This window comes from Hordeum vulgare, chromosome 7H (genome assembly GCF_904849725.1).
Source record: "Hordeum vulgare subsp. vulgare chromosome 7H, MorexV3_pseudomolecules_assembly, whole genome shotgun sequence".
NCBI classification, from domain to species: domain Eukaryota; kingdom Viridiplantae; phylum Streptophyta; class Magnoliopsida; order Poales; family Poaceae; genus Hordeum; species Hordeum vulgare.
The window spans coordinates 597,734,914-597,807,002 of NC_058524.1; the positions used below are offsets into that span (position 1 = coordinate 597,734,914).

General features: G+C 45.3%; 1 protein-coding gene, 1 long non-coding RNA gene and 3 pseudogenes across 2 annotated transcripts; 1 reads left to right on the top strand and 4 right to left on the bottom strand.

The window, feature by feature from the left end:
- Nucleotides 1-2,961: 2,961 nt before the first annotated feature.
- On the bottom strand, nucleotides 2,962-4,054 carry LOC123409444 (annotated as a pseudogene).
- Nucleotides 4,055-14,640: 10,586 nt separating this feature from the next.
- On the bottom strand, nucleotides 14,641-15,707 carry LOC123411858 (annotated as a pseudogene).
- Nucleotides 15,708-15,795: 88 nt separating this feature from the next.
- Nucleotides 15,796-17,929, bottom strand: LOC123411859 (14 kDa zinc-binding protein-like). Its single transcript, XM_045104817.1, has 6 exons — nucleotides 17,801-17,929; nucleotides 17,648-17,707; nucleotides 16,694-16,780; nucleotides 16,462-16,609; nucleotides 16,111-16,228; nucleotides 15,796-16,003 (listed from the first exon to the last, which is right to left on the bottom strand). Exons 1-6 carry the CDS (start codon nucleotides 17,854-17,856, stop codon nucleotides 15,936-15,938), a joined length of 537 nt encoding a protein of 178 aa, XP_044960752.1. The 5' UTR covers nucleotides 17,857-17,929; the 3' UTR covers nucleotides 15,796-15,935.
- A 106-nt stretch (nucleotides 17,930-18,035) lies between these two features.
- Nucleotides 18,036-20,953, bottom strand: LOC123409446 (annotated as a pseudogene).
- A 1,587-nt stretch (nucleotides 20,954-22,540) lies between these two features.
- LOC123412386 lies at nucleotides 22,541-23,134 on the top strand. Its single transcript, XR_006613489.1, has 2 exons — nucleotides 22,541-22,673; nucleotides 22,899-23,134. It is a non-coding gene; the product is annotated as an uncharacterized LOC123412386 (long non-coding RNA).
- Nucleotides 23,135-72,089: the final 48,955 nt, after the last annotated feature.

Sequence of the window (72,089 nt, forward strand, 5' to 3'; positions counted from 1 at the left end):
ACATAACTAAGGGGCAAGCTGGTCTTTTCACTAGCCAATTAATGTAAAAGATAATTTAAATGGGGCTAATGGCATGCTAATCAAGGATGCAATGACTTAAATGGCAATTGTGCGAATCAAATCTCTAGAGTGGCAATTGTGCGAAGCCCAACGAATAAAGTGACAAAAATCCAATTTTCTCTTCTTTGTCCAGGTACTAGACTAAAAAGTCCCTTTTAGTCCCTAGGTAAAGAAACAGGAGGGACTTTTTCTTAAGGGACTACAAAAAGACTCTATTGAAGGGACTTTTTTTTAGTCCCTGGGACTAAAAAAAGTCTAGTCCTTAGGAAAGAAACACCACCTTAATAGCGCGTGCGGCGGGCGTATGTTGCGAAGCGGTTTCTGGCCAAGTGGGGAGAGTTATTGTTGTAGTATCGCCCTTGTTACGGAAATGAGCTAAGAGCAACTTCAATGGAACGACCCAAACGGACGGCGATTTTGTCCGCTTTTCGGTCGTTTGAGTCGTGTGTCAGCCTGTCAGTGTCCGTTTTTTAAATGGGTTAGCACATGCACCTAACGGGAAACAAGTGGGCAGCAGCACTATGGCAATAAAATAATAGAAAAGAGGTGAATGGTGGTTGGCCAACAAATTAAATAAGCAGACGGAGGTGGGTGGGTGGCTGTGTGACAAGTGGGCCAGGCCGGACACATGCGGACATCGAGAGGGCGCGTGCGCGTCCGTTTCGCGTCCGTGCTGACGCATTTCAGTCCCAAATTTAGAACAGAAATTGGTCGGCGCAGACAAGAAGCAGACACATTTTGGCAATGGATCAGTGCGTTGGGCTATCACTTTTGTTCGCACCGATCTAAAGCGGACGACGGTGGATGAAATGGATCGTCCCATTGAAGTTGCCCTAACTTTGCTTGGTTGATAGTTAAATTATACATTACCCCAGTTTGAACAATAAAAAACCTCTTACTCCCTGTTTAAAAAAAAACCTATTACTCCCTTCGTCTAGGTGCATTAGGCATCTAATGAGGTAAGCTATAACCTAGGCATGCAAGGATTGGGGTAGGAAAAAAAAATCAAAAAGGAAACCAATCACACTATTCCCTTCTTAAGTCAAATGAGACTTCTTCAAATTCAAAAAACGTGCCTCATAAATTATATGCATTGGTTTTTGAATTAATAGATGGTGTCTAACTAATATACATGCAATTAATAGATGAAACCGTTCTTTACGAAGTCTTATCCAGTTTCAAAAGAACCAAACAAGCAGCTGCAATCTTATATGCAAAAAAAAAATGATGTTATATGCATGGGGATAACAAAACAAGCGTGGCAGTGATGCTTTTGCACACAATCAGGCCTTTAGCACGAACTCAAATCCTTCAAATTGAAGAAAAAGAGCGCAGACGAATGGCAATTGCTCATAAACATACATAGAAGCAGGGTTCAATGAAATTTCCTAAATTTCACATATTTGAGTGGGGTGTGGAATATTTTTAACCCCGAAATTTCAAGGTAGATTCAAACTGATTTTAAAATAAAATAAAATTATGTTGAAATTCAGTAAAATTAAGGGAAATTTGGAATATGAAACTCCAAAAGAATTTCCGAAATATCTCAGTGAAGTCGGAAATATTTTGTTTCGGAAATTAAAAATCTTGCATAGAATTAGGATAGATGCATGCCATCATCAGGCGAAATACATGCATAATTAAGTTCTACAACACCATAATGAAGCTCTAGTAAATCACCCAGCAAAAGAAAATATAGTAACAAAATGCATAATGGAGTAATTAATCACCTACAATTTCTCCTTCAGTACATTCTCCCACGCACGATTGTTGCGGAACCAGTCAGTCTCCCGCGACTCCCGTGACTCCTGCGACTCCTAGGGTTCCCTCCCCCCCCCCCCCCGCCGGCCTCCCCCGCCGCCGTCGGCCGTCCCCGCCCCCCTCCCCCCTCCCGGATCCGCCCCGGGAGGTGGCCAGGGCGGCGCGAGCTCCGCTCCTCTTCGGCCTCCCTCCTCCTCCTTCCCTTCCTGCCGCCGCCGACGGCCGCCCCCGGCGCTTGGCCGGGTGATGTTGGCGGCGGCGGGACTGCCTGTCCCCGCGCGCGCCTCCTTGCCCGGGGTATGGGGGCGACGGCGGTGCTCCTCGGCTCGACGACGGTCCGGCGACCCGGCAGCAATGGCCGACAACGCGTGAGGTGGTGGTGTTGCCCCTTGGCGATGAGACGGCGTGGTGACGCAGGTTGGCCGGTGGCGCGCCCCCGGCCCAGATCTAGGCCCTGTGGGCCCCATCTGGGTCCTAGCGGGCCGTCTCCCGGCGTGGCTTCATCGTCGTCTGTGTGGTGAGGAGGAGGAGCAGCTCGGACGGGGGGCGGCGACGCCGAAGTCGCGCCTGCTGCAGCGCGATGGCGGGAGCTTTACGGGCGTGGAGAGCCCGACCGGGCTTGTGTCCGGTCGGGTGCCGTCGTCGACGGTGGAGGTTGTACCCTCCCGCGTGCCGACGGTGTTGTGGCCCCTAGTCCCGGCTCCTATTCCCCGCTGTGCAGGCCTCACTTCATGGTGCCGTGGTGAGACAGATGGTGGCGCAAGATGGTGGTCGCTTTGGTGACAGGCTCTGGAGCATCCGAGGTGAAGGTTGGGATTGGGGGAAATCCCTGTCGGCCTGGCCGACACTGACGCGGCGACGCTTGTGGGTGCTGCCGGACCTTCCTGGAGGGCGTTGGGGCGACCCTTCCTCTTGCCTCGTCAAGTACCGGGGGAAACCCTTGACAGCAGCGTCGTCATCGTTGCGGTCCTTCTTGAAGGTGTTGATTGGTACCGGTGCTTCGGAGCCTTGGAGCTTGGTGAGATATCTTCGGTGGGCGCAGTGGTCATGAAGCTTCTTCGCTTTCGTTGATCCGTCGTTGTCGGCATTTTTTCTCTTGTTGTTTCTCTTTCGTTTCTTTTGAGTGTGATTGTGCTGCTTTCACCCAGCACCTGCTGTTGACTGTATCGGTTGGTTGCTATGTAATACAATGCGGGGGAAACCCTTTTTCGGCATTCTCCCACGCACAGAGAAAAGAATGCTAGTAAGCGCTGCAGGGCAGCTTGCCTCCAGATGCCTATACCCATCCGTTGCCACCACGGCGTCAAAGATTGCAGCAGTGCTGATGATGAACTGGACGCACTTGGCCTTGAGGTGCGAGCAGTTGAGCTGCTCAGCCAACGCCAGAGTCGTCGCGGCCGTGTCGATGGTGATGCCACTAGAGAGCTTGTCCTCGCAGAGGGCTTTGAGCCTATCCAACCCATACCTGTCAGCAGCCACAAGAAGATGCTGAGCCATCGTCGATGTGGCCTCCTGCTCCCCGCCAAGTCGAGGCACAGTGTCGGTGTAGATGAAGTGCAGCATGGCCTTGAATGCTGCCGGCTCCATGCCCTCGATCACAACAGTTGGAGAGCTTGACTCCCTCATCTGCCCATAGAACTCGGCCATGAAGACAGGGGACCTGGCGGCAAGAATGAGCATGTGAGCACGGAAGGAGACACGACGGACGACGAACGTGACGTCCGCTCTGGTCGTGTTCTGCAGCAGCTGTCCAAGGTGCTGGTGCAAGTTGGAGGTCGGCACGGGCACTGAGGTTGCCACGTCCGGCAGATCCTTCAGAATTGTGATGGTGCACTGCACAGTCAAATGATCGTCGCTGGGACGGTTGGGCACTGGTAGAGCGGCCGTATTCACGAGGAAGATTTGTGGTGTACATTCATTTGGACACTTGAATATATGCGACGCTCGCTTCTCTTGGGATACTGCATCCAGCCTCGGATGTACCAGGAGACAGCCCAGACTAGCCCTCACGTTGCAACTGGCACCGGCGTCGCTGAGGAAAAAAAAGCTTCAGCATTACCGTCGAATGATACGAGGGAAAGCAATGGAGTTCCCACTCGTACCCATCGACGTCCCACCTAAATTTGAAGCACTCACGGGTGCCGATTGTGCTGGACACCAAGCTGAAACCGTCGATCCTGAACAGCCGCACAAAGCGCACGGTAGTGGTGGCGTTTGTGCAAGCACCGGCCATGGCCAAGGCTGGGGAAGTGAAGGATGGGGATGCCGAGGAGGCGAGGACTGAGGAAGCAGAGGTTGGGGGTGAGAAGATAATTGTGGAGCGGCCAATCTTAAAACCGGCGAGGCTGTGGCCTTGTTTGGATCCATGGGTTAGAGTTAGTTTGAGCTAGTTGGGGTTCAACTAGTCCTAAAGTATCCAAATATAAGGGTTGGATTGGAGCTAGTTGCATCTAACCCACCCAAAAACACTATCCCATCCAAGAGGTGCTAATTGGAGCTAGTTTTCATGGGGTCCATTAAAATATTTTTTTTCTCTCTCTCCCACCAGCCAAGAGATGGTAATTGGAGCTAGTTTTCATGGGACCCATTAAAAAATTACTTTTCTCTTTCCATAAAGTGCATCTATTGTCAATCTAACCCTTCTATCCAAACACCTATTTGGCTAGAGTTAGTTTAGGGTTAGTCATGAGCTAGAAACTAACTTTAACCACTAGCTAAGCTAGAGTATCCAAACAGGGCCTGTGACTGCGACTCCTCGGGTAAAGAGGTCGGAATGAATGCCATTGGGCGGGGCATGTTGGAAACAAGCGATATCAATGAGAAAACAGAATATACCAGCGATCATCTTGCACGACCACCCGTTAATTAGCAGCTCCGTTTGCCTTTCCGACAAGGCTGTCCGTAATGCGAGTATCATAGGTAGTATCATGCATGTCAACTAGGCAATTTCGATGTCGTGTCATTGAATTAAATGAAGAAAGAAAGGGTTGAGTATCATATCATGATACCGTATCATATTAAATGATGTGATACTATGTGTCTTGCATGACAATAAATGAACTACCCTATGATATTCCCTCCGTCACGGTTTAGAAGGCACAGTTAGACTTGCGTGCGTTTACAAAATAGACAAAGATTAAGGCACATTACATTTACTCCTAGCAGCTAATTAGTACTCCGTTGTACTACTTCTATATGCATGCGTAGTGTGAATGCTATTTTTTAACTCAATTCACAGCCAATCAATAACCACCTAGGTCCTAGAGAATTTGCATGCACGCCTTCTAAACTGTGACGGAGGGAGTACTATGCATTACGGATGTGGTATCATAGACTAGTATCTTATGCATGATACTAGTATATGATACTATCCATTACAACCAGCCTAAGTCGTACGCAGTGGCCAACACGCCCACATCGGCGGCTCGATCTCCAAGCGGAGCACTGAGAGGGTGCTTGGATATGTTTTAGTCCCATGACTAAAAGTAGTGGGACTAAAACTTGCTAGCCTCATCCATGCTTGAATCCAAATACTAAAGAGACTAAAATCAAGTTAATGAACATTTATTATCCTCCAAACCCTCTAATCCAGAACTCACATGTGTTAAAGGAGGGGAGTTAAATGAAGAGAGAGAGGAATAATCCACATTTTAGTAGCGGTACTCCTGACTAAAAGATTTTAGCCTCAAGACTAGTTTTATCCTCTCTTTAGTCAGGGGTGTTTGGAACTTTAGCCTCTTAAATAGACTATTTTTAGAGGGTGCTTGGATCCAAGAGACTGAAACTAGTCTGACTAAAACTAGTCTCTTTAAGAGGCTAAAGTTCCAAGCACCCCTGACTAAAAAGGGCTAAAACTAGTCTTGAGGCTAAAATCTTTTAGTCTGGGGTACCTCTACTAAAATATGCATTAGTCCTCTCTCTCCTTATTTAACTCCTCATGCAAGTTCTAGATAGGAGGGTTTGAAGGATAATAAATGCTCATTAATATGATTTTAGTCTCTTTAGTACTTGGATCCAAGCATGGGTGAGGCTAACAAGTTTTAGTCTCATTACTTTTAGTCATGGGACTAAAACATATTCAAGCACCCTCTTAGTTAGCCTAGTTTTAGTCCCTTGGATCCAATCACCCTCTGAGCGTGGCCATGGCTTCCGTGGGGTTCGTTTCAAGCACTACCGTAGTAGGAGTAGTACTGCGAGTAGAGTGCAAAGCGCAAATGGTGTGGATACCCGAAAACGTCGATGGGTTCCAACGATTTTGTAGGCGTGGCGAAGGGTTTAATAGCACGCCTTTGGTTGGTCGCATATACCTCACTCAGACCCGCACACAAAGAAAAAGCCCGTTCGATTACCCGCATTTATTGTTGGGCATGCATAGTATGAAGATTAAAGCATGCGAATAGCGCGAATAGCAAGTGAAATATGCATAGCGTAGCGTTTAGTTTTCAAATACGCTATTAGCGTGCTATAGCGGCGTTTTAGCGCGCTATTTAGCGCGAATAGCGTCGTAGCGAGTGAAATATGCATAGCGTAGCGTTTAGTTTTCAAATATGCTATTAGCGTGCTATAGCGCCGTTTTGTGACACGCTATTTTGCAAAATAGCGCGCTATTAGCATGCTATTTCGTTCATAGCATTTTTTAAAGGCTGCGCTATTTCAAATGGCGCGCTATTTTTTTCCTTGGCCTGCATCGAGAGGAACATTCAAATTGCCCGTTTTTGTGGAGCCAGGCCCGCACGATGCAACCCTATACACGTGGGTGTGGCCGGTTGCACGCGTGGGTGCGGTCGCGAAACATCGCGTTGTTTCGAGACGCGTCGGTCAATAATTACCCTCACCTACCTTCCACACCGCTCTCTCCCCTGTTCCCCACTCACACCGGCGGCGGCAACAATCTGAGCTCTATTGCGAAGCGATCCAAGACGGTGACAACAACCATTGGAGCAAGTGCAAACCTCCACAGGAGCGCATCGGCCATGGCGGTAAGACCTCGCCCTCTCTGTACATTAAGTTCTTTTCACTCGGGCTAGATTAGATTAGAGCAATCGATTGAAGAGTTAGGGAGGGGAATGAACACATCGGGGGTGGAGGATTGCTATCAATCGATTCTGCATCGACGACTACTAGGTTTCATAGGTTATTTTTCGACTACATCGGGGTGGGGATTGGGGGTTTCTTGTCTAGCCACGGCAACCCTGGAGTCGTGCCGAGCGGCAAGGGGGAGTAGTCATCTTCTAGTCTTCCTCGTCTTCTTCGTCCTCGTCATCTTCGCCAAGAACGATGGGTCTTGCACAGTCGCCTATCGTCGGTGCCCTAACCACCATCTGCACCTCGTCGTTGTCGGCCTGTGGCGACACGAACGTCGTACACCAGTACACCGCCGCACACTGGTCTTGAGGCGCCTTGTACTGCATGTACTTGGCCCATCTTGCCCGCTATCCAAGGAGTTGGAGTTGGAGTTCATGCCAACGGGGAGGTGGTGAAACAAAGAGGTGGAAGAGGAGAGGTGGTCAAACGGAGGGGGTTTGAGTGTGGTGTTGGGTTAGTGAGGTGGGTTAATATAGGACGATATGAATGAATGTTAACCATTGAACTACGTGTTGTTCATAATGCAAATGGATAAGGGCAAAGAGGTGCTGCCACCATTGGAGAAAGGCAAGGAGGTTATGCCTCCATTGATTGAAGAGCCAGTGCAAGATCACCCAAGCCCCAAGCGGAGGAACTATAGCCACTACCATCAGAAGTCAGGACCAAGCCACTTCTGCAAGGTTATTGTAATGCCCCAAGTGTGGAACCTTCCCTATTTGGAACATGTTGCATGTGGGTCCACCTTGTCAGAGATATGATGATGTCACTTGTGTCTATGATTTCCTGTGCCACCTTGTGTCCCTTGCATATATTCCTTGCATGCATGCTTAGCATAACATAACATGTCATCTCCTTGATCTTGTGATTTCATGTAACTCTTATTTTTAGTTTCCCTTGCATGCATGCAAACCATGATGCTTCATTTCATGTCTTGTGTGCACATATCTTGCTAGGTGTGATTGTGTGATCTTGTGATTTCATGTGTGGGTGCATAAGTGTAGTAGTGGGGTGATTTAGTGGAGTGTAGTGTTTGGCATGGTATTATTTTCAACCACTTTTTAGTTTCCAACCTATCTCTCTTTAATTCCCAAGTTCAAAATCTATTTGCTCCTAGGCTGTTTTAAAAATGTTGCACCTTTAGCGCATATTAGTTGGTATGTGGGGATGAAGCAGAGGGGTTTTTAGACTTATTTGGTTTAGAGTTTTTTCCTTTGTTTTCAGATTATTTTAATCTGTTTGTCAATTAATTTTAGTTGCAAAAATATCATTTGGGTATTTTATAAATTTGGGCATAAATCCCTTGTGCCCAGGGGTATTTTTTTTTGAGGCCTTAGTATTTCTTGGTGTATTATTTGATGTGGTGGCATTTATATATATGAGAGGGCCAGGTTCCTTTTTATTTTTTTTCTCTCCCTGGCATTTGAGGCCCAGTTCCTCCAGGGCCCAAGTCCCTCGCCAGCTGCCCGCTCGTCCACGTCGTCTTCCTCCCTCGACGTCAGGCTGTACGAACCTCGCTCCACCTCCCGATCGCCTCCCCCCCAATCCAGCGGCTCAAGCTCGCCTCCCGAGACGATATAAGGAGCCCAGGTCCTCCTCCTCCGCCCTAGGGTTCCCTCTCCTTCTCCCCAGCGCCGCCACCTTCCCCCTTCTCTCTTTCTTCCCCTGGTAAGCCTCTGTAGAAGTTAGCAGAGAGAGAGAGAGTGCAGCGCCGCCACCGTCAACCCCGTCGTTCCCGTCGTCTCCGGCACCGGTGGCCATGTCCAGGGGCTCGGGGTGGTTCCCCGCGCTCCATTCCCGCCATCGCTGAGGTCGTGGAGCGACCTCAACGACGGCCAGGACCTCGTCATCGCCTCGGTCCAGGGGTTCTTCTTCCTCTTCTTCAGTAGCAGCAGTAGTTCGCTCCTCCCTCGCCGTCGTCTCGTCGCCGTGGGGTTCCCTCCTTCCTTACCCAAGGTGAGGTGCCTTCCCCCCCTTCCTTCTTCCTCCTCGGTTCCGTCTTGGAGCCGCCGTGGTGGTGCTCCGTGCTTCTCTGGCAGGCAGCCGGCAGCAGGTGCAGGTGGTGTTCGTAGCGGTAGATCAACAGCAGATCGTGTAGGGTTGTGGTGATTTCAGTGTCGCAGGTAGCATGGCTCCCTCCCCGCGTAGCTGTAGGCCAGTAGCAGCGTGCAACCACGGCAGGTGCAGGTCCGGCCGGCGAGCTGAGTTGTCAGGCGTCCCTGTCCCGTGCAGTGTAGTGGAGTTCGACGTGTAGGGTTGTGCCTTGTCGTGCTCGCGAAGTAGCTAGGTAGAGAGAGCTAGCGCTGAGCAGCAGCAGGCAGTGGCGTAGAGCAGGTGTTCGGGTTGCCTCAGTGACGCAGCAGAGAGCCCCGGCGTCTTCTCTGTCGCTGGCGAGCAGCAGTTTTCGCGCAACGCATGGCAAGTTGGTTGGGAGCGTAGCTTACCTGTTCCAGTTTCTCCCCTCTGTCAAACGTCGTAGCTTAGCACAGTGGCAAGTACGTGGGTTTGTCCTCCTGAGATCCAGGTTCGAGTCCCAGCGGCGCAAGCCCCTTTTTTTCTAATTTTTTTTCCTTTGTTTGCACCGCATCTCAGTAACTGCAGTTAGCAGCCATACCAGGCAATCCCCTCTGTTCTGTCTAAAGATTGGCAAGCAGCAGGGTGGATTCGGCCTTGGGGTTTATCCAGGGGGTCCTGGGATCGAACCCCCCCTTCCCCTTTTTTTTATTACATTCCTTTGGTTTGCTCCTATTTTATCTCCTGTTTTAGGTGGGCTTGCTCTATAGCAAGTGAGGTAGGTGTTTTGGCTTAGCAGTAGTGTTCTTGTACTTAATGCTTTAACTAGTATAGGAAAGCATGCATGTATTTAGGGAGCACTTATGTTGAGTGTGTGTAAGTAGCAAGGGGATGTGTGTCTAGATGAGAGGTGTAGAGATTTGCGAGGTAGTGTATGTGCATGTGTGTGTTCATTGGAGTGGTGTATGTGTATTCTCATGGGGTTGGCCACATGTGAGTGTATGTATAGTGATGCTCTTAGTAGATGATCCTAGGAGCATATCAGATAGAGTAGATATAGCATGTGTAGATTCTTCTTTGTAGTAGGTTCTAGTAATTGTTGACTGCAATAGGTTGTGTGTGGGGGGGTAGTGTGATGAAATGTGTGTGTGTGGACCTTCCCACCTTTGCAAGTGGTGCACCTCCTCATGTTTAATATGAGAAAGAGCATGTTGTGTGTGTGGGGTTGGCTTGTGATAAGCATTGGGGTTGTTGGTGGGCATGACACAAACATGGGGTTCAAACCCCCATGTCACTTTGTTATTGTGCACATGAACTCTACCTTGGTAGTAGTTGTCTTAGTAGGGTGTTTTATGGAGTTGCATATTCAGTTTTGTTGCAAGTTTGGTCTTTAATTCCATGGAATAGGTGGAGCCCAAGGGCATGGATTTTTGTGTGTTAATAGTAGGGGTTTGTGCTCAACACCATAGTGGTGTCAACTACCTCTTGGTGTTGTGTGTGTGCAAACTATGCCTAGACAAAGTGGACATGTGGCTGGAAAATTCCAGATTTTTGAACTCTAAAGATTTCACTAAGTCTGGGATGCTGGAAACATTTTCTTCCCCTGTAGATGAGGATGTGCTGGTCATTCTGTTGAGAACTGGCCTTAGTTCAGTGCTAGTATTATGAACCTGGTATGTTTGTGAAGCTTCCTGTAAATTTTCAAGTCATTTGGAGTCCAGTAGCTTGTGTTTTGATTGCTGTCAAAAAAGCTTGAGAACAGAAACAGAAACTCAGGTGCAGGAATTTTCACTAAGTCCCTGAGATCTGATGGTTTTGGGAAAGTTTGTGGCCTTGTATCTTCTAGAGTTTAATTCCTTTTTCTGTGATTCTTGCTGGGGCTTGTAGTGTTCTTGGTTGGCAACAGCCACATATATTATTTGTCATGTTTGAAGACCTGTAGCTATGTTGCATGTTCCTCCCAAACAGCTAAGATGCAGAAACTGGCAGATTATGTAGTTTTGCCATTTTGTTCAAAGTTTGAGCTTAATTGATGTTGTGGTGTTCTACCTTGCTCCATTTCATTCATGTTGGATTATTACATGTCTTGGCTACCTGGGAATACCAGATTTGTGCCAAATGTGTGTGTGGTGTTGAATCTTTCACGTAGAGCTTCATATCTTGTTTTGTTGATTCTCGTTGATCCGTAGCTCCGTTTGCAATGTTCCTTATATGGTTTTGCACCATTTTTACGAGCTGCATCTGTTCATGTCATTCTCATACCTGTCAAAATAGCTTAGCGCACAGTTCTGTCCAGAAACTTGCTGTAGTTCATTTTGCTTGTGCTAGTGATAGAAATAGTGGTGCATGCTCAACTTTCATCTCATGCATCATGTGATTGTTGCATTTTGTGGTGCTGCTGTTCATTGGCTGTTATTCTTATGTTGGGTAGCACCGGGAGCGGAGAACGAATACGTGGAGTCAGGAGAGTACGTGCAGAACGATCCAGAACCATTCCAAGCTGAGGATATCACAGGCAAGATGATATGACCTTGATTCCATCTCTAGACTTGTTATGTTAGTTTTTGATTCCATGTCATATTGCTCGCTGCCTACCACTAAAAATATATTGCCTCTTCATATGACATGAGCCTAAACACCGTACTCTTTCCTAGCAAACTTGTATGGCTAGGTAGGCTGGCTCAGCTACTAATGTTAGCATTGTTAGTTGCAGGTGTTTTGAACTCATGTGAGGACATGAGCTTGATACCATTATATTAAATTATGTTATTTAATTAATGTACCTATATACTTGGTAAATGACGGGAGGCCTAGCCTTTTGCCGGGTGTCTTGTTCCGTTATTGCCGCCTTAGTTACCGGTTACCGGTGTTTGATTCCATAATGATCGCTCCTAACACATTCGGGGTTGTTATGGGGCCCCCCTTGATAAATCGCGTAGTGTTAAGGCTTGTCCGGCAGGACCCAACTTTGGTGTTAATTTCTAATCACTTAATAATAATCTGCATAGGGAGTAGCTACCCCGAGGTTTCTTAATCAACAACCCGGGTCAGTGCTCCTCATGAGTGTTGGTCCAAACTGGTCTGCCTGCAGGGCCACCACAAGGAAACTTGAGGTTTGGTACCTGTAGCTAGTTCCATCCGGCGTGTCCTGAGACTGAGATACGCGGCTCTTATCAGGGTCGTCGACACGTCGGGAGGTCCTGCTAGCCTTGTCTTACCTTAGCGGTATATCTTGCGTATAGGAATCCCAGTGAAGCTTTGGTTTCACCCAGAGTTGAGGTTTTCCTCTAAGGAATCCGACGAGATCACGAGATTCGTGATAGAGGATGCCTTTGCGGCCTGTGTTCGTTTGTGATGGACTAGTTGGAGCACCCCTGCAGGGTTTAATCTTTCGGAAAGCCGTGCCCGCGGTTATGTGGCAACTTGGAATATTTTGTTGACATCCGGTATTAGAGAACTTAAACATAAACTAGTAAAAGATGCCAACTGTGTGCGTAACCGTGAATGTCCCTTCGAAGATCTCTCTTCGATCGGGAACATGGTGGGGTTATGAATGCCGTAGGTAGGTGTTCAGGATCACTTTCTGATCAAGTAATCCCGACCGTTAGTGTAGACCACCTTCCATCCTCTTTTGCGTAAGTTAGCCACTTATTCTATCTTAGGATGCAGCAGCCTGAAACACTTCACCCCTTCCTTACCCAATGACATGACTAGTTCTGGCACCAAGGTCTTAGATTGCTGAGTCCCCGTGGCTCACGGATTCCTCCGAAACTCCCAGCAGGTACAGGTACCCCAGAGGCAGATGATCCCGACGGCACCCAGCTGGCGTGGCAGTACGACGAGGAGACAGATCGCCTTTACGTGAACTATCCAGAGGACTGAGCCGTGGTCGTGATCGTGGGCCTGCAGCGGGTAGCATAGCATTTTCCTTGTTTTGTAGTCCGTACCGGAACTACCTTGTTTGTATCTGCGTTGTACTCTGTATTATTAATAAGAAGACAGTTGAATCCCAAATTGTCTACTTGTAATTGTTATTTTGTGCTATGTTTACTTGCTTGCGAAACGCTTAGATGCGCTTCTTTCCTATTCGGGGGCCTCGACCCCCAGATCGGAAAGGACCGCAACTTGGTCGTTACAGTTATCCTTGCTCCAAAGCTGGAGAGTCTGCCATTTGCCCCTGGGCTTCACGAAGCACTTCCTCGCCATCCCTTCAGAGTTCAAGCTGAAGGCGAACACCGGCTGCGCATGGAGGGTGACAGTGAGATTGTTTGAAGGCGGGGTCACCCTTAATCAGGGTTGGGCCACCTTCGCCGCCGTTCACCATATCATGATTGGGTACATGTTGACGTTCAAGCTACTGACCCCCGACACCATGAAGGTGATCGTCTTTGACGACGAGGGTGTGGAGGTGATCACCAAGTGCAAGGTGCACAAAAAATGCCTTCGCCGCGATCGCCTGAGCTGCTGTTAAGACCTAGGTTTCGTTTAGGACTTATCTTACTATGTTGGTTTAAAACTTGTTCCTGCGTGGTTAAGACTTATATTTGTTCTTAAGATCGTTGTGTTGCTACTAGTTTACTTGTTAGTCGTTCATGTGTGCCTTTGATATCCTCACCACATCGAGGAGGAGGTTACCACAGTACTGTCCTGGATGTAACCAAACAACATGCACTTGTGTGAGCACATACAATTCGATTAACCAAACGCGGTGCGTAGAGGCGTCGCTATGATGCAGGAAGAGGACATGCAGATGTTGGTTTTTTATGTGTATATGCTCAACCAGGCCCAACTGGGACAAGTATGCAAATGGGCAAAAAACAATGCACGCAACCAAACACGTCATAGGAAAATCAAATGGTGCGCTTGACGGGGAAACGGACATTGGGGTGTACTCCTACTTCTCTGGCTAACAAAAGTTAATCGATTCGGCACTACGATGTTTCTAGTAGTCCACCAATTACGCACACCGTAGTGCAGTGCAGCGTACCCGTAGTCGTCGACGTTTATGTATGGATGGTTTTCACTCATCCTCAATGTTTGGGTACCCTAACCCTCTACCCGAACCCGAATATAACCAAATTATCCGAATTGTCGGGTAATACAGGTATCGGTTTAGGGTTCGCTTCTCATTTCCTGGCTATTCAATTTTCGGGTTAAGATTTGGGTTTTAATCTGAAAAACACGAAATACTATCTGAATTATTCATACTAGCCAAATTATTGATACTAGTATTACACTTACATGTTATCCATACTAACTAAAATACCCATACTATTCAAAATACCCACACTATCCGAATTATTCATACCAAAAATTGATATGTGCTTCGAATATTTTGGGTTTTTGGGAACCCAAATAACCGGAATCAAAATTTTGGGTAATTTGGGTTTGGTTATATTTTTGTCAGAAAAAATTTGATTCCCATTTTTTAGTGCCTGAATTACTCATAAACCGAATTATCCGAATTGGAATAACTGAAATACCTGAACGCCCGGGCTGAGTTTCACCACTAGCTGACCGCCTGACCGGGGCAAAACCGCAAAACCAAGCCGCAGTTACCATGCATGCAAACATGCTCAGATTCGACCAACTTTTTATAAATCGCTGGCTGTTTTTCGAATGTGCAGATGGTGCGCGTGCAAGTGCATGGCAATCACACGCAAGCCAGAAAATAGATGAATTGCCACATCTTGAACTATTTAGCCCGATATTCATCCAATAATATTTAAGGTAAAATGCAGGCACGCACTAGGACCTTCACCAATTTTTATTTTATGTTTCCCCTCCAATAGGCATAAGACATCCATGATTAAGTTCACTGAATAACGCAGTGAAGGTGAAGAAGTACCAAAACTGAAAGGATCAACTGCAACTTTAGTCACACTTCAGTTCCTTCTCCCACGCATAGAGAGAACAATGTTGGTAAGCGCGGAAGGACAGCTTGCCTCCAAATGCTTATAGCCCTCCGTCGCCACCACAGCTTCAAGGATCACAGGGTGTGCTTATGATGAACTCGACGCACTTGGCCTTGAGGTGCGAGCAGTTGTGCTGCTCAGCCAAAGCCAGAGTCATCGCCACCGTGTCAACGGTGATGCCACGGGAGAGCTTTCTCTCACAGATGACTTTGAGGCTGTCAAGTCCGTACCTCTCTGCCGCGTCAAGTAGATGCTGAGTCATCCTCGCTGTGGCCTCCTGCTAGGCTGCTACCTGTCAAGTCCAGGCACGTTGTCGGTGTAGATGAAGTGCAGCATGGCCTTGAATGCTGCCGCCTCCATGGCCTCCATCAGAACACTTTGAGCGCTCCTCTCCTTCATGTGCCCGAGGAACTCGGCCATGATAACAGCGGACCTTGCAGAGTGTATGGCCTTGTGACTTGTGAGCAGCAAACGACTGTAGACAGCACAGGTTTGCTGGGGAAAAGCACGATTTCTGTAGTTCCTACTACTCCATCTCCATGGAGTACTAGTATAGCTGACTGATACCAGTGGCGGGGCAAATCCAGGCATCAGCTATCGCACAGTCCAACAAAATAAACAGAGGATAGTTGCAGAAAAAATGATACTACACTAGTATGCTGGAACCTACAGGCATATACCATGACCATACCGGCTTGTGAGAGCACATCACGACCATACCGGCTTGTGAGAGCACATCACAACAACAAACGAAAACATACAGAGAGTAATGCACAAGCTCTGATTCTACCGGGAGAGGGCTCTGTGTACGGATCTTTCCATGTATGAAAAATGGATGCCGGTTTTTCCAATCCTTACCGAGGGCATAACCGCAGTGCCTTACTTTACCCTTCAATAACAACCAAAGAGTCTGACGATATGCACCCCTGTTAATTGCTCTGCGAACTCAGGTCCATACACAGTATATGTGCAAAACCCAGTTTAATAACCAGCAGGTGGCAAGTAACATTCACTTCACAGAAATGGTCAGACAACAAGTAATTCAACAATAGACTATGGTCGATCACACAGAAGCAGAAAAAAAAGCATACGCTGCTCTTAAACTTAACCAGGCGGCCATTTCATCTGCCTTCCGCCGAGTACATGCACGTGCAGATGGTAGACTGATTGACCTGTGAGCACAAAGATGGTGTAGCATTATAATCGATGCTGAAAGTACTGTGATGAAAGGGGCAGAAAGAATTATTGGGGGCAAGGTCTGCAGCATGAGCCAGCTTACATCCTTCTGCTCCGTTGTTTATGACGACGCGGAATCCATCTGCTACGCCTTCCTTCTCGGCCACTACTTTCGCAGCGTAAAGAAGCTGCCCCAGAATGTCAGCATGCCTTGGTTCAGCCTACATGCATATCCTTGTATAAATAAGGTGGCATAATGGACACAGAGGACTATAAAAGAAAGGTTAAATTACTAAGCTTCGTCAAACACATAGTTGAGAGGGCATTAACATGTACTAAAATAAAGCTAAGTAGCGTAGGTACTTAGGTAGATACAGCATTAAAGCCATGCCAGAACATTTTATAGGGGAAACTCCTTATGTCGTCATAGCTGTAAGTAAGCAGTAGAACCTACCTTGTCAAGTCCAGTTAGCCCATCTCGTAGTTTTGGGATGACTAGGACATGCACCGGAGCTTGTGGATTAATGTCTCTAAATGCCAACACCTTCTCATCTTCATAGACAATGCTTGAAGGGATTTCCTTTGCAATGATCTTGTCAAAACTAACATAAATGAACAAAGGAGAATATTCAGACGCAAACAAAGATTATAAAGAATTTAAATGAGCAAACTGATCAGAGATTTACATGGTTGGTCCTCCAGTATCAGCAGTCGCTGCCGCTGTTCTGGCAGCAGCCTCTTCATTTGTTGATGAAGCAATGTGGCGTGCAAATCTAGTATAGCGGCAAATGTATAAAAGAAAATATTAGTGAAGGACCGTAAGTCCGCACTTAGAGAAGGACCTTAAAAATAGCAGTGAAGATTTGAAACGGCCATGACTAGAATAGAGTGAGTTCGGACAATTTTGAGGCAATTAAAGATTGTTTGTGTGTGGAATCAAATTTCACGGAATAAGATGAGAAGGGGCTGTTATCAGTGAAAGCACAGATGGTTTATGCTGCTATTGGATAAATTCCCATAAGTGTATGTGCAGTGGTGAATTCTGAACTGAAATGTTAATTACTAGTAAATCATTGTTGCTTACTAAAAATTGGGATTCAGTCATGGTCTTTTTGAGAAAGGATTCAGTAATGCCAGTTCTTCGTTGTTGCTTACTCAAAATTGTCAGAATTTAACATGTATATGCACAAGAGGAAATAACTTCAAACAAATCTTCAGCGGCTCTGTTCGCTTTCTATTCGACCAAGGTGTTAACCGATTCTTAAGTTCCTAACACAGAAGCCTATACCAGGTCTTTTCAGGGCATGAAATTCATCCCGGGCGGGTCTTCGCGGCATCACTAAGTCGATAGCTGCAGAAACGTTTTCCATTTCTATGCATCTGGGAGTTGCTCTAGACACGATCAAGTTCAAAATCCATTGAATGTTGCATTGAAATTCTGCAACATTTCCAACTATTTTCGAATTATTTCAAGCAGGTACATGCTTCAGATGCAAGTATAATCACTAGAAATCACAAGAAGCAGCAAGGTCGCACAAAACTACCACTAGCACTACCACCTAACCCTGGCCCAAATCCCCGACTGATCTACACGGGAATCGGGGGGCCAGTAAGATCCCTGACGCAAGGAGACACCTCACCTTCGGGGAGCGAAGTCGCGGGAGACCCGGAGCCCGTGCGGCCGCAGAAGGGGAGAGCGCCTGCGACAACATGGAGGAGAGGGCGTTTTTATTGGAATGGAAGGGGTGCGATATCTTCTCGACTGGAATGAAGGAGGCGCGGGTAGAGCTTACCGGAGGAGGGAGGAGGTGGCCGCCGCGAGCTTAGCCGCCGCGGGCGTGGCCGCCATTGGAGACAGGGTTGGGAGCGGCCGTCTGCGTGCTGGATGGTGTTGCGCTGGGGGCTAAGGTGTATCGGAGTTATCGGCCGACCGATGGAACGTTGACGGTCCAGATGGAGGGTGGTGTCTGCTGTGCCCTCTTGGGTGTTTCACGATGGGAATGGGGTTTCTGAACGTACACAGTTCATTCATTTGGTCCAAGTGGCGGATCTAGCATTTGCAAACAGGGTAAACCGGACTTACCAAATATCTATATACCTAATAATAAAGCGGCTATTGTTTTCGTTGAAAAATTCACCATGGCATTTTTATAAAAAAGCTTCTGTAATTTTTGTTATTCAATCCGCACTTCATCATTTATCTGCAACGCAAAAGGAAAAAACGATTCGCTGCAAAAATTATACCCGTACGCATCGCCTCCTCTCGTCGACCTTGGGCCACCCTGGCCTGTGCCCAGGGCGCGGCCGACCTCAACCGCCACCGCTGCCGATCTCAACCCACCCGCATCCGCGGCTGTACCTCTCCCCGCTCACTGCCCCCGTTGTGGCGCTCGAGCGCATCGTCTCGACCCTGGTCCACCCTGGCCTGTGCCCAGGCCGCTGCCACACCACTCGCCGCCGCGGTCGACCTCAACCACCACTGCTGTCGATCTCAACCCACCCGTCTCCGCGGTCGTACCTCTGCCCGCTTGCTACCCCCATTTCGGTGCTCGAGCACAGCTTCTGGATTAAATCAACGCGACAACTACAACGACTTGGGATGATGCGTCTGCTCGATGCAGAACGGCGGCGGCGCGCGGATAAGGCGCGGCGGAGCGAAGTACTTGCAGGTGGAGGCGGGCCTCCATGGCTCACACGGGAACTCCGAGGTTATGGCGCGGCAACGGCGACTCCTTATGGCCAGATAGAGGCGCCTAACCCTTGCCCCCCCTCATCGTATCCCCTCCCCCGACAGGAACTCATCATCTGGTGAGATCCCCTCCCCATGCCTCCAACCGTGTGCCAAGCACCGGCAAGAAATTTTGTTTTGTGGGAATTTGTTTGCTGATGAATGAATGTATTGAATGTAAGATTACATTGTTGTAGAGAGAGAGAATGGAACACCACCTTCAGTTTGTCATCTGATCCCACATTCTCTACCCCATGAGTGAAATAAGATAACAGTCCATTGATCAATTCACGTAGCCTCTTTGTTTTGCTTTGCTTGTCCCACTCAATTTTTCATCATGGTGGAATTAACAATGGACGGGCTGATTTCTCAACAAAATATGATAGGACTGACTACATTAGTTAGTTAGCTTATTATTTTAATAAATCAAAATGATTATAAAAAGATTAAAAGCGTGTGGTATTTTTTTTCTCCTGTTGCAACGCACGGGCCCTTTTGCTATAATAATAAAGAGGCTATTGCTTCCGTCGGAAAACCCGCCGCATCCGTTTAAAAAAAAGCCCCTGTCTTTTAGGTAATTAAACCGAAACGACATGAACCCGTCCAACACGATGCTCCCGCCGCAGTCGTCCCCGTCGCCGCACTCCAGGCTGCTGCTGATCAGGTCCGCCTCCTCGTCCAGGTCGCCCCGCATGGCGCGCAGCGTCTTCCTCGCCATCTCACGCGCGGACGCCGCCGGGGGTCCCCTCCTCGGCCACGCGACGGAGGGCCTTGTCCGCGCCAGGCCGCGGAACCGGAGGCTGTCGCGGCTCAGCGCGTAGATCGCCGCCACACACCACTCCTCCAGCTCGGCGACGTCGTGGGAGGATGCCGCACACGGCCGCGACGGCGCCCGCGTCCATCAGAGATGCGCGGCCCTCCGAGCAGCCGCCCACGTTGCAGATCACCATGAGGGCCAGCCTGCGGATGGGCGTGGGCTCGGCGGCGCTGGACGCGACGCTGAGGAGCGCCTTGGATGCCCCCGGGAAGCGGGCGACCTTGGACTGGTTGACGGCGGCCAGCGAGAGGTGGTATATGGCCATCCCGATGTCGCGGCACGCGCGCGGGTGGTGGGCGGGGGAGGTCAGGAGGTCCAGCAGGGGAGGCACCGCGCCCAGCACGCCGATGGCGGCGCGGTTCTCCTCGTTGAGCGCCAGGCCGAAGAGCGCGTCGGCGCGTGCTCGCACGCCTCCGGCGTCGAGCCGCCCGAGCGGAGCACCTCAACGAGCGCCGGCACGGTGCCCGCGCGGACGATGCGTACCTTGTTCGCCGGCTCAAGCGAGAGGTTGACCAGCGCCGCCATCGCGTCGACCCGCGCAGAGGCGTGCCGTGGGATTAGCAGGACGCGCCGGAGGGCAGCGAGCAGCCGCGGCGTGCAGAGCGCAAGCCGACGCTCAGCGCTCTCCCGGGTGGCGTCCCGGAGGACGGCCAACGCCGCCGCCACCTCTCCATCTTCGTCCTCGCCCATCACCGTCGTGACCACCTCATCCTTAAATTTCCTTTTTTTGCAAAAAAGCCCTTGACGTTTTGTGTATTCAACCTGCACTCCCTTTTTAAGTGGCTGCTAGAAAAATGGTTCATTCTTATAAAAGGGACTCTGCTATTTTGAGTATTCATCCCGCGCCCCTTCCCTAGAAAAAAAATCCACCTACCTGCACGACCCACGACCCCAATCCCGTCTCCATCTCCAGCGCGCCGCCACGCGCCACCGGCCTCCGCCGCCGCCGGTCCTATGCAGCCTCCCCGTCCTGTTCTTCTTCCCCTCCCCACCTCCACAGGCCCGCCCCTATGCATCGCGTACTTGACTAATCGATAGTCGTGTTAATTAAAAGGGGATCCATCCCCTCCCCGATCCTGCTCGATTGGTGGATCCACGGCTCAGGGCATCCTCGACGTTCTCGACCTCAAGAAGTGTGGCGACTGCGGATCCGCGTAGAGGCGTCGAGTGCAGCTGGATCTATGTGGAGAACGCCACAGCCTCCATGCAGACGCTTCAGATCAACAACGCCGCCATGTTGTGCAGCTGCGAGCTGCCAGCGCGTGACCTCCGTCTCATGAACCTTCTCTTGGTGTCTCCTCAACGAACCTCGGCAAGGAGCGCACCATTGTCATCAACTCCATGCGTCACTAGGTACTCCTCAACTCACTTGACCGCAGACGAGGTCTTCCAGTACGCCATTGCTGTGGAGCAACTCTCCTCTCTATCTTTCCCTCCCTCTGGTTTCCCTATGTATGTTGCAAGCACGGCCTCCTTCATGAGTGGTGTGGACTCACGCCAACTTGATTTTTTCCTTGTGCTATTTTGGGGTTATTTCAGGTCCAGGGAAGGTGCTAATGGAGAGTCGATGATGAATAGGAGAGGTGGTTGCATCTATTATCCTTCAGGAATTTTTGTGTTGCTCTCTGTTTTTCCGATTCTTAGATGTGCTCACATCCAAGGATCTGATATATGGTACTGGAAAGTTGTCCATGATATTATCTACCTGTTCTTGACAATAAGCTTATGTTCTGTAATAATCGATCATATATTCATATAGTCTTGAAGAATATGAGATTTCATGTTGTCTATAAGTATGCATGCTTGGGACAAAGGTGGCGGAAATATTATGTGAGATTAGTAGGGTGTATTTTTACTTGGTGTGTCCATTCATATGTTTTTACCGATCGTAAAGACTAGAGATAAACAACATGAGCATGCTGATGCTCGGTTGGATGCAAGGTAGGGATGTAAATTGGGTCTGTTTAATCCTGTTTGAGCACACTTATGGTCTAAAAGTTCAACAAAGTGAAAATCGGATCATACCTATATGTACATCTTTTAGAACTGATGGTGAGCTGTATGTTACTCTGTTCCATGTACAAATAATTCTTCTTAGCTTGTTTTCGTTATCATGACAGTGTTTTTATAATATAATCTCCCGTTGCAACACACAGACAATTGTTTAAATATGATTACTTAAATGCCTGCAAACACGATCAGTCGGTCATCAGGGTGTGTGTGTTTTAAGCCTTTATTTTTTCGCATGTACGGTTATTTTTCATATTTTTTTTATATGTCTGATCAATTATACATAACTGATGGAGAAGAAGAAAGAAAACAAAGAATGAATAAAGAAAGAAAAAGGTGATTCGAAATGGGGTCGTGTCCTATGGCTGACTAGGCGTGTCTGGGGGCGCCCGTGAACCCTCCTATTGTCCCCCAGATTTAAGATGGATATTGCGGATGCCGGTTAATCCATGCGTTTAGGAAGAAAGTGGGGTTTGATTGGGTCAAAGCTTTTTGGCCGGACACTTATCTGGAGGGTATTTCGGACGTTTGAGAAGGATTAATCGGATGATCTCAGGAAATTTCTTTTGACACCAAATATATCATTCCAAAGAATTTATGGTTCGTTATTGATGTGGTACTACAATTCTTAGTTAAGGCCAAATTCGCATAAAAGAAGGCTAAGTGCATACAAATGAACATTATAAGGTAAATCTTCTTGGATTAAATATGAAGCATTTATTTCCTTTTGTAAAATCACCAAAAAATATTTTAAATCTCATTAACTAATGCCCAGAGTTGGCTACCGAACTAAAATGCATTGTGAGCGGAGCAAATGAAGCAAACAATTAGTATAATGGGTGAAAAGGTATGAAATCTACAATATTGACAAAAATGCATATCCAATCTTCATGATACACTCTTTGAAAAATTGATACGCCTTTGATGTATTCTTAAAAAAAATCGTGGTCATACATCACTTACGAAGTCTCCCATCACACAATCTTTCTAGTCCTATAAATACATATACATGTAAACACACATCCATCAAAAGTACTCAGCATGGACTGCAAGCGCACCATCATCGTTGTTATGTCTGCTATCTTTATGTTGGCGCTCCTCGTGTCTTGTGGTAAGAAAAACACATATGTTGCTAACTTCAATATATGATGCTTCAGCATAAAGATCTCTGTTGAAATATATTATCTGTCTTTCTTCATTAGTTTAAACTTTTGAGCAACTGGCTAGAGCATGAATGCCATATTATCTGGCAAACAAAAACGGTCTCTTCCATATTTTCCTTCATCCTTTTGACTACATGGAATAATATCTTATGTTATTCTGTTTATTTATACAGATACATTTCAAGGAAAATGCAAAACGAAGGAGATCCATACAAATGTACCATGTCGTAAATCCGATATGTGTAATGAGTGGTGCCATTCCGGCGAATTCCCTGGCGGCGGGTACTGCAATATTCAGGGTGATGAAGTATTTTGTGTGTGTGTGGGTTGTGCGCCACCAACATAAAACGGCTAGTTTGTATCGATGAGCTTCTTTGAAAATAAATAAAGTACATGTATCTATGAATAATGATGCTTGTTGTCCTCTCATTTTTCAATCTTAGCCGCCACTGCCTTGGTCCCTTGACCCGTCCCCGGTCTTGTCGGCGGTAGGAAGAGTGGGGACCCACTCGTTTCGGGTTTTCTTTCCCTTCGATGTTGTTTCCCCAACGATATCGATGAGGCTGTACTGTCTACGGCTTGTATGAATAAGGTCTTTTCGGCCTTTCTCGACCTTGATTACATATACTGTTAGTTACACTAAGATGTGTACATTTGTATTAGTACTAGAACCGATGAATTAAATGTGGACTCTTTCGTTAGGAAAGAATCATTGCATGATATGGACACTTAATGCCCTCCTTAAACAAGAAAGAGAAAATCAACTATTCATGTTTCATGCAAGGCACGTGCACTTTATTCATGTGTTATACATTTTTAATATCTTTTGCTGGGTATATCTTCAAGAAGTATACATGTATTAAGAAATAAGTTTATGCGTATAATATTTTAGGTATTTGTACATATCTAGTCATACTAATTCAGATAGTCACGTACTAATTCATATACCTGGTCACGTACTAACTTTTTTAAATAGCTAATCAATCTTACATATATGTAAATTATACTATTTTTGGGTATATCTCTAATATCATTCACAGGTATCTCTCAAAATAATTTATGTGTATTAAAAAATTGTGTATCATTTTTTTGGATTAGGTACCGTTCAAAGTATATCAGTTTGAGTATATCTTCAAACCATGTATGTATTTTAAAACGGTATGCGAGCAGGATAACTTAGGTTCATGTACGTATGAAAAAAACTTATGTATGTATTGGACTGCCACACACATTTCTAAAACGAAAAAAAATATGTGTTTGGGTATATGTACATAGGAAAAAAATCATGTATAGATATCAACATGCATCATATATTCCGAAACGTAAAAGGTAGTTAGGACCAAATCTAATATTATTCGGTGACCTTATTTTGTATAGAAATATTAGTTGTTAAAAATGTTGGGGAACGTCGCATGGAAACAAAAAAAAATCCTACGCACACGTAATACATATTCATGGTGATGATCATCTACGAGAGGGGAGAGTGAATCTGCATACCCTTGTAGATCGCTAAGCGGAAGCCTATATAACGCGGTTGATGTAGTGGAACATCTTCACGATCAAAATTGCAACCCGTCCCGCGATCTCATCATGATCCATCCCGCGATCCCATCACGACCTATCCCGATCTAGTGCCGAACGGACGACACCTCCGCGTTCAGCACACGTACAGCTTGATGACGATCCCCGCCTTCTTGATCCAGCAAGAGGGACAAAGAGGTAGATGAGTTCTCCAGCATGGCGGCGTGGTGGTGGTGGTGGTGAAGTAATCCCGCAGGGCTTCGCCTAAGCACCGCCAAACTAGACTAGAGGAGAAACAGATCTAGAGAGAAGTAGAGGGAGCACGTGCCAATTAGGGTTAGCCCTCACCTCTAAAACCTCTAGTATATATAGGGGGGAATGAGGGGAGGAGGCAACCTCAAACCATCAATGTTTGGCCAAAATTGGAGGTGGAGGAGTCCTACTCCAATCCTACTAGGAGTAGGATTCCTCCTCTCCACTTGGAAACCCTTTCCACCTTTTTCACCTTTGGGTTTCTTTCCTTACCACCTCCAATCCGCCTTGGGCTTTAGTGGAGGCTTCGGCCAGCCCACTAAGGGCTGGTCCACGTCCTCCCACAGCCCATGAGACCCTTTGGGATGGGCGGGCCCACCTGATGGACCCCCGGAACCCATTCATAACCCCCGGTACACTGTCGGAAATGCCCGAAACTTTTTTGGAGTTCAAAACTCACATTCCTATATATCAATATTTACCTCCGGACCATTCCGGAGCTCCTCGTGATGTCCGGGATCTCATTCAGGACTCCGAACAACTTTCGGTTACCAAACACACATAACTCAATAATACCGAAACGTCACCGAACCTTAAGTGTGCAGACCATGCCGGTTCGAGAACTATACAGACATGACCTGAGACACTCCCCGGTCAATAACCAATAGCGGGACCTAGATGTCCATATTGGCTCCTACATATTCTACGAAGATCTCTATCGGTTGAACCTCTATGTCAAGGATTCATTTAATCCCGTATGTTGTTCCCTTTGTTCTTCGGTATGTTACTTGCCCGAGATTCGATCGTCGGTATCTCCATACCTAGTTCAATCTCGTTACCGACAAGTCCCTTTACTCATTACGTAATACAAGATCCCGTGACTAACTGTTTAGTCACATTGCTTGCAGGGCTTGTTTTTGATGTTGTATTACCGAGTGGGCCCCGAGATACCTCTCCGTCACACGGAGTGACAAATCCCAGTCTCGATCCATGCCAACCCAACAGACACCTTCGGAGATACCTGTAGAGCACCTTTATAGTCACCCAGTAACGTTGCGAGGTTTGATACACACAAGGTATTCCTCCGGTGTCCGGGAGTTGCATGATCTCATGGTCATAGGAACAGATACATTGACATGCAGAAAACAGTAGCAATAAACTGACACGATCATATGTTATGTTTATAGTTTGGGTCTTGCCCATCACATCATTCTCCTAATGATGTGATCCCATTATCAAGTGACAACACTTTCCTATGGCCAGGAAACCTTCACCATCTTTGATCAACGAGCTAGTCAACTAGAGGCTCACTAGGTATAGTGTGTTGTCTATGTATCCACACATGTATTTGAGTTTCTAATCAATACAACTGTAGCAGGGATAATAAACGATTATCTCATGTAGAAGGAAATATAATAATTACCAATTTATTATTGCCTCTAGGGCATATTTTCAATAGTCTCCCACTTGCACTAGAGTCAATAATCTAGTTCACATCACTGTGTGATTGTAATGAATCTAACACCCATACAGTTCTGAGGTTCGGTCATGTCTTGCTTGTGAGAAAGGTTTTTAGTGAATGGGTATGAACCTTTCAGATCCGTGTGTGCTTTTCAAATATCTATGTCATCCTATATATGTTGCTACCACACGCCATTTGGAACTATACCAAATGACTACTCCACTATATGAATCCGGCTTACTTCTCAGAGTTATTCGGATTAGTGTCAAGCTTGAATCGACGTAACTCTTTACGACGAACTCTTCAATCACCTCCATAATCGAGAAAATATTACTTAGTCCACTAGTTACTAAGGATAACTTTGACCGTTTTTCAGTGATTCAATCATGGATCTCTCTTTGTACCCCTTGACAGGCTCATGGCAAGGCACACATCAGGTGCGGTACACAACATGGCATACTTTGGAGCCTACGGCTAATGCATAGGGGACGACCTTCGTCCTTTCTCTTTCTTCTGCCGTGGTCGGGCTTTGAGTCTTACTCAAATTCACACCTTACAACACAACCAAGAACTCCTTCTTTGTCGATCTATTTTGAACTCCTTAAAAAAACCTTGTCAAGGCATGCATTTCATTGAAAGTATTATCAAGCGTCTTGGTCTATCTCTATAGATCTTGATGCTCAATGTTCAAGTAGCTTAATCCAGGGTTTTCTTTGAAAAACACTTTTCAAACAACCCCATATGCTTTCCAGAAATTCTACATCATTTTCGATCAACAATATGTCAACCACATATACTTATCAAAAAATATATAGTGTTCCCACTCACTTCCTTGGAAATACAAGTTTCTCATAAACCTTGTATAAATCCAAAAGCTTTGATCATCTCATCAAAGCGTATATTCCAACTCCGAGATGCTTGCACCAGTCCATAGAAGGATCACTAGAGCTCGCATACTTGTCAGCATCCTTAGGATCGACAAAACCTTCTGGTTGTATCACATACAACCTTTCCTCAAGGAAACCGTCGAGGAAACAATGCTTTGACATCCTATCTGCAAGATTTAATAAATAATGCGGTAACTCCTAACATAATTCCAACAAGCTTTTAGCATCGCTACGTGTGAGAGTGTCTCATCATAGTCAACTCTTTGAACTTATCGGAAACATTTTGGCGACAAGTCAAACTTTCTTAATGGTGACTTTTCACCATCATCGTATGTCTTCCTTTTAAACATCCATCTGTACTTAACACTCTTACGACCATCAAGTAGTTCTTTCGAAGTCTACACTTTGTTTTCATACATGGATCCTCTCTCGGATTTCATGGCCTCTAGCCATTTGCCAGAATCCGGGCCCACCATCACTTCTCCATAGCTCGTAGGTTCATTGTTGTCCAACAACATGACCTCCAAGATAGGGTTACCGTACCACTCTCTAGCAGTACGTGACCTTGTCGACCTACGAGGTTTATAGTAACTTGATCCAAAGTTTCATGATCACTATCATTAGCTTCCATTTCAATTGGTGTAGGCGCCACAGTAACAAATTCCTGCGCCCTGCTACACACTGGTTGAAGTGACGGATCAGTAACCTCATCAAGTTCCACTGTCCTCCCACTCAATTCTTCCGAGAGAAACTTTTCCTTGAGAAAGGACCCGTTTCTAGAAACAAACACTTTGCTTCCGGATCTGAGATGGGAGGTATACCCAACTGTTTTGGGTATCCTATCAAGATGCTTTTATCCGCTTTGGGTTCGAGCTTATCCGACTGAAACTTTTTCACATAAGCGTCGTAGCCCCAAACTTTTATGAAACAACGGCTTAGGTTTCTCCATACCATAGTTCATACAGTGTCATCTCAATGGAATTACGTGGTTCCCTATTTAAAGCGAATGCGATTGTCTCTAATGCCTAATCCAAAAATAATAGTGATAATTCTATAAGAGACATCATAGTATGCACCATATCCAATAGGGCACAGCTATGCCGTTAGGACACACCATCACACTATGGTGTTCTAGGTGGCATTAGTTGTGAAACAATTTCGATATTGTCTTAACTGTGTACCAAACTCGCAACTCAGATATTCATCTCTATGATCATATCGAAGACATTTTATCCTCTTGTCATGACAATCTTCACTCTGAAATAGCTTGAACTTTTCAATATTTCAGACTTGTGATTTATCAAGCAAATACTCATGTATCTACTCAAATCACCAGTGAAGTAAGAACATAACGATATCCACTGCGTGCCTCAACACCCATTGGACTGCACACATCAAAATGTATTACTTCCAACAAGTTACTTTCTTGTTCCATCTCATTGGAAAAACGAGGCCTTCAGTCATCTTGCCCATGTGGTATGATTTGCATGCCTCAAGTGATTCAAAATCAAGTGAGTCCAAATGATCCATCTACATGGTGTTCATGCGTTTATACCAATAGGCATGGTTTGCATGTCTCAAACGTTTCAAAAATGAGTGAGTACAAAGATAAATTAGCATGGAGCTCCTTCATGCATTTTATACCAATATACCGCAAGCGGCAGTGCCACAAGTAAGTGGTACTATCATTACTATTTTGTATCTTTTGGCATCAATATTATGAACATGTGTACCACTACGATCGAGATTCAATAAACCATTCAAGGTATTTATTCAAGCAAATAGAATAACCATTATTCTCTTTAAATGAATAACTCTATTGCAATAAACACGATCTAATCATGTTCATGCTCAACGCAAACACCAAATAACGATTATTTAGGTTTAACACTAATCCCGATGGTAGAGGGAGTGTGCGATGTTTGATCACATCAACGTTGAAACACTTCCAACACATATCTTCACCTCACCTTTAGCTAGTCTCCATTTATTCCGTAGCTTTTATTTCGAGTTACTAACACTTAGCAACCGAACCGGTATCTAATACCCTCGTGCTACTAGGAGTACTAGTAAAGTATACATCAATATCATGTATATCCAATATACTTCTGTCGACTTTGCCAGCCTTCTAATCTACCAAGTATCTAGGGTACTTCCTCTTCAGTAGTTGTTCCCCTCACTACACACGCACTTAGTCTCGGGTTTGGGTTCAACCTTGGGTCTCTTCACTAGAGCAGCAACTGGTTTTCCGTTTCATGAAGTATCCCTTCTTTCCCTTGCCCTTCTTGAAACTAGTGGTTTTACTAACCATCAACAATTGATGCTCCTTTTTGATTTCTACTTTCGCGGTGTCAAACATCGTGAATAGCTCAAGGATCATCATATCTATCCCTGATCTGTTATAGTTCATCATGAAGCTCTAGTAGCTTGGTGGCAGTGACTTTGGAGAACCATCACTATCTCATCTGGAAGATTAACTCCCACTCGATCCAAGCAATTGTAGCACTTGGAAAATCTGAGCACATGCTCAATGATTGAGCTTTTCTCCCTTACTTTGTAGGCAAAGAATCTTGTAAGAGGTCTCATACCTCTCAACAAGGGCACGAGCATGAAATCCCAATTTCATCTCTTTGAACATCTCATATGTTTCGTGACGTTCAAAAATTCTTTGGCGCCTCAATTCTAAGCCGTTAACCATTACGCACTGAACTATCACATAGTCATAAAAAATGTGCATGTCAGATGTTCGCAACATCCATAGATGATGCTTGCTATGGCAACAAAAGTCCTTCCCGGCAATGGTGCCAGAAATCCTTCTGTCGTCTCTTGAGCTTGCGTTGGTTTTTCCCTTGAAGAGGAAAGGGTGATGCAGCACAGGAGCAGTAAGTATTTCCCTCAGTTTGAGAACCAAGGTATCAATCCAATAGGAGAATCTCTCAAGTCCAGAGTGCGTGCACAAACACAAAAGAGCTTGCACCCAACGCTATAAAGGGGTTGTCAATCCCTTCAAGATTGATTGCAAAGTGAGATCTGAAGGCGGAAAGTGCAACAAAGAAAAAGAGTAAGGCTGAAAATATGGTGTGGAGTAGACCCGGGGGCCATAGTGTTCACTAGAGGCTTCTCTCAAAATAGCAAGTATTACGGTGGGTGAACATATTACTGTCGAGCAATTGATAGAACCGCGCAAAGTCATGACGATATCTAAGGCAATGATCATACATATAGGTGATACGTCTCCGTCGTATCTACTTTTCTGAACTCTTTTGCCCTTGTTTTGGACTCTAATTTGCATGATTTGGATGGAACTAACCCAGACTAACGTTGTTTTCAGCAGAATTGTCATGGTGTTGTTTTTGCGCAGAAATAAAAGTTCTCGGAATGACCTAAAAATTTACGGAGAATTTTTCTGAAATTAATGAAAAATACTGGCGCAAGAATCAGCGGGAGAGGTGGAGCCGTGAGCCCACAAGCCCAGCAGGCGCGAGCCCCCCTGGCCGCGCCTGGTAGGCTTGTGGGGCCCACAAAGCTTCACCGCCTCCAACCTCAGCTCTATATAGTCCATTTCATCCGGAAAAAAATCAGGGAGAAGGATTCATTGTGTTTTACGATACGGAGGCGCCGCCACCTCCTGTTCTTCATCTGGAGGGAAGATGTGGAGTCCGGAGAAGGGAGATCGTCGCCATCATCATCATCATCAACCTTCCTCCATCGCCAATTCCATGATGCTCTTCACCATTCGTGAGTAATCTCATCATAGGCTTGCTGGACAGTGATGGGTTGGATGAGATCTATCACGTAATCGAGTTAGTTTTGACGGGGATTGATCCCTAGTATCGACTATGTTCTGAGATTGATGTTGCTACTACTTTGCCATGCTTAATGCTTGTCACTAGGGCCCGAGTGCCATGATTTCAGATCTGAACCTATTATGTTGTCGCCAATATATGTGTGTTTTAGATCTTATCTTGCAAGTTGTAGTCACCTACTATGTGTTATGACCCGGCAACCCCAGAGTGATAATAGCCGAAACCACTCCCGGAGATGACCATAGTATGAGGAGTTCATGTATTCACCAAGTGTTAATGCGTTGGTCTAGTTCTTTATTAAAAGGAGAACCTTAATATCCCGTAGTTTCCATTAGGACCGCGCTGCCACGGGAGGGATGGACAATAGATGTCATGGAAGTTCTTTTTCCCTAAGCATGTATGACTACATACGGAATACTTGCCTACATTAGATTGACGAACGGGGGTTAGTTACTTATCTCTCCGTGTTATAGCTGTTACATGATGAATTACATCCGGCATAATTATCCATCACCGATCCAATGCCTATGATTTTTTTCCTACTGGTCCTTGCTACGTTACTTTGCCGCTACTGCTGTTGTTGCTACTACCGTTACTCTATTGCTACTGCTGTTACTCTGCGGCTACTCGTTACTGTTGCTACTGCTGCTATCACCCTACTTTGCTACTGATACTTTGCTGCAGACACTAAATCTTTCAGGTGTGGTTGAATTGACAACTCAACTGCTAATACTTGAAAATATTATTTTGCTTCCCCTTGAGTCGAATCAATAAATTTGGGTTGAATACTCTACCCTCGAAAATTGTTGCGATCCCCTATACTTGTGGGTTATCAATAGGCATCACATCCGAGACAAGTAGACCGATACTTTCTGCATCTACTACTATTACTCCACACATCGACCGCTATCCAGCATGCATCTAGTGTATTGAGTTCATGACGAACAGAGTAACACCTTAAGCAAGATGACATGATGTAGAGGGATAATCTCAAACCAATGATGAAAACCCCATCTTTTTACCCTTGATGGCAACAACACGATGCGTACCTCGCTACCCCTTCTGTCACTGGGTGAGGTCACCGCACGGTATGAATCCAAAACCAAGCACTTCTCCCATTGCAAGAATCATAGATCTAGTTGGCCAAACAAAACCCACAACTCGAAGAGAATTACAAGGATATGAAATCATGCATAAGAGAGATCAGAAGAAACTCAAATAAGATTCATAGATAATCTGATCATAAATCCACAATTCATTGGATCTCAAAAACACAATGCAAAAGAAGATTACATAGGATAGATCTCCATGAAGATCATGGAGAACTTTGTATTGAAGATCCAAGAGAGAGAAAAAGCCATCTAGCTACTAGCTATGGACCCGTAGGTCTATGGTGAACTACTCACGCATCATCGAAGAGGTCATGGTGTTGATGAAGAAGCCCTCCGTATCCGAATCCCCCCATCGGAAGGGCACCAGAACATGCCCCAGATGGGATCTTGCGGAGACAGAAGCTTGCGGCGGCGGAAAAGTACTTTCGATGATCTCCTGATTTTTCTGGGATTTTAGGGAATTTATAGGCGAAGGACCTAGGGCAGAGGTGGCCCAAGGAGCCCACAAGCCAGGGAGGCGCGTGCCCCCCTGGCCGCGGCTAGGGGGCTTGTGGGGTCCCTGCAGGCCCCCTGCCCTGATTCTCAGGCTTCCCGATCTTTTTCTGTTCCGTTTGGACTCCGTTCAAAATCCTCCTCTGAAAGGGGTCAAAAACATGGAAAAAACAGGAACTGGCACTTGACACTGAGTTAATAAGTTAAAATATATAAAAGGCATGCAAAACATCCAAAGTTTGAGAAGATAATAGTATGAAACCATAAAAATTATAGATACGTTGGAGACGTATCAAGCATCCCCAAGCTTAACTCCTGCTCGTCCTCGAGTAGGGAAGCGATAAAGACTGAATTTTTGATGTGGAATGCTACCTAGCATAGTTGTCCTTTGCAACTTCTTTCATGTGACATGAATGTTCAGATCCGTAAGATTCAAAACAATAGTTTTCTATTGACATGAAAACAATAATACTTCAAGCAAACTAGCAAGGTAATCATGAACTTTCAAAATAACAGGGCCAAGGAAAGTTATCCCTACAAAATCATATAGTTTGGCTATGCTCCATCATCCTCACACAACTAATGTAAATCATGCACAACCCCGGTATTGGCCAAGTAATTGTTTTCGCACTCTTACTTTCTCAAACTTTTTATAACTATCACGCAACACATGAGCGTGAGCCATGGATATAGCACTATAGGTGGAATAGAGTGTGGTGGTGGTTGTGAGACAAAAAGGAGGAGATGGTCACATTGACTCGGCGTATCAAAGGGCTATGGAGATGCCCATTAATAGATATCAATGTGAATGAGTAGGGATTGCCATACAAGGGATGCACTAGAGCTATAAGTATGTGAAAGCTCAAAAGGAGAACTAGCGGTTGTGCATCCAACTTGCTTTCTCATGAAGACCTAGGGCAATTTTGAGGAAGCCCATCATTGGAATATACAAGCCAAGTTATATAATGAAGATTCCCACTAGCATATGGTAGTGACAAAGCAAGAAGCTCTCAATCATGAAGAACATGGTGCTATTATGAAGCACAAGTGTGGAAAAAGATAGTAGCATTGTCCCTTCTCTTTTTTTTGAGCTCTTGGGCCTCTCTTTTTTTTCTTTTTTTTATTTGGGCTCTTTCGCCTCTTTTTTTTATTTCCTCACATGGGACAATGCTCTAATAATGATGATCATCACACTTTTATTTACTCAAAGCTCAAAGCTTAGAACGATGATGACTCTATAGGAAATGCCTCCGGCAGTGTACCAGGATGTGCAAAGATCTAGCTTGGCGTATGACGTTGAAACATCTCGCTAGCTGTCTTACGATCATGCAATGGCAATATGAGAGTGATGACACAAGTCATGAGACGGAACGGTGGGAGTTGCATGGCAATATATCTCGGAATGGTTGTGAAAATGCCATAGTAGGTAGGTATGGTGGCTGTTTTGAGGAAGGCACATGGTGGGTTTGTGTACCGGCGAAAGTTGCGCGGCAGTAGAGAGGCTAGCAATGGTGGAAGGTGAAAGTGCATCTATACCATGGACTCACATTAGTCATGAAGAACTCACATACTTGTTGCAAAAGTTTTTATTAGTAATCGAAACAAAGTGCTAAACGCATACTCCTAGGGGAAGGGTTGGTAGGTGTTAACCATCGCGCGATCCCGACCTCAACACAAAGGATGACAATCAATAGATCAATTATGCCCCGACTTCCTAACATAGCGGTTCACCATACGTGCATGCTACGGGAATCACTAACTTCAACACAAGTATTTCTAGATTCACAACACCCTACTAACATAACTCTTAATATTACCAAATCCATGTCTCAAAACTAATTGAGAGGAATCAAGACTTCTCTTTCTACTCAATGCACATGAAGATGGAGGTTTTTGTATCCTCTTTGGGTACTTATCACCTTTGGGACTACTTTCATAGCACAAGCTAACTACCAAGTCACGCACCGCCGTGCTCTAAAAGATCTAAGTGAAGCACATAGAGCAAAATTATCTAGCTCAAAAGATATAAGTGAAGCACGATGAGCATTCTAGCAAAATCGCGATGAGTGCATGTCTCTCTCAAAAGGTGTGCAGCAAGGATGATTGTGACACAACAAAAAGAAAATACTCCTACGATACAAGACGCTCCAAGCAAAACACATATCATGTGGTGAATAAAAATATAGCTCCAAGTAATGTTACCGATGGATTGAAGACGAAAGAGGGGATGCCTTTCCGGGCCATACCCAAGCTTAGGCTTTTTGGTGTCCTTGAATTTGGCTTGGGATGCCTTGGGCATCCCCAAGCTTGAGCTATTTCCACTCCTTATCTCTTTGTCCATGAGAACATCACCCAAAACTTGAAAACTTCACAACATCAAACTTAAACAGAAACTCGTGATATCATTAGCACAAGAAAACAAACTACCACCCCTTTAGGTACTGTAGAAATCTTGAATTCCATTTATATTGGTGTTAGGCTACTGTATTCTCACTTTTCCATGGCTAGTACCCCCAATACTATCCATATTTTCATCAAAATAAGCAACCAACTCAACAAAAACAGAATCTGTCAAAAACAGACCAGTCTGTAGTAATCTGTATACTTCGTATACTTCTGGTACCTCAAAAATTCTGACAAATTAAGACTGTCTGGGAAATAGACATATAAACCAGCAGCAAAAAGAATCAACTCAAAAGATCTTTCTGAATAAAAATGAAAAATAATATCGTGAGTGAAAAGTTTCTGTCTTTTTCCAGCAGGATCAAACAACCATCACCAAGACTAGTCATAAAGGTTTTGCTTGGCTCAAACACAAAAAGAAACACAAAATACACAATCATAACAGAATTATGATGGTGTGGACGCAACAAAACAGCAAGAAAAAGATAAATTCATTGGGTTGCCTCCCAACAAGTGCTATTGTTTAACGCCCTTAGCTAGGCATTGATAAATCAATGATGCTCACACAAAAGACAAGAATTGAAGCACAATGAGAGCATCATAAAGCATGTTAAAATCACATCTTAGTCTAACATACTTCCTATGCATAGGCATTTTATAGGAAAACAGATTGTCAAGACAACCAATAGTTGCCATATGCAAGGAAGAAGTAAGAGACAATAGCAATCTCCACATAACGAGAGGTAATTTGGTAACATGAAAGTTTCTACCACAATATTTTCCTCTCTCATAGCAATTACATGTGGGATCATAATGAAATTCAACAAAATAGCTATCACAAAGGATATTCTTTTCATGATCCACATGCATGCAAAGTTGACGCTCTTCAAAAATAGTGGGATTATCATCAACTAAAGTCATGACTTCTCCAAACCCACTTTCAATATTATTGCAAATATCATTGCAACAAGTAGTGGACATAGCAAAACTAGCATCCCCAAGCTTAGGGTTTTGCATATTTTTAGCATGATTGTCATTAATAGAATTTATAATGAAATCATTGCAATCATGCTTTTCATTCAAGGAGCCCTCGTGAATCATTTCATAAATTTCTTCATCACCATTTTCAGATTCACGCATCTCAAGCAAAACTCCATAGAGAAAGTCAAGGGCACTCAACTCACTAGCAATTGGTTCCACATAAGTGGATCTCTTAAAGAGATTAGCAAGTGGGTGAGGATCCATATCACTAGATTTTCAGCAAGCGAAGATGCAAGCATATTGAAGGCACATAGCACACGAGCAAAGGAAAGGCAAACGAAAAAGGCAAATGTTTTTTTTTTGTAAATTTTTGTTTTTTCAGAAGTGGGGGAGAGGAAAATGAGAGGCAAAAAAGTAAATGCAAGAGATGAGTTTGCGACACTTACTTGGATGAGTTCTTGACTTGATCCTCCCCGGCAACGGTGCTAGAAATTCTTCTGCTACGGCAACAAAAGTCCTTCCCCGGCAATGGTGCCAGAAATCCTTCTGTCGTCTCTTGAGCTTGCGTTGGTTTTTCCATTGAAGAGGAAAGGGTGATGCAGCACAAGAGCAGTAAGTATTTCCCTCAGTTTGAGAACCAAGGTATCAATCCAGTAGGAGAATCTCGTCAAGTCCAAAGTACCTGCACAAACACAAAAGAGCTTGCACCCAACGTTATAAAGGGGTTCTCAATCCCTTCAATATTGATTGCAAAGTGAGATCTGAAGGCGGAAAGTGCAACGAAGAAAAAGAGTAAGGCTGAAAATATGGTGTGGAGTAGACCGGGGGGCCATAGTGTTCACTAGAGGCTTCTCTCAAAATAGCAAGCATTACGGTGGGTGAACAAATTACTGTCGAGCAATTGATAGAACCGTGCAAAGTCATGACGATATCTAAGGCAATGATAATACATATAAACAGCACGTCCGAGACAAGTAGACCGGTACTTTCTGCATCTACTACTATTACTCCACACATCGACCGCTATCCAGCATGCATCTAGTGTATTGAGTTCATGACGAACAGAGTAATGCCTTAAGCAAGATGACATGATGTAGAGGGATAATCTCAAACCAATGATGAAAACCCCATCTTTTTACCCTTGATGGCAACAACACGATGCGTGTCTCGCTACCCCTTCTGTCACCGGGTGAGGTCACCGCACGGTATGAACCCAAAACCAAGCTCTTCTCCCATTGCAAGAATCATAGATCTAGTTGGCCAAACAAAACCCACAACTCGAAGAGAATTACAAGTATATGAAATCATGCATAAGAGAGATCAGAAGAAACTCAAATAAGATTCATAGATAATCTGATCATAAATCCACAATTCATCAGATCTCGACAAACACACCGCAAAAGAAGATTACATAGGATAGATCTCCATGAAGATCATGGAGAACTTTATATTGAAGATCCAAGAGAGAGAAGAAGCCATCTAGCTACTAGCTATGGACCCGTAGGTCTATGGTGAACTACTCACGCATCATCGGAGATGTCCTGGTGTTGATGAAGAAGCCCTCCGTATTCGAATCCCCCCTCCGGCAGGGCACCAGAACGTGCCCCAGATGGGATCTTGTGGAGACAGAAGCTTGCGGCGACTGAAAAGTACTTTCGATGATCTCCTGATTTTTTGTGGGATTTTAGGGAATTTATAGGCGAAAGACCTAGGGCAGAGGTGGCCCAAGGAGCCCACAAGCCAGGGAGGTGCAGGCCCCCCTGGCCGGGGCTAGGGGCTTTGTGGGGTCCCTGCAGGCCCCCTGCCCTGGTTCTCAGGCTTCCCGATCTTTTTCTATTTTGGAAAAAATCTTTTTGGCAGTATCGTTCCGTTTGGACTCCGTTCAAAATCCTCCTCTGAAAGGGGTCAAAAACATGGAAAAAACAGGAACTGACACTTAGCACTGAGTTAATAAGTTAGTCCCAAAAAATATATAAAAGGCATGCAAAACATCCAAAGTTTGACAAGATAATAGCATGAAACCATCAAAAATTATAGATACGTTGGAGACGTATCAACGCTCGAGGTTCAGCACACAGAGTGGTGCATTAAGGACATAAGCTTTCTGCGCAGCAATGAGGACAATCCTCAGTTTACGGACCCAGTCTGCATAATTGCTACTATCATCTTTCAACTAAATTTTCTCTAGGAACATATCAAAAACGGTAGAGCTACAGCGCAAGCTACAACATAATTTGCAAAGTCCTTTTGACTATGTTCATGATAATTGAGTTTAGCTAATCATATTACTAATTACTCCCACTCAAATAGACATCCCTCTTGTCATTCGAGTGGCGCATGATCCAAATCCACTAACTCAAGTCCGATCATCACGTGAGTTGAGTATAGTTTCAGTGGTGAACATCTCCATGTTGATCATATCAACTATATGATTCATGCTCGACCTTTCGGTCTCTTGTGTTCCGAGGCCATGTCAGTACATGCTAGGCTCGTCAAGTTTAACCCGAGTGTTCCGCGTGTGCAACTGTTTTGCACCCGTTGTTTGTGAAAGTTGAGTCTATCACACCCGATCATCACGTGGTGTCTCGAAACGATGAACTGTCGCAATGGTGCACAGTTGGGGAGAACACAATTTTATCTTGAAATTTTAGTGAGGGATCACCTTATAATGCTACCGTCATTCTAAGAAAAATAAGGTGCATAAAAGGATTAACATCACACGTGGTGTCTGATGACCCACAAGTATAGGGGATCAATCGTAGTCCTTTCGATAAGTAAGAGTGTCGAACCCAACGAGGAGCAGAAGGCTGTGATAAACGGTTTTCAGCAAGGTAATAACTGCAAGCACTGAAAGTAGCGGTAAGATGTGATGGTGTAGTGAGGTGAAACGTAACAAGTGAAAAGTAACAAGTAACAAGTAGTAGCAATGGTGCATCAAGTGGCCCAATCCCTTTTGCAGCGAGGGACAAGCCTGAACAAAGTCTTATAGGAGGAAAAACGCTCCCGAGGACACACGGGAATTTCAGTCATGCTGGTTTCATCATGTTCATGTGATTCGCGTTGGTTACTTTGATAGTTTGATATGTGGGTGGACCGGCGCTTGGGTACTGCCCTTACTTGGACAAGCATCCCACTTATGATTAACCCCTCTCGCAAGCATCCGCAACTATGAAAGAAGAATTAAGACAACGTCTAACCATAGCATTAAACTAGTGGATCCAAATCAGCCCCTTACGAAGCAACGCATAGACTGGGGTTTAAGCTTTTGTCACTCCAACAACCCATCATCTACTTACTACTCCCCAATGCCTTCCTCTAGGCCCAAATATGGTGAAGTGTTATGTAGTCAACATTCACATAACACCACTAGAGGAAAAACAACATACAACATATCAAAATACCGAACGAATATCAAATTCACATGACTATTATCAGCATGACTTATCCCTTGTCCTCAGGAACAAAAGTAACTACTCACAAAGCATAATCATAATCATGATCAGAGGTGTAATGAATAGCATCAAGGATCTGAACATAAACTCTTCCACCAAGTAATCCAACTAGCATCAACTACAAAGAGTAATCAACACTACTAGCAACCTTACAAGTACCAATCGGAGTCGTGAGACGGAGATTGGTTACAATAGATGAACTCTCGATTGGAGAGGAGATGGTGCTCATGAAGATGTTGATGAAGATGCCTCCCCTCCGACGAGAGGAGTGTTGGTGATGACGATGGCGACGATTTCCCCCTCCGGGAGGGAAGTTTCCCCGGCAGGATCGTCCTGCCGGAGCTCTAGATTGGATCTACTCAAGTTCCGCCTCGTGGTGGCGGCGAAACCACGAAAAAGCTCCCGATTGATTTTTTCTGGAACGAAACCCTTCATATAGCAAAAGATGGGGGCCAGTGGGCCGTCAGGGAGCCCATGATCGTGCAATCTCTGGCGTTAGCTAGACGAATGCTTATAACAACTAACCTTCTCCTGCAACGGCACCAGAAGAATGCTGAAAGCACTCCCTAGTAATGAAACTAGAAGAATGTTGTTGGCGGCCCACCAGCACGTGGGTTCGCAGTAGTTTTTGAGGGTAGAGTATTCGACCCAATTTGTAGATCGCCTAAGGAGGTGAGAGGATACTCTCGAGTATTAGCAGCTGAATTTGTCGGATTCAACCACACCTGAAATATTAGTATCTGCAAGCACAGTAGTAACAACAAATTAGCGAGTAACGACAGTGTAACAAGCAATAGCAGTGGCAAGGAACAGCAATAGTGACAGCAGTAGCAAGTAGAAACAGTAGCAAGCGACAGTAGTAGCAGAGCAAGACAAGTAACAGCAGTAGCAACAGTAGTAGCAACAGAGCAAGACAAGTAACAACAGTAGCAACAGTAGTAGCAGCAGCAGAGCAAGACAAGTAACAACAATAGCAATAGTAGGACAAACTCGTAGGCAATGGGTCGGTGATTTGTTTGGATGTTATTCATGATGCAACAACTATAACACGGAGAGATAAGTGGCTAGCTCCTGTTCGTCAATGTGATGTAGGCATGCATTCCGTGTGAAATCATACGTGCTTAGGGAAAAGAACTTGCATGACATCTATTGTCCATCCCTCCCGTGGCAGCGGGGTCCAAAAGGAAACTACAGGATATTAAGGTTCTCCTTTTAATAAAGAACCGGACTAACACATTAGCACTTGGTGAACACATGAACTCCTCAAACTATGGTCATCACCGGGAGTGGTTCCGGTTATTGTCACTCCGGGGTTGCCGGATCATAACACATAGTAGGTAACTACAACTTGCAAGATCGGATCTAAAACACACATATATTGGTGACAACATAATAATTTCAGATCTGAAATCATGGCACTCGGGCCCTAGTGACAAGCATTAAGCATGGCAAAGTAGTAGCAACATAAAATCTTAGAACATAGTGGATACTAGGGATCAATCCCCATCAAAACTAACTCGATTACATGATAGATCTCATCCTACTCATCACCGCCCAACGAGCCTACGAATAAATTACTCACGAACGACGAAGAGCTTCATGGAATTGGAGAGGGAAGAAGGTTTATGATGACGATGGCGACGATTTCCCCTCTCCGGAGCCCAAGACGGACTCCAGATCTGCCCTTCAGATGAAGAATAGGTGGTGGCGGCGCCTCCGTATCGAAAACGCGACGAAAACTTCTCTTGTTTATTTTTTCTAGGACGAAAGACAACTTATAGAGCTGGAGTTGGGGGCGGCAGGTGCCTGTGGGCCCCACAAGCCTGCCCACCGCCACCAGGGGGGTGGTGGCGGAGCAGGGGCTTGTGGCCCACTGGCCCACCTCCTGAGGTGGAACTTGGCGCAGATATTTTTGATATTTTCGAAAACTGCTCCCCGTAAATTTTCAGGACATTTGGAGAACTTTGATTTCTGCACAAAAATAACACCGAGGCAATTCTGCTGAAAACAGCGTCAGTCCAGGTTAGTTCCATTCAAATCATGCAAATTATAGTCCAAAACAAGGGCAAAAGAGTTTGGAAAAGTAGATACGTTAGAGACGTATCAGCCCACAAGCTTGCTAGCCGCCACCAGGGGGTGGCGGCTACCAGGTTTGTGGCGCCCTGGTAGCTCCCCTCTGGTACTTCTTTCGCCCATTATTTTTTACATAATCCCAAAAAAATCCACGTAACTTTTTAGGGCATTTGGAGATGTGCAGAATAGTGGACTAAGATTTGCTCATTTTCCAGTCCAGAATTCCAGCTGCCTGAATTCTCCCTCTTTAAATAAACCTTGCAAAATAAGAGAGAAAAGGCATAAATATGGTACCACAAAGTAATATAACAGCCCATAAAGCAATAAATATCAACATGAAAGCATGATGCAAAATGGACGTATCAACTCCCCCAAGCTTAGTCCTCGCTTGTCCTCAAGCGAAAACCAAGTTCCATAAACATGTCCACATGTTTAGGGACGATGGTGTCGATAAAACATAATATGGACATGAGGGCATCATGATCACACATAGAACAACAATACATCATAAAGATTCTTATGGGAAAGTAACAATTCCTTCACAAAGCAAAGTATGAAGCAAAAACCTTACCGAGAAGTAACCAACAACAGTCCAAAGTCATTGAAGCAATTGCAATTTATCATAACATCAGAAAGAGTCAAATAAGAGCTTGTAAGGCAAACCCACATACTCAATCATCTCTTTTGTTTTCCACAATTGTTACAACTCACGTGGTACTCATGGTGTCAAATTTTCAGCTGGGCACACAGGAAGATAGGGGCTTATAGTTTTGCCTCCCAACTATTTACCTCAAGGGTAAAGTCAACAATAATAAAGCATAAGTACTCAACTCCAAGTTGATATATGAATATAGATCTTTCCCAAGCATGTGACGGTAGCCAAGACAAAGGCAAAAATAGGGAATTAGTGAAGATCACCAAGACTCTTACAAGGGCAAAAAGTAAAGGTATAAGATAGGCCCTTCGTAGAGGGAAGCAGAGGTTGTCATCCGCTTTTGAGGTTGGGATGCATGTCCTCTTAGTGCGGAGGAACGTCACTTTATATTTCCTCCTGTGATAAAGAACTTTGTAATGCAGTCTGTCGCTTTTATGTCTTCCTCATCACAGGTTCGTACAAAGCTTATTTTCCACACACTAATAGATCATACATATTAGAGAGCAATTTTTATTGCTTGCACCGATGACAACTTACTTGAAGGATCTTATTCAATCCATAGGTAGGTATGGTGGACTCAGTTGACAAACCGAGAGAGAAAGAAAAACTTTGACAAACTCTATTTGATCTTGTTGTTACAACTATGTCTAACTCATAACTAGAATTTCAGCAAGATCACAAGTTAACCACATAAGCAAATGACACAAAGGTCTCACGGTAAACTAATATCAATGGCATAATCAGCTACCGAGCAAATAATAATGAGTTTCAAATACCAACACTTCAATCAAAACAAGCATGAAGCAATATTAATAGGTGGTATCTCGCTAGCTCTTTCCGAGACCGCAAAACATAAATGCAGATCACTTTCAAAGATCAAGGGCTGACTAAACATTGTAATTCATAGCAACGAAGATCCAGTCATAGTCATACTCAATATCAATCAAAAGCAAAGCATAAAAATGACAGAGGTGCTCTCTAATTGGTGCATATATAAGAGGAGGATGACTCGACAGGAAAATAAATAGACAGGCCCTTCGCAGAGGGAAGCATTGATTTGCAGAGGTGCCAGAGCTCAAGCTTTGAAAACAGAGATAATAATTTTGGGTGGCATGCTTTCATTGTCAACACAATGACCAAGAGTTCTCAATATCTTCCATGCTACTCATGCTATAGGCGGTTCCCAAACAGAAAAGTAAAGTTTTAACTCCCCCACCACAAATCAATCACACTCCGCGGCTAGCTGAATCCTCGGGTACCGTCCATACTAACATCAATCCGGGGGGAGTCTTGTTTTACAGTTATGTTTTCGATTTAAGCATGGAACTGGGCACCCCAAATACTGGCCCCTTTCTCGTGAATGACTGTGAATAAACACATGTCGAGGATAACACTCCTAGCATGGAAGATACCAATAGCCCTCTGTCACCACATGAGCGGTTCGGGCATGCAAAACAGATTTATTTCTTGAAGGTTTAGAGAGTGGCACATGCAAATTTACTTGGAATGGCAGGTAGATACCGCAAATAGGTAGGTATGGTGGACTCTCATGGAAAAACTTTTGGGTTTATGGAGGTGGATGCACAAGCAGTATTCCCGCTTCGTACAAGTGAAGGCTAGCAAAAGACCGGGAAGCGACCAACTAGAGAGCGACAACGGTCATCAAGATGCAATGAGTTTGACTAACATTGAATGCAAGCATGAACATGATATAAATCACCATGAACACGAACATCATAGAGGCTATGTTGATTTTGTTTCAACTACATGCATGAACATGCGCCAAGTCAAGCCACTTGAAACATTCAAAGGAGAATATCATCCTATCATACTACATCACAGTCATCTCAAAAATCTATGTTGCAATCAAGACAAACCATTATAAGCTCTCAGCTAAATAAGCATGGCATCAGAAACTATGATCTCTAAGTTGTCATTGCAAACATGGTTCTCTCACAACAAAGCTAAATCTAGGTTGACAAGCTAGTCATATTTACAAAAACAAAATAGATAGAGTCCATACCAGCTTTTCAGTCTCAGTCACTTCATCATATATCATCATTGTTGCCTTTCATTTGCACGATCGAACGAGGTGAACAATAATAAGCGCATTGGACTATGCTGAATCTGCAGGCAAACACAAAGGAGAAGACAAAATAATATGGTTCTTTGAAAGCTAAACAGGTAAGCATGCAAGAACCAATAAACATTATAACCAATATCTTCTACCTTGACACAAAGAAAAAAGAAAACTATTTACACGGGAAAGCTCCCAACAAGCAAAAGAAGAAAGAAAAATCTTTTTGGGTTTTCTCAAAAGGACACAAAACAAGAAAACAAGAAAACAAAAAGAAACTAGCATGGATAATACAGTGGCAAAGTGTAAACACCGGCTAACAAAGCGAAAGCATAAGCATGAATGTAAAGTCGGTGAGAACATGTACTCCCCCAAGCTTAGGCTTTTGGCCTAGCTTGGTCTACTCCCATGGTGGGAAATAACCAGCTCGAGGATACTCCGGAGCAGACTGCGGATGCCATTGCTGTGTGAGCTCCTCTGGCTCCCACTGATAAACTGGCGTCTCGTACTCGACTGGCGGCTCGGGCGCGGGCGCCTGTGGTTGGGCCAAGCCCCAATATGCATAGATGTCCGCGGGCAGAATAGTGTACCTGCCTGCATGAAGATCAAACAAAGAAGGAGCAGGCAAAGTAATAGTCTCCCGAGTACCTTGACTAAACACCAGGTTATAAATCATCCGTCTACTAGCATCTCTATCCAGAAAATCATGGCGAACCATGCTGTCATAATCCAGATATCTCTCAGGGAGAAGCATCTCTCCTTCCTCTCCTAGTCTAATGGGTATCTCAAAGTGTCTGGCAAGACGGGTAGCATAGATACCTCCATAGACAACACCTTTAGAACGGTTCAGGTTCAACCGTTGAGCTACTATAGCGCCCAGGCTATAAGTCTTGTCGTTATAAAGGCCTTTGTGCAAAACCGCAAGGTCTGGAGAACTAAGTGATCCAGCCTTCCCACGGCCAATCAAACATTTTCCCACAAATAGTGAGAAGTACCGAAGCACAGGAAAATGTATGCTAGCAATTCTAGCGCGAGACACTCCTCTCTCCTCTCCAACAGCAATAGAACCAATGAAATCCTCCAAGTCCCGTGGACGAGGGTCTCGGATATCCCCAACGTAAGGTAATTTGCATACATTGCAAAAATCCTGCAGCGTCATGCACTGGGGGACATCGTATATCATGAACTCAACCATGGGAGGATTCTTCCTCGGATAAAAGTTGAAGCTTTGAACGAAAATATTGGTGATTAGGAGATATTGTGGGCACTTATCTTCAACGAACGCAGTAAGACCTGCGTTCTCCACCAAGTAATAAAAGTCTTCATAAAGTCCGGCGGTGCGCAAAAATTCATCACTTGGCCACTCGCACGCTCGAACTTTTGTGACCCGAGGGACTACATACTTGGGGTGATTCTTCTCGTCCTCCTTGGGGTTACGGCTTGAAGAGCCTTTGAAGAACCTCCTCATCTTTTCCCTTTTATAGCTCTGAAAAATTCTGAATTTTTTAGAGGCTTCAAAAGAAAAGTAAATAAGGATTAACCCAACTTGTAGCAACTACTCCTACTAGTGCCTAGAGACCGTATCACGCGCTAAAACTACTTGGGACCAGCTAAAATCAACATTTCTAGCTCAAGAACAGGGTCACCAAGGTAGCAAGAATTCGCGAAGGATAAAGCACTAGAGCAAAAACTAATTGGACCAATGGAGGAGTCACTTACCAAGGAGCAATTTCCCCAAAACGGTTCGGAGAATGGTGCTTTGAGCAAGGAGATCGGAAATCACAACCAAATGAGCAAGAACACGGGTTTGAGCTGCGAAACAATTTTTTCTGTAGGTGGAAGAAGAGGCTGGGAGCTAGAATGAGAGGAGGGGTGCCTGTGGGCCCCACAAGCTTGCACCCCGCCACCAGGGGGTAGGTGGCCGTGGGGGGGGGGGGCTTGTGGCCCACTGGTCAGGCCCCCTGACCAGCTCTCAGGCCCATAAATTTTCAAAAATTCCAGAAAAAATCATACTAAATTTTCAGGACTATCGGAGAACTTTTATTTTTGAGGTATTTTTCTCCGGGACGCTAAAACAGAAAACAGGAAAAACTAAACTAATTCTATCATTTTTCTTCTAAGCAACAGAAAAGGAAAGCTCAAAACAGAGGTATGCGACTCTTTGATTCATCCGTTTCATGGTCATCGAAAGAAATCTGTGAGTGGGGTTGATCAAATCCTTATGACAAAACCTTCTCGAATCGCAAGAGAGAACGGAGAATTTTCGAATAGCCACTAAGTCACCTCAATGGGGATATGTATCTCCCCAACAAGCAAATCATACTTCATCTTGACACGAGGAATAGGGCATTCAAAGCTCCCAATGAGAATCGATGAAGTCTTTTTGATAGCATTGATGCAATGTACTGGATATCGTTTCTTCGGAAAGTGCACTGTGTGCTCATTACCGTTGACATGGAAAGTGACATTGCCTTTGTTGCAATCTATAACAGACCCTGCAGTGTTTAAAAAGGGTCTTCCGAGGATGATAGCCATGGCATCGTCCTTGGGAATATCCAAGATAACAAAGTCTGTTAAGATAGTGGTATTAGCAACCACAACAGGCACATCCTCGCAAACACCGATAGGGAAAGCAGTTGATTTGTCGGCCATTTGCAGAGAAATTTCAGTGGGTGTCAACTTATCCAACTAAAGTCTACGATAAAGAGAGAGCGGCATAACACTAACACCGGCTCCAAGGTCACATAAGGTAGTTCTTACGTAGTTTCCTTTAATGGAGCAAGGTATAGTGGGCACTCCGGGATCACCAAGTTTGTTAGGAGTTCCACCTTTGAAAGTGTAGTTGGCAAGCATGATAGAGATCTCAAGATCTGGTATCTTCTGTTTATTAGTCACAATATCTTTCATGTACTTGGCATATGAAGACGTCTTGAGCATATCAGTTAACCGCATCTGCAGAAAGACGGGTCTTATCATCTCAACGAAGCGCTCAAAATCCTCATCATCCTTTTTCTTGGATAGCTTAGGAGGAAAGGGCATAGGTCTCTGAACCCATGGCTCTCTTTCTTTACCATGCTTCCTAGTAGTGAAGTCATTCTTGTCGTATCTCTTAGGTTGTGGATTATCAGAATTAACCGTAGGTTCAATATCCACATCCTCGTCATGGCTAGCTTGAGCATTATTATGAACATCACTGTCCATATTGTCACCAGGTTCATGTTCATCACCAGACTGTGTTTCCGCATCAGACGCAGAAATATCATTAGGTTCTTTAGGTGTGATAGTATTTGGTGAACTGGCGTGCAGGTTTCTATCATCCTTATTCTTCTCCTTAGGATGACTGGGTGTATCAGCATTGATTCCTTGAGAATCTTGATCAATTCTCTTAGGATGACCTTCAGGATACAAAGGTTCCTGAGTCATTTTGCCTCCTCTAGTAATGACTTTGACAGAGTTGTCATTTAATTCATTAAGCAAGTCATTCTGAGCTTTAAGTACTTGTTCTACCTGAGTAGTAACCATAGAGGCATGTTTACTCAGAAGCTTCAGAGCATTGACATTTCTGTCTACACAAGCACTTAAATGGCTAAGCATACGAGTACTTTGTTCCAAATGTCTGCTAACATAGTCATTGAAACTCTGTTGTTTGGCAACAAAGTTGTCAAATTCATCAAAGCATAGGCTAGCAGGTTTATCGAAAGGAATATCACTCTCATCAAACCTACGTAGAGAATTCACTTCCACTACCTGTATCGGGTTATCGAGACCATGGATCTCTTTGATAGGTGGTAGATTTTTGACATCTTCAACTCTAATGCCTTTCTCTTGCATAGATTTCTTGGCTTCTTGCATATCTTCGAGACTGAGGAATAGAATACCTCTTTTCTTAGGAGTTGGCTTAGGAGGTAGTTCGGGAATAGTCCAAGCATTATCGTTGATCAAGAGGTTATTCAGTAGAGTCTCAGCTTGTTCTACAGTTCGTTCCCTAAAAACACAACCGGCACAACTATCTAGGTAGTCTCTAGAGGCATCGGTAAGTCCGTTATAGAGGATATCAAGTATCTCGTTCTTCTTAAGAGGGTGATCAGGCAAATCATTCTGTAGCTGGACGAGCCTCCCCAAGCTTGTGGAAGACTCTCTTCTTGGAGTTGAGCAAAGTTGTATATTTCTTGCAAGGCAGCTTGCTTCTTATGGGCAGGGACCTATTTCTCACAGAAGTAATAGACCATCTCCTGGGGACTACTCACACATCCAGGAGCAAGAGAGGTGAACCAGGCTTTAGCATCATCCTTTAGAGAGAAAGGAAACAACTTAAGGATGTAGTAGTGGCGGATCTTCTCCTCATTATTGAAAAGGGTGGCTATATCGTGTAGTTTGGCAAGATGGGCTACGACCGTCTCAGACTCATAACCGTAAAAAGGATTAGATTCGACTAGAGAGATTATCTCAGGATCGACAGAGAATTCATAATCCTTATCGGTGACAAAGATAGGCGAAGTGGCAAACTTCGGGTCATTTTTCATCCTAGCTTCACGAGATTTTTCCTTCCACTTGAGAATTAATTTCTCAGCATCATAGGCATCCTTACACACAAGAAAATCCTCAGCTATCTCTCCCTCCATAACGTAACCCTCAGGTATAACAGGCAATTCATATCTAGGAGAGCTAGATCTAGCAGGAGCAAAAGCAGGTTCTATCTCAATAGTATCGGTAGTTTCAAAAGCATCACGAGCATTGGCAGTAACTCTAGCAATATGAGCATCAAGGAACACTCCTAGTGAAACATCAGGCAAAGTAGCATCTCTAGCAGTATCAAGCATAGCATCATCAGGAAAAATAGCATCTCTAGCATCATCAGGCAAAGCAGCATCATGCATAGCATCTCTAGCAGTATCAGGCATAATATCAATGTGACAGCCCGAGACCGACGTTCCAGAAGATTCCCCCCTTCTTTCCGTTTTCGTCGTGTGTCTATTTTCTTTTGTCGCATCATCATCGCATCATGTGTATCATCGGCATTGCATCGGCATCTCCGTTGCCGCCAGTTTTCAAAAGCTGCATCCGTTGTTAGTTGCCGGTTCTCGTTGTTGTCCGTTCCGAGCCCGACCACACATGCACGCGCCCGCGGCATCGTCAAATCTTGTTTTTAAAAGTGTGCGTAAAACTTTCTCTGATTGGGGTGAGATTTGACGTGCGGTGTTATTCTAATATAGGTAGGCCGTCTGTCAAGTTTCGTCGCAATCGGAGTCGGTCTGGTACCCGAACGGTCGACCGTAGCGGCACCGTATTCGATCTATCGTCGGACGGTTGTCGGTGTTTTAAAAATCGTTGCCGCGCCGCACCACTTCCCTCTCATCTTAGCCAATGCTGTTCTACACAGCTAACCCTAGCCCGCCTCTCCGACCGGGCCGCACGATCGCGATCGGAGGGTCGAAAAACCCCGAGACACCCTCTAACCTAGCCCCTCTTCCCTATTTAAACACCCCTAAACTGCCGCTAAGGGAAACCCTAGCCACTGCATCGATTTCCGTGTCATCCCACCAGTCAGCCGCTACCTCAGCCTATTCCTCCTCCCACTTCGAGCCAGGCCCGTCGGGCCCGAGAGAGGCCCGTCCGAGCCCATCTGGACCCGGGACAACCGCTGCCAGCCTCTGCCCAGCCCCCATGGCGCGCTGCCTCGCCTCCGGTGCTCCTCCCGCACGCAGCCTCCCTCGCCCCGCCATCTCCCGTCGTCGTGCGCCGCCTCGACCCCGACCCCGCAACTCCTCGTCGGAGGTTCCCCGTCACCGGACGTCATCGAAAACACCGCCGCATGCAGCAGCCCCGTCGTGCCAGGATCCGGCTCATCGCCAGCTGCCTGCGCGTCGCCCCGATCTGCTTCGCCAGACCACAGCAGCCCCACCACCTCAGGTCCCGCGCCGCCGATTCCGCGCAGCCGGGCCCGCTGGACTCTCCGGTCGAGGTCCCCGCTGGCGAGCGCTTGCCCGATCGCGATCTGGACCGAGGACCAGATCGAGGCGTGCAGTGTGTTGACTGCGCCTGGTCTCGTGGGCCTGTTGTAACCAGGCCGGCCCGGCTCCCTCCCTTCCCCTCCAGGCCAGGGCGCCCCTCCAGGCCCAGCTAGCTCTCCACCGACCCTAGGCCTGCATGCGCTCAAGCCCAAGGTGAGGCCTCCCCTCGTCTATTCCTCGCCCGCGCGTAGTTTTGTTATACTGTGCCCATGCCCGTGTACCCATTAGCATTTAGATTAGGCCCGGTAGTATTTTTCTTTTTTGGTTATTTTCGGAATTTAATTAAATTCCAAAAAATAGGTATATCTTTAGATGCTCGTATCTTTTGTTCCGTGTGTCGGAACGAGGCGTGTAGTATATGGTTTTCGTGTAGTTTTGTGTGTAGAATCCGATTATAAAACTTGCATATTTTTTTGACGTGGTTTGCCATGCCAAATGCATAGATTAACATGATGTTCCAATAGGATAGATGCCCGTATTTATTTTTCGCGCAAGACCGGATTGCTCGTATGTCGTAGTAGAAATGTTCATGTTTTAGGAACCACTTTTCCATGTATTTTAGAGTAGACGTTGGTATTTTTACGTGTAGGGATTGCCGCTAGTTTATTTTTCCGTGTATAGGTTATTATCTCGCATTTACGTGTGGCGATATTTTTGTGTTGCAACCCCACATGTCTTATATGTTTTCGGGGTATAAAAATTCACGGGATTTTTCTGTGCAATTAGTTTTAGCTTTTGAGCAAGTTAGTTCGCGTGATATTTTGCCATGTTGCCCTCTTGTCTATTTCGTTGGATTTATTTCGTGCTTCGTTTGAAGGAGTTGTCATCTAGAGAGTTGTTCTTTGATGTTTACTCTAGCCCCTGGTATTTTTGGTTGCAATAGAAATGCATGTTTATGTGTGGTTTGCTTGCTCTCAACTTGCTAGAAATAGTGCTGATTTGGAGGTGCTGAAATATTTCTAAGTCTGGAATCTGTTATAGTTTGTTGTTGTCTTGTCTTGCTTGTATCTTGTGATCTGTAGATCTTTTGAGGTTGGTCCAATGGAGTTAGTTGAAGACCTTGTGTTTCTCTAGCTTATGGTTTTGCTGCTGTCAATATGCCTTCAGATCGAAAACTGCACTTTCATGAGGTGTTATTTTCACTAAGTCTGAAATAGTGTGTGAGATGCCATTTTGTGACTTCTTTCCCTAGTGATCCATGATGCCATGCTAGTTGTTGTTAGTTGTTAGTTGTAGTGCTTCTTGCCATATTTCGTGTCATGCCTTGGTAGAGTAGATTGGAGTTGTGTAGCTTGTAGTTGTGGGGTGTAGAAAATGCTATGTGGCTGTTTTTGGCAGATTCTAGTGATTTTTTGTTTAGCTCGTAGTTGTTGATACGTAGCTCTGTTTTGATCGTGTCATATATGAAACTAGCTTAGAATCTCGTGTAGTTACATTTTCTCTTGCTGGTTGTATGTTTTGCAGTGCTCGTGATCGTCGTTGCACACATTTTGCATTCATGCCATCATATCTTGCGGTGTCCGTATCTTTTGAACCGTAGCTCCGTTGGAGATGATCTCTATGTGTAAATTGCTTGAAATGACGCGTAGAATCACGTGAACCTATTTGTTTTGCTGTTTAATAACTAATTAAATGTGTTAGTTCAGATCTGGACAGAATTGTAAATTAACATGTGAGGTCGTCTCAGAGGTGCTATATGTCATTTCCGACCTCACTTAAAATGCCTAGATAGGTAGATTAATTACACTTCACCTCTTGTCATGCTTAATCACATTTAACATTGTTGTGTATCTAATCGGGATAGAACTAAATAAATAAACGTGGAGTTTCGTCAATATGCAATTCGTTGCATATTGAACTTCACTTAATGTGTAGTGTTTGATTGTGTGAATTGTCATGCCGTGACTTGCATGTATTCAGCTGCTCATGCAGCATATGTGTTGTGCATCGTGTGGTGAATTCCGTGTGTTGATTTGTGTTTCCGGTTTGCTTCGTCTCGATAGAGTTTCGCAGCGTGTCGGATTGTGAGGACCCGTTCGACTACATCGGTTCGTCTGCTTCACGGAGGCATTCTTCTTCCAAGCGGGATCTCAGGCAAGATGATCATTTCCCCAGATACCATTACTATCATTGCCATGCTAGTTTTATCGCTTCTATCGATTATGTCTCGTTGCCTACCACATGTTAAATATCAGCCTCTCAACAATGCCATGATAACCTTCAACCTGTTCGACCTAGCAAACCACTGATTGGCTATGTTACTGCTTGCTTAACCATGTTGTTAGCGTGGCTAGTTGCAGGTGTAGTTGATTCCATGTGATAACATGGGTTCCTTGTTATACGACCATATTAATGCTATTTAATTTAATGCACCTATATACTTGGTAAAAGGTGGAAGGCTCGGCCTTTCTAGCCTGGTGTTTTGGTCCACCTTTGCCCCCTTAGTTTCGGCTACCGTTGTTATGTTTCATAATGAGCACTCCTAACACGATCGGGGTTGTTATGGGGACCCCCTTGATAATTCGTTTTAGATTAAAGCTGGTCTGGCAAGGCCCAACATTGGTACTACATTTGCCCAACATAATAATTTTGATAATACTGAAATGCATAGGGAGTTAGCGCTACCCGAGGAGTAATTCTACATAATACAGGGAGGGCCAGTGCTGATGGTGCTGGTCCAAAACAGAGCAGCTTACTAACGCTACCCGGGGCAACTCGGCGTTTGGCGTGGTAACCATCGCTCATCCGTCGTGTCCTGAGAACGAGATACGCGGCTCCTATCGGGATCATCGACACGTCGGGCGGCCTTGCTGGATTAGTTTTACCTTTGACGAGATATCTTGTGCATCGGGATTCCGGTGATGCTTTGGGTAATCTCAGAGTTGAGGTTTTCCACTAGGGAATCCGACGAGATCGCGAGCTTCGTTATTGAGGATTTCTATGCGGCTTGTGGTTATTTGTGATGGACTAGTTGAAGCACCCCTGCAGGGTTAAATCTTTTCGGAAAGCCGTGCCTGCGGTTATGTGGCAACGTGGAAACTTTGTTTAACACTGGTTCTAGATAACTTGAAGTAACTTAATTAAAACATGCCAACTGTGTGCGTAACCGTGACTGTCTCTTTCGTGTGTTCCTTCTCCGATCTAGGACACGGTGGGGTTATGTCTGACGTAGGTAGGTGTTCAGGATCATTCATTGGTCATCAGTAGACACGTCCGCTATGCGTAGATCTTCCCCCTCTTATTTCTTGTACTCCTAAGTTTAGCCACCAAATATATGCTTAGCCGCTGTTGCAACTTCACCACTTAACCATACCTCACCCATTAAGTTTTGCTAGTCTTGATACCTTTGGAAATGAGATTGCTGAGTCCCCTGTGGCTCACAGATTACTACAACACCAGTTGCAGGTACATGTAAAGGTTACTTGACGCGAGCGCATTGATCGTTCATTTGGAGTTGCTTCTTCTTCTTCTTCTTCATCGATCTAGGATGGGTTCCAGGCCGGCAGCCTGGGATAGCAAGGATGGACGTCGTTCTTCTTTTCTCGTTTGTTTTCGTCCGTAGTCGGACCCTGCTCTTGGCGATCATGATGATTATGTATTATTCTGACGTGACTCTGATGTAGCTTGTGGCGAGTGTAAGTCAATTATATATATATATATCTTCTTTTCAGTACATGTACTTGTAACGATATCCATTCTTGTGACACGACGAGATGCGCTTCTATCCCTGACGAGGCCTTCGTGCCAAATTGAGGATAGGGTCACATCTTGGGCGTGACAAGTTGGTATCAGAGCAGTACCGGCCTAGGAGCCCCCTTGATTGATTGAACTTGGCCGAGTCGAGTCTACTGAAAAACTACTTTGAGTCTAGTTATATATCAGAGAGTAGGATTCTTTTTTTCTCCTCTTCTATGCTCTGGTGAGGAATCTTGACGTAATAATTTATTCTACTCCTCTTCTCACTCAATTTTTTTTAGGATCACGCGAATATTTTTGGAATCTATATGATGTCGATGTGACGGAGTTCTGTCTTGGTGCCACCTGTCTGACTTGATTTTCTTCCGGGGAGTTGAGCTTCAGGGGATTCTTGAGCACATCGTTATCATTCAGATTTCTTAGTATCTAAGAACGAAGGATGTTCGAAATTGCTTCAATACTAGTAGTGGCGAGATAACCCCGATGTCCCCAGTACTGGTGCAGATTGTTCGGGAGTACTGCCATACTTTGTATCGTTGTGATCACGAGGGTCTGTTGTAGATGAAGGTCCGAGATTCTGGTTGTGTGTTGACGGATGTGATACAGGTGACGGGTTAGTATAGGAGTTGAGTGACATTACTCCTTGTATCCGTGTGTCACATCCCTGAGACCTTAAGCAAGTTAGTCTTGTGATCATGTCTTCTTTGCATTTGCATCTAAGAATGTTCAACAAGAACAAGAAAGTGGCAAAGGAAAAAAAAACTCAAAACCCTAGCCACTACTTTAAATAAAGAAAATCTCAAACTAGTTAATATCAATGAACCCAAAATGGCCTCAAGAAATGTTCAAACTTTCTGATAAATCATGAAAGTAAATGAGCATTGGAGAAAACTATTTTCTTGACACTTTAAGCATTTTAAATTAATGCAAAAAGCCAGTGGTTTCAAATTTTAAATTTGAAATCAGAAACTATAAATTTTCAAAAATGTTGAAAACTTTGGAAATGGTTGGGAATATTATAACAAATATTCAGGTGTGTTTAAAATAGTTTTTATAACCTTTTTGGAGCTGAAATAAATAGCAAATCAATGTCAGAAATTAAAACAGAAATAAAACAGAAGGAAATGGAAAAGAGGTTACCTGTCGCCTAGCCTGGCCCGGCCCATCTTCCTGAGTCGTCCCCTCCCTCGCGCCAGTAGGAGCAGGAGGTGGCCGCCGCCTTCTCCGGCGCGGCCACGCACCTGTGCGCCTGCCTGGCCGCCGCCTCGCGCTGGCAAGGCCGGGGATAAGCTCCCCGAGGCCACCGCTATCCATTCCCAGCGTCAGTTCTTCCCCCTCCTCTCGGATCTCTCCTCCCCCTTTTGTCGCCATTGGAGCCGAGCAACGCTCGAGCTGCCCGTGCCCCTAGCCATAGGATCCTCCTGCTGAGCACGCCGTTAGCTCCGCCTCGTCGGTCTGGTCCTCCCTGCAGAAGCCAAAGCCACCCCGAACACTGCAACGCCCATGACACCGTCGTCTTCAACCTTCGGCCGCCGGCGAGCTCTGCTCGATTCGTCGCCCCCAGGCCTTCCCCGAGCCGTCTAAGCCCTGCTCTGCACTCCCCGTGAGCATGCGGTCATTTCCCCTAAGCTTTCCCCGTCGATCCCCTTCTCTAGCCCTAGTTTCACCGGAGCCCGACGAGGACCGCCGCTGCAGCTCGTCGCCGGTAACCCTCCGGTGAAGTGTTGGTCCGTCTGAGGCTACCAGCAGCCTCAGGGCGTTGTGTAGATGCGATAGGTGCCAAACCCCGAGCGTTTTGACCTCGTATCCGATGGCCTCGTCGATGACCGAACTTGGTCGCCGCCAAGCTCGTCGCCGGCGTCGATTCCGGCCACCCCAGCCCCTGGGGCTTGTCCCATCGTGCGTGCCATCGAGTGGCCGTTCCTTCCATGGTCTCAGCCGTGCGATTGGCCCTCTGTGCGCCATTTCCGAGCCCCCCGAGGTTCTGGTGCTCGCCGGAGGCTCCCCGCCGGCGAGGACGACCTCGCCGCCGGTGGATCTCGGCTGGCCTGAGCCACTGACCGGTGGGGCCAGCCTCTGGCACGTTTAAAGTTAATAAAAATAAATCAAATAAGTTAATCAGTCACTGACATGTGGGTCCAGTAAGGTTAATCAGTTAATTAAGTTTAAACTTAATCCAAATTTGACCAGAGAGACTGACCAGTGGGTCCCACTGGTCAGGTTTGACTTTCAACGGCCAGATGGACCTGCTGATGCCATGCTGATGCAATAAAAGTATTTTCCAGTATAGAAATAATTCCAGGAAATTGCTAAAACTTGTAAAAATCATAGAAATTAATCTGTAACTCCAATGAAAATAATTTATATATGAAAAAGTATCAGAAAAATTCAAGGATTCTGAATATGCTATTTTCAACCATGTTTGAAAAAGTTACAGGACCCTAACATGTAGAATAAGGAATAATTCAATTCTTATAATTACTTTTAAATGGAATTTGGAAAATATTCAAATTTCATTATGAATGCCATGATCACACACGGTCCTAATTACAAATCAGTACCTTAACATGACATCTCATGCATGCTAACATCAAGTTGATCTGAGCATCAGGTCGAATCAATTAAACCGGTATCCGAGACTACCTCGTTTGAATTGATATTCGAATGTGATTCAAATCAACTCTAAACCTAATACATATTGATTATAATAATTTATCACCTTGCATTCTCATGCCATGCTCATGCATCATTTTGATTGCATATGATTGTTATTGAATGTTGCCATTCATTTCGGTAGGCTCCGCACCCTCGGATTCCACCGAATATCCGTCTGACGGATATCGTCCCTCCTCTGAGCAACAAGGCAAGCAACCCTTTTGATCATCCCGATAAATCCCATGTTCTTGCTCCTGCACCTATTTATTGCATTAAGATCAAATGCTTCAACTGCTTTTGCCACGATAGTTGAACCCACTTCCTTTGCATGACCTAACCTTGTCACAGTAAATAGCCGAACCTTGCAACCTAGCATACCTGGTAGTTGCTTGAGCTATGATGTGCCTTATCCTGCTATGCATGCTATGCTTAGAGTTGTGTATGGTCTGTCATCTGGGAGATGAACAGAATTGTGGGAATATGTTCAGTGAGCAAAGGTTGTGTGTTGAACTTGATTTGGTAAAGCTACCGGTGAAAGGCTGTGTAGGAGTACATGGCGGGTTGTTTCATTGGAACCGCCCATAGGAACTGAGTTCCGTGTATGTAATCCAAGACTAGATACTACCACATGCTGGGCCCTGAAATATGACCCCGCTCGGCCTATTAATCGCGTAGTACTCGGTCCAGGAGTTGCAAGTAGTTTCTGGTGTTTATAGTAATGCTGGAGGCCGTGCATGGTGCTGACCTGAGAGGTGGGCCGTGATGCGGTAGGCAGTGGCACGGTGTACCAAGTGGCACCCGGATGGTGGGCTTGGGAACCCTGCGCACATCGTTTGAGGCCGTGGCGGAAACCTCGGCCGGACTTCCGTACGGGTTACTCTCAGATAGGCGATAAACCTGGACTAGGTACTAGTGTGGTTAACGGTCGTGGCCGACTCCCTCGCTGGGCTTCCGCTTGAAGGTTGCTGAGGTGCAAGACGTGCACATGGCGATAAGTGGCGAGAGCGTGTGTGACGAAGTACACCCCTGCAGGGTTATGATCTATTCGAATAGCCGCGTCCGCGGATATGGACTACTTGGAGACGTATGTTGTTCATAGATAACTTCAATGGCTACTCATAAAATTGCCAAGATAAGCGTGAGTGTCGTGGACGGCATTTCCGTATGGAGACGGAATGATTCCACGATAGTGTATTGTTGTGGTGTTAGTGGACTCGTGTGCGAGAAATCAAGTTGTCAAAATTATTTAAAAATGCAAGTTGTCTAGCCACGAGTCAAATGCTGGCTTTCCGCATGAAACCCCACGATACCTTTTGATACCTTGCATGAGTAGTTAGTTATCCTAAAGTCTTGCTGAGTACCTTCGTACTCATGTTTGTTTAATAAATATTGCAGAGGTTGCCAATGACCCTAATGAAGGGTTCTTCGTAGACATCGACGACGACGAGTAGCTGGTGTCCCAGCTACGATCTGGCCCTACGTTGGATCTGTAGTATAGTCAGGCCATGTGCCTTCTAGTTGCCCTGTCTGTACTCAGACAGTTTATAACTCTTCCGCTGGCTTGTAACTGAATGACTGCTATTATGGGTCGTGAGACCCTTGTTGTGTAATATTATGTGTGTGGCTCTTCCGAGCCTCTTAAATAAAGCTTGTATGTTTATGGTTATGTTGTGATGCCATCGATGTATCTATACATATCGGTATGCCATGCGTACGTGTGTCGTACTTGATATGTATGGGGTTCGATTACCTAGTCGTGAGCTTTAGTAGCATTCCTTACAAGGAAATGCCCATTTGTGATCCAACGAGCCTTGGTAGTTCGCTACTGCTCCGGACACATTGGTTGACCGGCATGTGTCCTTCTTAGCTGATGTGTCTGTCCCCTTTGGGGAAATGTCACGCGATGTAAGGGAGTCCTTGTAGCTTGCTACGACTCGTCTACATTCGCTGATGACCGACACCTGCTTTGTTGGGTCATGTATGCATGTCCTTGTGCGGTACTGCCACTTTGGTTTATGACTAGACATGTCGATCCGGGTTCTTTGACATTGGATTGCTAGCGCCACTATCGCATACGTGAGTCAAAAGACGCAAACAGTCCCGGCTAAGGTAAGGCTGCAGCCGTGGAGTTAACCGTGCGTGAGACCACAAAGGGATGCGATGTGTTACAGGCTGGATTCCTATGGCTTAGGATCGGGGTCCCGACAGCGTTGGTATCAGAGCCTGACTGACTGTAGAATTACTAAGCCAAACTGGTCGAAGTTGAGTCTAGAATTGCTTTAGTTATATATAAGGGAATTGTTTGTGGAAGGGATCGTAAGACTCTTGTTCTCTTCTCAAGTTATTCTATTCTGGTCATCCTCGTCTCTTCTGCGGGAATTAAGGACTAGGTTATTCATCTTCTCCTAGGCTCGTGTTTCTGATCGGTAGCTTATAGGACTACGGGTCAAGAGATATTGGGTTTCTTTTATTCCTAGGAAGCAGGAAGTAAGTTTGATGATCAGAGAGTTGAACTTGATAGTTGAGTGGTTACGCTATTCCATTTTGGGTTGTCTCAAAATTTGTTTTTGAGCATTTACAGCCGTTATGCTGCCCAATTTTTCATTCAGAGCTCTAATGCTTTTGCATTACTCTCTAATTACAGATGCCTGGCCGTCCTTCTCGTCAGGTGGTACGTCTGACCAGGTGCATTGATGTGCCGGGTCATACGGCCATGCTGGTCAGGGTGATGTCGGTGTGCGGTTACCGCTGGTACCCCGAGTACACAGTGGAGGAACAGTACCGAGACTTCAACCAGAGCCAGTACATCTGCACTGTTAGGGTATTTCCAGACTACCCTGGAGCTGAGGAGCCAATCCATTGGTCCTATGGGTTGGGAGTCACTGTTGACATGGCAGTACAAGATGCTGCCTATTCAATGCTGACCATTATGAGAGCGAGACATGCACTGCTGCAGAATTCAGAGTTCTGCTATGTTCCGGCCTCTCAGCCTGGTGAAGAGGGATACCTTAGTGGAGTCTATTTTGATTCTTCTATGGAGGATCCACTACTGCAGTCCACTGTTGACATGCTAGAGAACAGAGACAGGGATGCTCGTGCTCTCCGCATGGAGCTTTATGCTACCCGTGCCCGTCTGTGGACAACTTTGATGCAGCTGGCACCGGTAGTCCAGACAGGGTATGGAGAGATGGAGATGCTGAACCCTGTTAGGACCAATCTTCCGGCTCCCGTTGACTGGCCAGCTATAGGAGGAGTCACACCTCTTCGGGGACCCCTCTTACCACCAGTCAGGGGACCAAGGCCACATCCGTGTCCTTATGGATCCCAGGGATCTCAGGCTAGAGTGTTTCCTGATCCGCAAGTTGAGCTACCAGGTCATGGAGGTAATTTCTATGAGATGTTCTATGCGGATGCCTGAGCTGTGAGCGGAAGGATAGTAAGTATGCATGTAATGTGAAATGAATTCCGGAGGCCTAGATAAATAATGTATAGGAAGCTTGTAAGCCTCTGATGAGTAGTCTCATATTTTCAGTAGCTTGCTCTTTGGTTAAGGTTGTACTGAACTATGTAAGGGTGTGTATGAACCATGGTGTATATATAGCAGTTGCTTGTTACCATGCTGTTCGGATATTCATTTCCGCATTCCGTGTGTTCAGTACATTCTTAATCCATAGCTAGTATTGATATGATATTGGTCTAAGCTGTGAGTTTGTTTGTCAGGATGGTGTTCACCAGGTTGAACCATGCCCCTGCTCATGAGCAAGGCGAGGGTAGTCAAGCGTCGCAGGAAGACCTGCCTCACCCGCCTTCTCTGGTGGAAGTGATGCTTGAGGCAGAAAGAAACAAAAGAGAGACCAACCGACTGTTAGAGCGTATTGAGCAGAATACGGCTCGTCAGCCTAGGAATGTTGCAGTGTCCCTTAATGACTTTGTGAAGTTGAATCCTCCAAAGTTTCATCATTCCGTCGATCCCCTCGACGTTGATGACTGGCTGTGCAGCATCTCACGAAAGATTCGCTCTGCGAATGTGTCTGAGGCCGACAAGGTGACCTTTGCGGCATATTTCCTGGAAGGACCCGCCAATCTGTGGTGGGAGAACTTTGAAGCTATGCCTCCCGTTGAACCAGTGGCCACATGGGCAGACTTCAGTGCAGCTTTTCGTCTGCACCATATCCCAGAGGGCCTGATGGACAGAAAGAGAGAGGAGTTCTGTGCCTTCACTCAGGGCAAGTTGTCTGTGGATGCCTATAGCCACGAGTTCGGTAACCTCGCCCGCTATGCAACAGAGGAGGTGTCTACTGACGCCAAGAAGCAAGCAAGATTTCGTAAGGGTCTGAGCCCTGAGTTGCGTCGTGATCTGCGCCTCCATGAGTGTGCAAGCTTTCAAGCCCTGGTCAACAAAACGATCAGTGCGGAGACTGGTCATACTGACTTCGAAGCCACAAGGAAGCACTCCCGTGACTTTGGCTCATCTTCTGGTTCCGCGTTTCCAAAACGCAGGCTGTGGGTTCCGAATAGTTCCCTGCCGCCAAGATACACTCCGAGGCCATCCTACGTGGCGCCTCAGACGAATCAGGCCAACCCTCCAGCAAAAGCTTATGGTGGTCCAGCTAGCAATGCTGCACCACGTGCCAACCAGGTGATATGCTACAAGTGTGGAGAACCAGGGCACTATTCCCGTGAGTGTCCTCAGAATGTGGGTGCCAAGCAACCCGGAAAGTCCGTCGGGCAGGCCAAGTCGGGCAAAGCGTACTATGTGAAGCCAACTCCTGCACGTGGCCGTGTGAACTATGTGTCAGCAGAAGAAGCTGTAGAGGATCCCGACGTCATGCTGGGTACGCTTCTTGTTAATCATCACCCAGCGTCCGTTCTCTTTGACACTGGGTCTTCTCATTCCTTCATTTCAGAAAGTTATGCACATTTGCATAACATGTCTTTTTGTGATATGCCAATCCCATTGGTTGTCCAAACCCCTGGTAGTAAATGGCAAACCTCTAGGATAACCTATGACAATGAAATTCTAGTAGATAGGCTGGTTTTTCTAGCCTCATTGATAGCCTTGAAATCTTCGGATATTAATATCATCTTGGGCATGGATTGGATGTCAGCTCACTATGCCAAGATTGATACTCATTCTAGAAATGTCCAGCTTACCCATCCCTCGGGTGAGATAGTAAATGTCTCCACTCGAATTGCCAAATGCCAACTCTATTCCCTAAATGCCAACCCTCTTCCGGAACTTGAAGACATTCCCGTAGTCCGTGACTTCCCGGATGTTTTTCCAGAGGAACTGCCAGGAATTCCACCTGACAGAGATGTAGAGTTTGTGATAGACCTTGTTCCAGGAACTGTCCCAATAGCCAGAAGACCATATAAGATGGCACCCCTGGAGCTAGCCGAACTTAAGAAGAAATTAGATGAGGCCTTGAACAAGGGTTTCATTCGTCCTAGCTCTTCTCCTTGGGCTTGTCCCGTCCTCTTCGTCAAGAAGAAAGACGGAACGGATCGGATGGTTGTAGATTACCGACCAGTTAATCTGGTCACCATAAAGAACAAGTACCCGCTCCCCAGGATCAACGATCTGTACGATCAGCTCGCTGGATCCTCAGTCTTCTCCAAAATGGATTTGAGGTTGGGATACCATCAAATCAAGATTAAGAACGGGGACATTCCAAAAACGGCTTTTGTTACTCGTTATGGCCAATATGAGTACACCGTTATGTCCTTCGGTTTAACCGATGCCCCAGCCACCTTCTCTCGACTGATGAACTCAATCTTCATGGAGTATTTGGATAAATTCATCGTGGTATACCTCGATGATATTCTCATCTACTCGAAGAATGAACAAGAACATGCCAAGCATCTAAGGCTGGTATTGATGAAACTTCGAGAGCATCGCCTTTATGCCAAATTTTCAAAATGTGAATTCTGGCTACCAGAAGTGACCTATCTAGGACACGTAATCTCTGGTAAGGGTATTGCTGACAATCCCGAGAGAGTTCAAGCTGTCCTTGATTGGACTCAACCTGAATCGGTTAAGCAAGTTAGGAGTTTTCTTGGTCTAGCGAGCTATTGTCACCGCTTCGTCGAGAATTTCTCCAAGGTTGCAAAGCCTCTAACTGAACTCCTCAAGAAAGATAAAAGGTTCGAGTGGACACCACAGTGTGAGCATAGTTTTCAGGAACTGAAAAGACGTCTGACTTCCGCACCTGTGTTGCTACCACCAGATTTTTCTAAGGACTTTGTTATCTATTGCGACGCCTCGCAACAAGGATTAGGTTGCATTCTCATGCAAGACCGTCATGTGATCGCATACGCATCTCGACAGTTGCGTCTACATGAGGATAATTATCCCACACATGACCTTGAGCTTGCAGCTGTGGTCCATGCACTAAAAACCTGGCGACATTACCTTCTGCGTAATCGTTGCGAAATATTCACTGATCACCAAAGTCTGAAATATATTTTCACCCAGCCGGATTTGAATCTCAGGCAAAGACGGTGGGTTGAGTTGATCTCGGATTACGACTTAGGGATAACTTACACCCCGGGGAAGGCCAATGTTATGGCCGAAGCACTAAGTCGTAAATCTTATTGTAACAATTTGATGCTACAACAAGGTCAACCACATCTCCGTGAGGACTTTCGGAAGTTGAATCTTCATATTGTTCCCCAAGGATTCCTTTCTACCCTGGTGGCGAAGCCTACTCTTAAGGATCAAATTATAGCTGGCCAAAAGCGTGACAAGGGTATATCACGGATCAAGGAGAATATTTTTAGCGGAAACGCTAAAGAATTTTCCGTGAACGATCAAGGTGTTGTGTTCTTCCAGAATCGTCTAGTGGTTCCTAAGAACCCACATCTAAGGCAGTTAATCCTTAAGGAGGCTCATGATTCTCCTCTCACCATTCATCCCGGTAGTACTAAGATGTATCAGGACCTACGCCAGAGGTTCTGGTGGACTAGGATGAAGAGAGAAATTGTTGAGTTGCTAACTGCGACGTTTGTCGTCGAGTTAAGGCAGAACATCAAAGGCCTGCTGGCACCCTTCAACCCCTAGCTATTCCTGAATGGAAATGGGATAAATTTAGCATGGATTTCATTACCGGATTTCCCAAGACCAAGAAAGGAAATAATGCTATCTTTGTGGTCATTGACCGTCTTTCCAAAGTGGCTCATTTTCTTCCCGTTCGTGAGAGTATAACAGCTAGCCAGCTAGCAGAATTATATATCTCTCGAATAGTGTCTCTTCATGGTGTTCCCCTGGAGATTAACTCGGACCGTGGAAGTATCTTTACTTCTCGCTTTTGGGAAAACTTTCAAAATGCCATGGGGACTCACTTATCTTTTAGCAGTGCTTTCCATCCTCAATCAAGTGGTCAAGTAGAAAGAGTGAATCAAATCCTAGAAGATATGCTCCGAGCTTGTGTTATATCGTTCGGTATGAATTGGGAGAAGTGCCTTCCATTCGCCGAATTCGCTTATAACAATAGTTATCAATCAAGCTTGGGCAAAGCCCCTTTTGAAGTTCTCTATGGACGAAGATGTCGAACACCTCTAAATTGGTCAGAAACCGGAGAGAGGCAACTCTTTGGCCCGGATATGATCCAGGATGCAGAAGAGCAGGTTCGCATTATTCGTGAAAAGTTGAAAACAGCCCAGTCTCGTCAAAAGAGCCAATATGATCGTCATCATAAGGCTGTGAACTTTGAAGTTGACGAGAAGGCTTACCTTCGGGTTACACCTTTGAAGGGTACCCATCGATTCGGTATCAAGGGCAAATTGGCTCCTCGTTACATTGGTCCTTTTCGCATTCTTGCCAAACGAGGAGAAGTTGCCTACCAGTTGGAACTTCGTCCGCATCTTTCCAAGGTTCATGATGTTTTCCACGTCTCGCAACTCAGGCGTTGCTTTTCGGATCCTATCCGTGAAGTGGACCATGAGACGCTTGATCTCCAAGATAAATACCCCGTGTGTATTCTTGATCAAGCTGAGCGTACCACTCGACGTCGAAACCTCAGGTTTCTTAAAGTTCAATGGTCAAATCATTCTGAAAAGGAGGCAACTTGGGAAAGAGATGATCGTCTCCGACTTGAGTATCCTGCGTTATTCCCGACGACTTCTAAATCTCGGGACGAGATTCTTTTGAGTGGGGGTGAGTTGTCACATCCCTGACACCTTAAGCAAGTTAGTCTTGTGCTCATGTCTTCTTTGCATTTGCATCTAAGAATTTTCAACAAGAACAAGAAAGTGGCAAAGGAAAAAAAACTCAAAACCCTAGCCACTACTTTAAATAAAGAAAATCTCAAACTAGTTAAAATCAATGAACCCAAAATGGCCTGAAGAAATGTTCAAACTTTCTGATAAATCATGAAAGTAAATGAGCATTGGAGAAAACTATTTTCTTGACACTTTAAGCATTTTAAATTAATGCAAAAAGCCAGTGGTTTCAAATTTTAAATTTGAAATCAGAAACTATAAATTTTCAAAAATGTTGAAAACTTTGGAAATCGTTGGGAATATTATAACAAATATTCAGGTGTGTTTAAAATAGTTTTTATAACCTTTTTGGAGCTGAAATAAATAGCAAATCAATGTCAGAAATTAAAACAGAAATAAAACAGAAGGAAATGGAAAAGAGGTTACCTGTCACCTAGCCTGGCCCGGCCCATCTTCCTGAGTCGTCCCCTCCCTCGCGCCAGTAGGAGCAGGAGGTGGCCGCCGCCTTCTCCGGCGCGGCCACGCACCTGTGCGCCTGCCTGGCCGCCGCCTCGCGCTGGCAAGGCCGGGGATAAGCTCCCCGAGGCCACCGCTATCCATTCCCAGCGTCAGTTCTTCCCCCTCCTCTCGGATCTCTCCTCCCCCTTTTGTCGCCATTGGAGCCGAGCAAAGCTCGAGCTGCCCGTGCCCCTAGCCATAGGATCCTCCTGCTGAGCACGCCGTTAGCTCCGCCTCGTCGGTCTGGTCCTCCCTGCAGAAGCCAAAGCCACCCCGAACACTTCAACGCCCACGACACCGTCGTCTTCAACCTTCGGCCGCCGGCGAGCTCTGCTCGATTCGTCGCCCCCAGGCCTTCCCCGAGCCGTCTAAGCCCTGCTCTGCACTCCCCGTGAGCATGCGGTCATTTCCCCTAAGCTTTCCCCGTCGATCCCCTTCTCTAGCCCTAGTTTCACCGGAGCCCGACGAGGACCGCCGCTGCAGCTCGTCGCCGGTAACCCTCCGGTGAAGTGTTGGTCCGTCTGAGGCTACCAGCAGCCTCAGGGCGTTGTGTAGATGCGATAGGTGCCAAACCCCGAGCGTTTTGACCCCGTATCCGATGGCCTCGTCGATGACCGAACTTGGTCGCCGCCAAGCTCGTCGCCGGCGTCGATTCCGGCCACCCCAGCCCCTGGGGCTTGTCCCATCGTGCGTGCCATCGAGTGGGCGTTCCTTCCATGGTCTCAGCCGTGCGATTGGCCCTCTGTGCGCCATTTCCGAGCCCCCCGAGGTTCTGGTGCTCGCCGGAGGCTCCCCGCCGGCGAGGACGACCTCGCCGCCGGTGGATCTCGGCTGGCCTGAGCCACTGACCGGTGGGGCCAGCCTCTGGCACGTTTAAAGTTAATAAAAATAAATCAAATAAGTTAATCAGTCACTGACATGTGGGTCCAGTAAGGTTAATCAGTTAATTAAGTTTAAACTTAATCCAAATTTGACCAGAGAGACTGACCAGTGGGTCCCACTGGTCAGGTTTGACTTTCAACGGCCAGATGGACCTGCTGATGTCATGCTGATGCAATAAAAGTATTTTCCAGTATAGAAATAATTCCAGGAAATTGCTAAAACTTGTAAAAATCATAGAAATTAATCTGTAACTCCAATGAAAATAATTTATATATGAAGAAGTATCAGAAAAATTCAAGGATTCTGAATATGCTATTTTCAACCATGTTTGAAAAAGTTACAGGACCCTAACATGTAGAATAAGGAATAATTCAATTCTTATAATTACTTTTAAATGGAATTTGGAAAATATTCAAATTTCATTATGAATGCCATGATCACACACGGTCCTAATTACAAATCAGTACCTTAACATGACATCTCATGCATGCTAACATCAAGTTGATCTGAGCATCAGGTCGAATCAATTAAACCGGTATCCGAGACTACCTCGTTTGAATTGATATTCGAATGTGATTCAAATCAACTCTAAACCTAATACATATTGATTATAATAATTTATCACCTTGCATTCTCATGCCATGCTCATGCATCATTTTGATTGCATATGATTGTTATTGAATGTTGCCATTCATTTCGGTAGGATCCGCACCCTCGGATTCCACCGAATATTCGTCTGACGGATATCGTCCCTCCTCTGAGCAACAAGGCAAGCAACCCTTTTGATCATCCCGATAAATCCCATGTTCTTGCTCCTGCACCTATTTATTGCATTAAGATCAAATGCTTCAACTGCTTTTGCCACGATAGTTGAACCCACTTCCTTTGCATGACCTAACCTTGTCATAGTAAATAGCCGAACCTTGCAACCTGGCATACCTGGTAGTTGCTTGAGCTATGATGTGCCTTATCCTGCTATGCATGCTATGCTTAGAGTTGTGTATGGTCTGTCATCTGGGAGATGAACCGAATTGTGGGAATGTGTTCAGTGAGCAAAGGTTGTGTGTTGAACTTGATTTGGTAAAGCTACCGGTGAAAGGCTGTGTAGGAGTACATGGCGGGTTGTTTCATTGGAACCGCCCATAGGAACTGAGTTCCGTGTATGTAATCCAAGACTAGATACTACCACATGCTGGGCCCTGAAATATGACCCCGCTCGGCCTATTAATCGCGTAGTACTTGGTCCAGGAGTTGCAAGTAGTTTCTGGTGTTTATAGTAATGCTGGAGGTCGTGCATGGTGCTGACCTGAGAGGTGGGCCGTGATGCGGTAGGCAGTGGCACGGTGTACCAAGTGGCACCCGGATGGTGGGCTTGGGAACCCTGCGCGCATCGTTTGAGGCCGTGGCGGAAACCTCGGCCGGACTTCCGTACGGGTTACTCTCAGATAGGCGATAAACCTGGACTAGGTACTAGTGTGGTTAACGGTCGTGGCCGACTCCCTCGCTGGGCTTCCGCTTGAAGGTTGCTGAGGTGCAAGACGTGCACATGGCGATAAGTGGCGAGAGCGTGTGTGACGAAGTACACCCCTGCAGGGTTATGATCTATTCGAATAGCCGCGTCCGCGGATATGGACTACTTGGAGACATATGTTGTTCATAGATAACTTCAATGGCTACTCATAAAATTGCCAAGATAAGCGTGAGTGTCGTGGACGGCATTTCCGTATGGAGACGGAATGATTCCACGATAGTGTATTGTTGTGGTGTTAGTGGACTCGTGTGCGAGAAATCAAGTTGTCAAAATTATTTAAAAATGCAAGTTGTCTAGCCACGAGTCAAATGATGGCTTTCCGCATGAAACCCCACGATACCTTTTGATACCTTGCATGAGTAGTTAGTTATCCTAAAGTCTTGCTGAGTACCTTCGTACTCATGTTTGTTTAATAAATGTTGCAGAGGTTGCCAATGACCCTAATGAAGGGTTCTTCGTAGACATCGACGACGACGAGTAGCTGGTGTCCCAGCTACGATCTGGCCCTACGTTGGATCTGTAGTATAGTCAGGCCATGTGCCTTCTAGTTGCCCTGTCTGTACTCAGACAGTTTATAACTCTTCCGCTGGCTTGTAACTGAATGGCTGCTATTATGGGTCGTGAGACCCTTGTTGTGTAATATTATGTGTGTGGCTCTTCCGAGCCTCTTAAATAAAGCTTGTATGTTTATGGTTATGTTGTGATGCCATCGATGTATCTATACATATCGGTATGCCATGCGTACGTGTGTCATACTTGATATGTATGGGGTTCGATTACCTAGTCGTGAGCTTTAGTAGCATTCCTTACAAGGAAATGCCCCTTTGTGATCCAACGAGCCTTGGTAGTTCGCTACTGCTCCGGACACATTGGTTGACTGGCATGTGTCCTTCTTAGCTGCTGTGTCTGTCCCCTTTGGGGAAATGTCACGCGATGTAAGGGAGTCCTTGTAGCTTGCTACGACTCGTCTACATTCGCTGATGACCGACACCTCCTTTGTTGGGTCATGTATGCATGTCCTTGTGCGGTACTGCCACTTTGGTTTATGACTAGACATGTCGATCCGGGTTCTTTGACATTGGATTGCTAGCGACACTATTGCATACGTGAGTCAAAAGACACAAACGGTCCCGGCTAAGGTAAGGCTGCAGCCGTGGAGTTAACCGTGCGTGAGACCACAAAGGGATGCGATGTGTTACAAGCTGGATTCCTATGGCTTAGGATCGGGGTCCCGACAGCGTGTACGAGATTGCATGACCAGATATTTCGGGAATTCTTAGGTGGGAATTCAAGTAGTTACTTATAGGACAATCTTGCAACAAATACATGATGTTAGGTTGGGGTTCGACATTTAGTGGATTCGTTTGTTGATGGTCGACTTATAGTGGTTCTCGTTGTGTCTTAAAGAGTCCTTGTAGCTTGCTACGACTCGGGGACGCTTCGTATGTCGGGTGCACTACCTTGCACTTGATGTCTACTGTAAGGTTCGAGCCCGTGCGATCATGTCCACGAAAATATCGGACGAAATCTTTCTCATGAGGTTGTTCTGGCTAATTGCAAGCCGCATCCTTTGTTTTGTTGGAATATGGTAATTCGAGTTGCTTCGATGTCAAATGGTGATTTCATATCTTTCCAAGAGCGGTTCTCATATTTCTATGGGAATGCTAATTAATTATTTTGCTCAATCAGTGGTCTTGTCAATTCTTGTCAACCGGAGTCGTCATGTTAATTCTTTTCCAACCGGTGTGTTCCTCTCCAAGTGGATTCAATCCTCTCCAATTTTTGCAAGATCATTCTCTCATTTTATTCCAGAGTTCATCTCATTTGTCCCAAATTCTTGTTGTTTTTCCCCACCCTCCCACCCTTTTCTTCAGTGATTCAATTTTCATCCAAGAGTTTTCTTTTCATTGTGCTACCGCTGTCTGTTCTTTTCTCTCTTACCTGGTGATTTGTTGTGAAGATTCTCAGGAGATTCGTGTTCACCCTTATTCATTCTTGTCATCTTTTTCGGTGAAGTCAATTTAGTTGCCCGTGTCATCATGTCATTTTCATCCTTTAAATTCTTTTCTGTGTCAGAAAATCTTATCAACCTTTGTTGTTTATTCATTCCTCTCTTTTCTATCGAGAGTGTTGAAGATATCCCAGTAATTCTTGTTCTCAATTCTTTAATTATTTCAAGGTTCTCAACCCCATCTAGTCTTCATTTGTACCGGTGTAGTATCTTTCTTTGTTAGTAATTGTTTCAACGGTGGTTTCTTTGAGTGGGCCCATAACCGACAGGATCTTTCCTGGCTCTTTTAATCTTTTCTCGGAGATCTCTAATTATTTCAACTGTGACGTAAGTATGAATTTCATCAGTCATATCCCTTCTCCAAGATCTATTTGAATTAATTCTCATATTTGTCTCAATCTTGCATTCTCCTTTATTCCGAAGTGTCTCAGTTATTCTTGGTGGTGTTCTCCTCGTCATTTTCAGCTTCAAGACCGAAGGAGTGTTTTTCTCAATCTTGGTCCATTCTCTTCTTGATTCATCGTTTCAGCCTTCTCGCATCGTCTTGAATTATTCCCAATCATGAGTATCCCTTTCTTGCGATCCGGTGCATTTCTGAGTTGTTTGTATTTCTCGTCCTCCGGAGGCCATCGTTTCAGAAGATTCTTCGTTCTCAGCTTTCAGGTTCATCCTCAATTCTTCTCAATTGTTGTCTCTTCGTTCGTCTCTTGTTTATTCCGGTGTCTTGTTCAAGTTTTTAGTTAGGTGGATCATGATCTCTTCATTCTCATGTATCTCCATTAATTCTTGGTGTTCCCATTCAATTGTGAATTCTTACCGGTGCTTCCTTCAATTTTGCTTCAAGTGGTGCTTATCTATCTCTCTCTTCAAGTTTCCTTCAAGAAGAATAAGTTGTATGCTAAATCCATTGCTTGTCATCATTTAAACTTGATGAAGGATTAGCATAACATAATTCTTATTCTTGTTTCATCAAATGATCTTAATTCTTCTTCCGGAGTGGCTCATGATATCAATTCCTTTTTCTCAACTGTTCTTATCTTTTCTTTTCCGAAGTTCCAAGTTTTCTCAAATATCTCTTCGTGAAGCTTCATCGAAGTCTTTGCAAGGCTTCAATCTTATTCTTTTATCCTTCATATCTTGCATCATCCTTTCGATACAGATGCTCTTCATGGTGCTTCTTCAAGGATGTGATTCTCTCTAAGTGTTCTTCAAGATTCTTGTTGGAGAACCTCAAGTATCCTTTCTCTTGCATTTCCAAGTGCATTTGTTCTTCCTTTATCCTTTGAGGGGTATTATAACATTCGTGTTTGTGTAGGAGACTCGAAGAGATTTCCTTTCAAGTATGAGATAATTAAACCCACCAATTCTATGATCATGAGATATTTGCAACCCATGATTTCTTCATTGAGCTATCTTGGTTTGGATTTTACCTAAAGCTTTTCCTATGGATTGTTGCTATCATGGTGCTTGTCATTAATCCATGTTCTCAATGTATCCTCTTGGTGTAAGAATTTGTTCATATCTTGTTTCTCCCAAACAATCCTTGTTTTTGTTAGTGGCTGGTTGTCACTTCATTAGTTCGAAAAGGTTTCCATAAGCCCACTACTATCTTGTTCTTTTCGTTGTTGTTTTTCCAAAAACTCCGTCCAATTCTTCATGCAAGGATGCTTGCCAAGTTCATTGGAGTTAGTAGTTGTCATTCTCTCTTCATTCTCTTCTTCTGCTTGAGCTAGTTCATATTCTCTTGTTCCGGAGGCATTATGATGTTGCTCTTTTGGGTCTATCATCTTGTTCTGTCAAGATTGTGGTGTTCCCTTGTTCTATTTAGTTGTTTGTTATGTATATTGTCTATTTCTCCTATGTTATCGATTTTTGTCCCATTTTCCTATCGAAGTGCTGCCGAAATTTTCCGTGAATTCTTGTTTGTTTCTCATATCAATCCTCATAGCTTTGCAACCTTCAAGGATCGTTGGTTTCACTCGTTTGTCAAAGAAGCGACTAAGTTTTTACCTCTTGTTCTTTCTCATCCTCTCCCCTTTCATTCTTGGATCTCGGGGCGAGATCCTCTTGTAGTGTAGGAGAGTTGTGGCAGCCCGAGACCGACGTTCCAGAAGATTCCCCCCTTCTTTCCGTTTTCGTCGTGTGTCTATTTTCTTTTGTCGCATCATCATCTCATCATGCGCATCATCGGCATTGCATTGGCATCTCCGTTGTCGCCAGTTTTCAAAACTTGCATCCGTTGTTAGTTGCCGGTTCTCGTCGTTGTCCATTCCGAGCCCGACCACACACGCACGCGCCCGCGGCATCGTCAAATCTTGTTTTTAAAAGTGTGCGTAAAACTTTCTCTGATTGGGGTGAGATTTGACATGCGGTGTTATTCTAATATAGGTAGGCCGCCTGTCAAGTTTCGTGGCAATCCGAGTCCGTCTAGTACCCAAACGGTCGACCGTAGCGGCACCGTATTCGGTCTATCGTCGGACGGTTGTCGGTGTTTTAAAAATCGTTGCCGCGCCGCACCACTTCCCTCTCATCTTAGCCAATGCCATTCTACACAGCTAACCCTAGCCTGCCTCTCCGATCGGGCCGCACGATCGCGATCAGAGGGTCGAAAAACCCCTAGATACCCTCTAACCTAGCCCCTCTTCCATATTTAAACACCCCTAAACTGCCCCTAAGGGAAACCCTAG

Excerpts from the sequence above, each read along its gene's own strand:
- LOC123411859 (XM_045104817.1), bottom strand. The coding sequence starts at position 17,856 with ATGGCGGCCACGCCCGCGGCGGCTAAGCTCGCGGCGGCCACCTCCTCC. Across the intron at positions 16,781-17,647 it reads CGCGACTTCGCTCCCCGAAG|ATTTGCACGCCACATTGCTT; the intron begins GTGAGGTGTCTC and ends CCGCTATACTAG. Across the intron at positions 16,610-16,693 it reads GATACTGGAGGACCAACCAT|TTTTGACAAGATCATTGCAA; the intron begins GTAAATCTCTGA and ends CATTTATGTTAG.